Raw genomic sequence first — 72,089 nt, forward strand, 5'->3', positions numbered from 1 at the left:
ATATAATCCCATCAAACTTTGGTTTAAAAAAAATGATACTTCATCCTAAAGACTCAGTACTTGTTTCTCAGGAAAGCGGCAACAGTAGGGTAAAGTATCTTATGGGATCATTTCTTTCCCCTGCAAAGTAGACCACAGTCAAAAGAGTTTGAAGATCATGGTCTTTATTACTATCTTGGCTTTTAACTCCTGCCTTCCTCCTCCAAACACACACACATTATCACTTTAGTCTGTACTACCAAGAAGGGATCTCTTTTGCACACAAAGTATAATTATTTTGGACTTCCCTGGTCCAGTGGTTAAGACTCCATGTTCCCAATGCAGGAGGCATGGGTTTGAATCCTGGTCAGGGAACTAAGATCCCACATGCCACATGGCACTGCCAAAACAAACAAGCAAGCAAATAAAAAAACAAAATATAATTGTTTCATATCTCTTGCTCAGAATATTTCAGTTTCAACATTACCTTCAGCAATGATTATTAACACATTTAGGTGTTTTTCCCTTTAAGAATAGGTAAATAATAATTAAAGCTTTTGACATTCTTCTGAGAAAAACGTACATATACACATACACACAATAAAATCTTATACAACTTCAGAGGTTTTGCAACACCCCTGAAGCCCAACCACAGATCTAGGAATTCCTCACCCAGCCTATACAATTTACAAATTGAATCTCCTTTGAATAGCATAAAAGGTCTTTTGCTTACCTAGCCAAACTCTTTACTTCCACTCCCCACTTCAAAAGGAATTTCCAGAACATACTATGTTCTCTCTTATACCTTTTTTTAAAATAATCTTTTAACTTTAGAATAGTTTGAGATTTACATAAAAATTGCTGATAGTACATATAGTTTCTGTATTGCCCAAACCCAATTTCCCCTATTTTTAACATCTTACCTCAGCATAGTACATTTGTTACCATTAATGAACCAATATCTAAAAGTTATTAGTAAATAAAGTTCATACTTTATTCAGATTTCCTTAGTTTTTACCAAATGTCCTTTTTCTGTTCTAGGATCCTATCTAGAGTACCACATTACATTTAGTTGCTAGGTCCTTTTGGCTCCTTTTAGCTCTAATAGTTTCTCAGACTTTGCTTGTTTTCGATGACCTTGACAGTTTTGAGGGGCACTGATGGGATATTTTGTAGAATGATGCTTAACTGGGATTTGTCTGATGTTTTTCTCATGACTAGGCAAGGATTATGTGTTTTGGGGAGGGAGACCACAGATACCAGTTTCATCACATGGTATCTAGGATACATACTATCAACATAACTTATTACTGTTGATATTAACCTTGATCCACTGGCTGAAGTAGCATTTGTCAGGTTTCTCTGCAGTAAAATTACTCTTTTTGCTCCTTTCCATGCTATATTCTTGGGAAGAAAGTCACTATGCACAGCCCACACTTAAGGAGTGGTTAGTTACGCTCCACTTTCTTTAGGGCAGAGTATCTACATAAATTTCTTGGAATACTTTGGCATGGGAGATTTGTCTATTCTCCCTTTCCTTTGTTTTTTTCTTTTTTTTTCTCTCCATACACCAGTCTGTAATTTTTGATTAGAATTAACTATCAAAGACACTGCACCTTTGAAGTCTTTGAGCATAACAGTGTTTAACAGTGGTTTTATTAGGTGAATGCTTGAAAGTATTCAACATGAAATTCAATTTACTTCACATGTTTGCAAACACATTATTAGCAATTCTTAAATATTTCAAATCAACTAATTTGAAGTGCAGAAGGCTTGTTCTCAAATAACTCTTCTGAGGTGACACGAAGACTGAAAGAAGTCTATGACTTGAGTCCAGGTCTCTAATCAACAATCACTATATCATCACTGGTGAACTCATATGAGGGAACTTCAAGGTTGAGAGGTGCAGACCCCTTCCTGATCCTGCCAGATGCATCATAGTGTGACCCATGGCAAGGGCAATAATAACCACCAAAATCTCCTGCATTTGCAATGGTACACAACCAAGATGAGTGCAAACACCTATCAAGACAAACCATTCAGGTTTCTTCACTCGTTCTAAATCATGCTGTGAGTCCCTCAACTGAAGTCCTTCAACTGCAGCTTTCTGGTCAGTTTCCTTCTTGGTTCTGTGGCGCACAAACGGGTTGGCCTCTCCATTTGAAAGCCATGTTCTTGCCCTCTGGAATATCGGGTAACTTGATTCCGGTTTTGGACATGGCCAACACATCAGCAGAAGCACTCATGCTGGAAACGAACTGAGAAACGACATTCTTGGCAGCATACGCGACACCCACGGTAGTTGTTGCAGTTACCAAATAGGAGAAACCTTTTGTAGCCTCACTGCTCTCTTTTGAAGACTTTGTACTATCTAACACTTGAACACGACGATAGTCAGAGAAGTCAGGCACTTTGACGTTCGTATGGGAATAACGAACAGAAGCAGGGACATTGAGGCCCACGGAGGCGACAAAAAGCTGGCCTGCGTGGCCTGACCACTCGGCGACTCCCAGCACAGGAAGGACTGCTTCACGTCCAGCACTGGCGACTCCGAGGTGGCGGGCACCGTGGCCTGCACTAGTGGCCGACAGGACGGGCGCAAAAGGGCCCCGAGCGGGTGGCGACCAACAACATGGTGACAGCAGCTCCCTCCCTTTCCTTTGTTTTTAAAATTGTTTTACCTCCATCTGAAATGATGAAATAACAAAACACTCCCAGAATTTCCATGGCTAAACACACGATTTACTTCTTGTTCATGCCACAATCATCTATCATAGTTCAGCAAGTGGTTCTGTTCCACACAGTCACTCGGGCACCTGGGCTGACAGAGGTTTTACCAACAGGTAGCTAAACCTTCTGGCACATACAACTTCACCAGCTGCCAAGGCAGATAGAAAAGTACTGGAGTGTTTTTGCACTAGCACTTAAATGTTACAGTTTAGAAGTGACTCATTATTTCTACCCATAGCTCATTGGCCAGAATTAGTTACATAGCTCTTCCTAAATTCAAGGGAGTAGGGGAGTATAATCCTCCCCTCTGCCTGGAAGGAAGAGAACCAGACATGAGAAGTTCCTATCACAAGTCTCCTACCCCAATTGCCCACCAAACAAAATCCTATTCTCCCTCCAACTCTCATCCAGCTGAAATGCTATGAAGCCTTCACTGTCTCTTCCCCACTGACTTCAGGTCCCCTCTGTGCTCCATCAGCCCTCTGTGCAGACCAACAATAAAGCAACTATATATTGGATTGTAATTGTTGGTTTGCATGTCCTGTAGAGGAAAACAGTCATGCCTTTTCACCTTGGTATCCTCAGCATTAACATGGTGCCTCTAACATAGAAAGTATTCAATCAATCAACTTTTATTATTTATTGAATTAGTTAATAGACAAAGTCCTAAACTTACAACCAAATGTACACAGAACCTTCTTCCATAATACAATTATTCATGTATAATTTCTTGACAATTGAAGTAGAAATTTTTTTCCCTTACTATAGTGAAGCGTTGAATAATACCTTCAAAAATTTTTACATATATTGGCATGAGGAATCCTGTGTCTCAAACATATTGTCTTATTTCTAATTTATTCCAGAGGCCTGAGTTAACTCTTTATAAAAAAATGATTCTTTCTTTAAAATTCTAGGTTACCTTTTTGTAATTGTTTTCTCATGTTGGAGAAGCACATCCTTATGTAGTTTGTAGTTGTTTTTTATTTGTAAGTTTGTATTATTTCCTTGCATCATTTGTAATGTCAAAACACTGTGGGTTTTTTTTTGTTTTTTTTTGTGGTTTTTTTTTTTTTAAACACTTTTAACACAGGTAGTCAAGAGAGAAGAATAACACCTTAATTGAAGGTGGAATGCATTTTTTATACAGGGAATTTACCAGTTTTGTTGAATGTCTACACATGAGTGTGCTTCTTTCTGAGATGGCAGAGGAGAAATCTTAAAGGAGCATAAGTCCTCAAAGAGCTCATCATGATGAATATGAGGACAATATGACAGCAAACCACAGAATAGACAATAAAGCCATAGATTACATGTGATTGACATATGTGTGTTATAAACTCTGAGTCCTCTGAGTTCAGGGTTGGCATGCTCTGGATGCAAAGTAGGTTGGAGGGGAGAAAAACTGGACATAAGGGGACTACTTAGAAAGCCATGTCAGTAGTCCTGTCACAAAATTCAGATCTAAACTAGATTTCACATACCAGAGTACATTGAGCATATTTGACTTGCAGTGAATTGAATTTCTTACATGAGGAAGACATTTTAAGTGTAGTTTTTCTGTATTTAGGTTTATTTTATTCCCATTATTTTTCACAAAAATTAGTAGTCATGTGTGTATGTATATCTATAAACTTTTCCATTTTAGAAGATAGTATTCTTATGAGGAAACTGAAAATTATCTTAAGTTCCTAGATGTTAAAACATCCATTCATTTTTTTTTAGCAGGTTAGAGTTTACCATTCTATATTTGTATAGTATTTCTAATTTACTAAGTTACTCTTTAATTGAAAATCATTATGAATCGGCAGTCAAAGAAACTATTTTTCAAAATAAATGTGTAAGGCACTGATAACTAGCCCTCATCATCTTTGGGTCAGGTCATTGTGAGACCTGTGTGTAAATGGTGCTATGTTTGTGAGTTCAGTTCCTTTCTGACTGAGTTGGAAATAGACCACTCCTATGCCAGCAAACCAGCCACTTCACAGAGGTATGATATTGACCTGAGAGATGGGGGATTGAGATGGGGGATCGGGGTAAGAAAATGTGTGGCTGCATCTTAAACAACTTAGAGTGATGTCAAAGGAAGAACAGCACCATCTTCAATTAAATGTGTACATATAAATTGTTGTTAATAAGAAGTTAAGCATATTATCTTATTTACTTGCTAAGGGTAGCAATAAAATGTTTGTTTGTCGAGAGGGGGGAAAATACAACCCAAATACATGACCTTATTCCCCTATTTACAACAATTTCTTCTCTCCTCCCCCAACATTTTGTGATGTTACCAGAGCTAATGTACGGATTGAAATCATTGTTTTCTAGTTCAATGAAAGAAGTTTAATGATTATGCAGTTGCACTGGCACAAATAAAAAGATCAAACAAACCTGAAACCCAAAAGTCATACTTAATAGAGAAATGAAATCAGAATACTCTTCTGGAAAGAGGAAACTAAAGTGGGAGCATTTTCATCTCTTTGTAAACAAGACTGTTTTAACACATGTTTGAAAAGTCAGTTACCTATTTCATTATAATTTCTCAATGATGAATGCCCAATTGTGTAAACTGAGAAAGGATTTTGTAACCTGACCGATTGTGGGAAGGGAAATATTTGTTCATAATGTGAAAAGGGGCAGGGAAAAAAAAAAGGAGGAAGTGAAGTGAGATCCAGCCTAAATTCTGATTGCATAATGATAACAGAAGTAATAGTACAAAGGAAGTATTCACAAAGAAATCAAAAGCTTGCCACAATTATCAGTTGTTCACATATCAAGAATATTGATTTTTAAATAGTCTCTTAACTGTTCCATGGCATTGCCTGGTGTTAGATCAACCTCTTAGAGAAAAATCACACTTTTAAAATAAATACATAAAATGGGTTTGTACAACTATATCGGGAGCTAAAATCAGACAAGAAGTAGACAAAGGAGTTATAGTGTGTCAAAGGGTGAGAATTGGGTCGCGGTAGAATTTCTTCCCATTCACTTCAACTTTTACAAGGTAATGTGGTAAACTGAAAAGGTCATGGAACTGACCTGAATCCAAATCCCAGCTCTTCCACTCACTAGCTATATGTCTTTGGGCAAGAGACTTTTCTTCTCTGGGACATATATTTTTTCATCTGTAAAATAGATATAATACCTATCTTTAAGACCCCTGTAAGAATTATAAGTAATGTTTATTAAGTGGTTAACACTTCATAAGCATTTGATAAACAAAAGCTAGTATTATTTACCTTTCCTTTTCCCCTGTATCTCGAACTCGTCTGGATAATCTCTAATCCTGATTATTCAAACCTCCTAAATATCTCTGAAACACTCCCAGTTCTCTGTTACCCACCCCCACCTTTGTCTGCCATCTGGACTCCTTGCCAGTTTTCTAGCAGCAATCCCTGAATCCAATCTAGAGTGTTTTGTTTCGTTAAGATTTTGATCCAGTTACTCTCCAGTTTAATACTCATGAATAGTTTCCCATTGTCTTTGGGATTAAGCGCTAAATCTCACAGTTTTGGGGATTAAGCTTCCAGGTCTGGTCCTGCTCACCCCTCCAACTTTCTCTTTGCCACCAGATATCCTAACATTTCTTTCGTTGTCTACATAGTACACTGAGGAAACAGCAGGAATGAAGACAGAGAAGAGAGTGAGTACGTGGCAAGTATCAGGAATGGTAAAGTCTCCTCTATGACTAGCAGTAAAGTACATGGCAGATTACTAGGCTAGTAGTATTTTTTAGGCTTAATGATCAATTGATGGGTCAGTAACTTGTGGCTCTGTGCTAGAGCACAGTAACTAGAGACTCTTACAGCACAGTATTGCTACCATAGTAGAAATAATTTCTCTTGTGTATGTTAAATAGTATTATTTTTTCTTGTTATGAACCAATTACCTGACTCAAAACACAAAAACAGCAAGACCATAGAGAAAATCAAGTACAAAAGTTAGATGATTTCTGGAGTTTGGATGGTGTCAGGGAACACAGGAAATTATCTTGTTTGATCTATTTTGCAAAGAGTGGGAACTGAAATTACAGGGATATCGAGAGCTAAAAGAAGAGAAAATGGTCACTAATCCTTGAGGAAAAAAATACAGTGGTCTGGATTAGGCAAACCCAAACCATTTACCATTTTTCAATGACCCATATACCTGAGGGGCCAACAAAATGCCACCTTTGGATTGGGGTCAAGCACTGCTCCTAAGTCAGGGAGTGTCCCCACAGGGAGCCACTCTGACCTGTGGCCAGGCTGCTGGACTTGCTGGGAGCAGCTGTGTGCTGGTCCTGTTTCACAAGGCTGTTACATGCCACATTAGTTGAAGAAGAATTTACTCCACCTTAACCTTTCAACATGTGGGCTCCCCCAGAGAGCCCTGCGGTGTTCCTCGCCACAGCCCTCCCAACTGCCCCACCCCTCCAGATTCTCCTAGCAGCCATGCTGCCACAGCAGAGATGAGACTAGGTCCTCTGCACCCCTGAGCCAAACTACACAAGGACGGCATCAGCTGGAGAATGCAGTGAGTGCAGCTGCCCTGACCGTGGTCTCCCAGGGTCCATAATGGCTTCAAGAAAATGGCACTGCTTCACTAACAAGTGATTATTTATACCTTTTGACAAAACTCATGCCAATGCCTCTTTTCATTAATACAGACAATTTTGATTTACCAGTGTCAGTACAAACACTGCACAAACACTCACAGATGAGTATAATTTGATGGTATAATTTGGTTGTATTTCTATTCTTAAGTTTTTTGGTTTCCTTGGAGTTAATAATTGCCTTACTTTTCTGTTTGCTTAGTTTTCCATGTATTTATTCATGTATTAATTCATTACCCAAAGTCTCAGCCAGAGTTGTCAAACTCCCTTCAATAGGTTCAGACATTCCAGGCCATCTCTTCTGGTTTTCCCTAGGGAGTCCACAGGGACACTTCTCCCTTCATCTCTATAATTTCCCTTCTCCTCTTTCCTGTATTAGAACCCTGTTTCCTAGAACCTACATCTTCTATCTTATTTGCTCCTTTTACTTTTTATTTATTTATTTATTTTTTGGCAGCACTGCACAGCTTGTGGGATCTTAGTTCCCCAACCAGGGATTGAACCCGGGCCCCGACAATGAATGCACCAAGTCCTAAGCACTGGATTGCCAGGGAATTCCCAAGAATACATCATTTTGTAATTTCTAGAGACATATGCCTTTTTATAGTACAATTTTTTTAAAGTGGCAAAAAGAACATGTTATTAACAGACCCAAATACCTTTAGTTTCTCTGTAATAAGAAGTCAAAAGCAGATAACCTTAACCTATGTTTGGCAATTAATGTTTCAGTATTTTCTCTTATTTGGAAATTATCTAGATATTCAATGAATATCCATCATTTACAGTTAGGGTTACGAATAGATTTTGGAAACTATTTTTAAGCAGATATATTTTATAGAACATAATGATTGTTGCAAAATTCATTTACAAACTTTTCTCCCACTTACATCCATTTAATTCATGTGTTCTTAACAATTATTCTTGAGTTGCCGTGAAAATTTCATGAGATACGAAAAGTTAACCATCATTTTAAGTTATTTTTGTTGTTGACAAACTAGGCAAGTAGCAAAAATCACAGAAGCAAAGACCCCAAACATTTAAACATGGCTTTTTTTCCCCTACCACGTTGACATACATGAAGAAAATCGTTTTTGTTGTAACTTTATTTCCTTAGGCTAAATTTATGATTTTATAATCTCAGGCATCTAGTAGAGATAACATAAACTTATTTGACTAGTCTTAATTTATATAAGTGCCTGTATTTTCTTTAAGCCAATTAAATAGAGCTCTTTCACAAGTTTTTAGGAATACTATCCAGAGGGAAAAAAATATCACATATACATAACATACATATATAGATATACATAGACACATAGATGCAAACAGAGATCTTATAGATTTCATTTAAAAATTTTAGCCACATATCAGGTACAGTAGTACAAAACTCACTAGCATATAAAAGAATAGTTGGGGGCTTCCCTGGTGGCACAGTGGTTGAGAGTCCGCCTGCCGATGCAGGGGACACGGGCTCGTGCCCCGGTCCAGGAAGATCCCACATGCCGCGGAGCGGCTTGGGCCCATGAGCCACGGCCGCTGAGCCTGCGCGTCCGGAGCCTGTGCTCCGCAACAGTGAGAGGCCCGCATACCGCAAAAAAAAAGAATAGTTGGATCTAAATGGTGTTTCTGGCAGATTGAACAAGTTAAGTTTACCTGCTCAGATGGCTGAAGCTTTTACCAATATTTGTGGAAAAGACTTTTAAGAATTTTACTTTTCTTTAATACATGATCTTATGGAGGGTGTGGACAAAATTTGGGGCAAGGGAGCTTATGGAAATATAAAATAGCAGTTTGTTTTTAAAACTCTCTCTCTCTTTTTTTTTCCAGTCCCATGGTTGCTTTAGCCAACAATTATCTTTATTTTTTTATTTTTAATAAATGCATTTATTTATTTATTTTTGGCTGCATTGGGTCTTTGTTGCTGTGCACGGGCTTTCTCTAGTTGCAGCTAGCAGGGGCTACTCTTCGTTGAGGTGCGCGGGCTTCTCATTGTGGTGGCTTCTCTTGTTGTGGAGCATGGCCTCTAGGCTTTTGTAGTTGTGGCACGTGGGCTCAGTAGTTGTGGCTCACGGGCTCTAGACCGCAGGCTCAGTAGTTGTGACGCACAGCCTTAGTTGCTCGTGGCATGTGGGATCTTCCCAGACCAGGGCTCAAACCTTTGTCCCTTGCATTGGCAGGTGGATTCTTAACCATTGTCCCACCAGGGAAGTTCCAACAATTATCTCTTTGGATGCTTACATTTCAAAGATGTAGTAAGATCAATATTTCCAACGGACTGAGAAAGGATTGTAGGTTTTATCTAAGAAGGAACTCGGGCATATTTGCCTACTATCAGAAATCTAGGATAATTACTGTAATGTTTCTCTTTTGTTTAACAATAAGATGGGATAGTTCAGTGATTTTTTTTTTTTTTTTTTTTTTGTAGTGCCAGCCCAAGATACGGGGAAGGTCTGGACCTGGTGGGGTCTGCTTACAGAGTAAGGGACAATAAATCAACTCTTCCTGTGTATTTTCTGAACCTTCAAAGCTATTTCCTGGCTATCAATATTTATGTAAGTTGTACACCTGCTTGAGTGCCACCTGCACTTCTTGACATTTGTTCTCTGATCTTCCCCTCCTAATCTTGTTAAGGAAGTGTTTTGTTTTTTCTCACACTAGCCAACGTATTCCTCTGTATCTCTCTTCTTTCTTTCTTCCTTCCTTCCTTCCCTCCTTCCTTCCTTTCTTCAATCTGATCTTCCCATAGGTACCAGTAGGCCATCTGTTTAAGATGAGGGCTCTCTTAAAAATCCTTTCAGATGTAAAAGTCCAAATCTTTAATATACCTATTTCAACTGTGACTCCAAACCGGTAAATCTTTTTTTTTTTTTTGCGGTACGCGGGCCTCTCACTGTTGTGGCCTCTCCCGTTGTGGAGCACAGGCTCCGGACGTGTAGGCTCAGCGGCCATGGCTCACGGGCCCAGCCGCTCCGTGGCATGTGGGATCCTCCCGGACCAGGGCACGAACCCGTGTCCCCTGCATCGGCAGGCGGACTTTCAACCACTGCGCCACCAGGGAAGCCCTCTTTTATGTCTTAAAACCAATTTCAAGGCTTAACCATGGACACAAAATGTGTCCCCTAAGAAATGTAACCCTCTCAAGATGCAGAGCCACTCCAGAGGTAGCCTAAGAAAGCAAAGACCTTCATTGTCACAGGTGTCAGAGAAACATCTATCTCCCACAAAGTGAGACACCTGAAATCACTGACCTACTTATCTGTGTTACCAGAAAGGGGATACTGGGATGAGAATTTTTCCCTCACAAACAAGGCAATGAAGGTAGAGGCGATAAAGGCCCCTTATGGACTGAGACCCTTTATTAAGACAAACTCCCCTGAGAGCCAGCATGGTTTGACAAAGAGAATGTTGCCTGTCACTTCATGTCTTAGGCTCTTAGCTGGCTGACTAGCTGCTGATGCAAGCCTGACAGACAGTCTGCAGAGTGGCAGAAACCCCACTCTGCCCCAGAGTGGCAGAAACCAGAGTGGCAGAAACCAGAGGGAATATTCTCACCGGTTACAAAGCCAAGTTCTCAGTACATAAAATGAGACAAAAGGAGATTCTCATCTTACGGTTTTTCATCCTTATGACAAATGACACAAAAGACAGAGACACAGGAAAACATGACTCTTTCTGGGGGGCTAAGAATCAATACCCATATGTGTTGATTACCAACAACAGAATCACAAAAGTCACGGTTCAAGATCTATCTTCACAAATGTTTTTCTCATGCCACTGTGCATTTGGAAAGGAAGGGACAAGGAGAAATGTTTATCCTCCTCTCTTGACTGTCCACTACAGACAGAGATCTGGGAGACTGACATGGTAAGAATTCTTACCTTCTGCTGGTCTGTTGTCAGTTATCCCATATCTAAACTACAGTCTCTAGGGAGAGTAGAGTGTTCCAGCCTTTTACTGTCCCATCACCAGAAACTGTACAGGAGGAAAAATTTGTTTCCTTTTACCCTTTTAGGTTTTTGGCTGGGGCTGTGGAACAAAAGACAGATTAACAAGAGAACAAGTTTATTAATATATATATCTCATATATACTTATAAGAAATGCAGGGATGAGTAACTCAAAGAGGTGGCTAGAACTTGGACTTACATATCCTCTTAACCAAAGAACAATATATTTTTAGAGGAGCAACAAGCACTAGGCTTCCAAGGGTGGCAAATTGTGGGACGATCAATATATAAGAAACCTGGGAGGGAGGGAGACGCAACAGGGAAGACATATGGGAACATATGTTTATGTATGACTGATTCACTTTGTTATAAAGCAGAAACTAACACACCATTGTAAAGCAATTATACCCCAATAAAGATGTTAAAAAAAATATATAAGAAACCAATGGAAGATAATAGCTAGTCAGTAGATGTTGTTTTGTAGAGTCCTCTGGTGCTGTCTTGGGGCTAAGTGTCTAGGGTTGTAGGTGATTAATTTCTGCACAAATTTATGTTCTGCTTTCAAGAAAATAGGGGGAGGACAGAGAACTTTTCTTGGATCTGCTTCTTTTCAATTGCCTTCAGCTCAAAATCATTCTCATGCCAAAGGGCAAGATTTTTTGGTGATATATTCTGGTATTCTTCTGTAGGTTTTGCTATAAAGTTCCCTTGCTTTGTAATGACCCTTTATGTTCTAACATGGAAATGTGAAGTAAGGCATTGTCAGAAAGGAGTTAGGAATGTTGTTGACATGAGACTTATTTATAATAGTAAACATTGGTTTATAAATTAAGAGTTTACAATAGTAACCAAAGAAGTTAGTATAGGAATCTGGCTGAGCAGCATGGTGTTGTGCTATGTAACTATCAAAACAACAGAGTGTCGTGTTCTTTTGTGGAAATTATATAAAGTAATTTTAAGTGAAAAAGATGAAGACAACATAGTGAAGGCACATAAAACAATTTAATGAAAATGAATATTAATCAAAGATTGGAGCTCATTTGCAGTTACGTAAAATGTTCAGTTTTTTTCCTTTATAGTTGCTGAAATTCATGATAAAATAGGAGGAAGTTCCTCTTTTGGCAATAGTGCTAATCCCAATTCTTCTTGAGCAATGTCATTTCATTATTTTCTTGCAGGTCATCCTTAGGACCTCAGAATATCCCTCTTCAAACATAAGGAAGAAAACTTTTAAAGACAGTGGACCAATAAACGGTTCCTGTTTTCCACCTGTCTCAAAGGGTGGAGCTGCCAGACCACTCGGAGAAGAAGGAAGTGAAAAGACGCTAAATACCAGGGCCAGCTCACCCTGGCCAGCCTGGAGGTCTGGCTTCTCAGTCAGCATGAAGGCCGTCCTTATTCTGGGGCTTCTCCTCCTTTCTGTCGCTGTCCAGGGCAAGACCTTTGAGAGGTGTGAGCTTGCCAGAACTCTGAAAAGACTTGGATTGGATGGCTATAGGGGAGTCAGCCTGGCAAACTGTAAGTTAACTCTTCTTCATCCGTCCAAATAGTTAGCCAGGTGTGGAACAGATACTCATAGAGGATGAAGAATAAGAAAGGGACTTTGAGTGAATGGACTTTTTTATTCCTTTGATGGTTTGTACACTTAAAATGGTTAAGAACATCAACTTGTTCCTTTAGAATCAGATGTACCAGGTGAAGGATTGAGGCATGGGAGGACCAAATTCTGTACCATTTTAAGCATGCCAGGACCCGTTGTACGCTTCTAGTGCCACTAAATTTGCCCGCTGGCACATGTAAGCTGACTCAAAGATTCATTTGTGCACCGAGGATATGTCTATCAAGCCCTTGGTGTTGGACTCCAGCCATTTCCAATTTGGAACTTGGGTTCTACAAGCCTGAGTAATGTAGTATTTTTTTCATTTTTAATCCCCCTACCATGATGTTGGGTTTTTAACAGCAAAGTTTTTAAAAAATTACATTGAATTCTTAAAACAGGGACAGTAGGAACCTATTTCCCCTCAGTCAATATCTATATAAGGATTCCTGAAATGCAGCATGAAATGACATTTTATTCTTACTCTAGTTGATTATTTTTCATTTTCTTCCACAGAATTCAAGATGTGCCCTAAGTAAAAGTTACTTTATATTTTAGTCCATATCTGCCAATGTAATCACTGAATTTTTCAGATTGAATTCAGACATTTCCCCTCCATAACTATTTTTGAATGAATGAGCAAATGGCTAGATGGGTGGATGGATGACACAGTCTTTCCTATTCTATGACTCCTGTTGTCTGGATTCTAATTTGATATCCAAATTCATCTTTAGGTATCATAAGAAATTTTCTTTCTCCCAGAAAATCCTTATTTTTCCTAATAAAAAGCATTAGCATATGCATCTGCTGCTAATTACCAAACCCACTCAACATCTCTGTTGATTTTCCTATTCTAGGCTGAATCTTACCTGAGGGATGGGAGCAGGGGAAGGGTAATAGCAATGGAAGAAACAGCTATTTTAGTATTTTAAAAAATATGTTACCTTGTTTCATTAGTATTACCAAATGATTTGCTAACAAAAGAATTCTAAGGGCCCTTTAACACCAAAGTGTTAAAATATTTTACAAGTAAACTACATCTTTATAAAGTCGTTAGTAAAATAGAATTAGTTAAATAGAACTATATAATTATGCTATGAACTATAAATCATATGGTGTTGCTGTTTATTACTTAAAATACGTTTTTTTCAGGGATGTGTTTGGCCAAATGGGAAAGCAATTATAACACACAAGCTACAAACTACAATCCTGGAAGCCGAAGCACTGACTATGGGATATTTCAAATCAATAGCCGCTACTGGTGTAATGATGGCAAAACCCCAAGAGCACATAACGCCTGTGGCATGCCCTGCAGTGGTAAGACAAGATAATGTTGAGTGATGGCACAGGATCCATCTGGTTATACTTACAAGAATAGAGATTCAATACAAATGAAAAGGTCTTGAAGGGTTCATCAGGGACCTAGAAAAACTCCACCTTAACTTCTAGAAACTCTTTATTATTCTCATAATTCCTTAAGGAAGAAATTAAAGAGCTGGTATCATAAAAGTTTGCTGTTTTCTAATATACAAAAGCTTCTGGAATGACATCACTTTATTATAACTGGACTTGTTGATGCTTTGTAAAGAACAATGCCAATTGGACATATGTACACTACCAAATGTAAAATAGATAGCTAGTGGGAAGCAGCCACATAGTACAGGGAGATCAACTTAGTGCTTTGTGACCACCTAGAGGGGTGGGATAGGGAGGGTGGCAGGGAGATGCAAGAGGGAGGGGATATGGGGATATATGTATACGTATAGCTGATTCACTTTGTTATACAGCAGAAACTAACACACCATTGTAAAGCAATTATACTCCAGTAAAGATGTTAAAAAAATAAATAAATAAAATAAAATTTTAAAAAAAGGAAAAAAAAAGAACAATGCCATTCCTCCTACTTACCTTGTTTGGGGAAGTTTAGGGATAATTTGGTGTGTGGTCATTTTTTTTTTTAATCTACCCTCCTTTATTGGAAAATGAAAGGATTAGTAGTTAACCAAAGAGGAGGAATATGTGTGGTCCTTTTAAAAAAATTGTTTTTACTTTTTATTTATTATGAAATGTTTTAAATATATGGAAAATTAGAAACATTAGTATATTAGTATAATAAACATCAATATGCTCATCATGTACTTTAACAGTAAAACATTTTGTCATATTTACTTCTTTTATGTATATATTTTATATATATATATATTTTTTTTTTTGCTGAGTGATTTTAAAGTGAATTAGAAACATTATGACATTTCATTTCTAAATTCTTTAGTTTGCATCTCCAAAAAATATAGTTCCTATATAAACATTGTTATTCTAACAAGTTAATTTACGGACTTGTTTAATTGGGGTGAAACAAATATTCTATTCAGTTCCTTTTTTTTTTTTTAAATTTTATTTATTTATTTATTATTTTTGGCTGTGTTGGGTCTTCGTGTCTGTGCGTGGGCTTTCTCTAGTTGCGGGGAGCGGGGGCCACTCTTCATCGCGGTACGCGGGCCTCTCACTGTCGCAGCCTCTCTTGTTGTGGAGCACAAGCTCCAGACGCGCAGGCTCAGTAGCTGTGGCTCACGGGCCCAGTTGCTCCGCGGCATGCGGGATCTTCCCAGACCAGGGCTCGAACCCGGGTTCCCTGCATGGGCAGGCAGATTCTCAACCACTGCGCCACCAGGGAAGCCCTATTCAGTTCCTTTTAAAAGAGAGATAACATGTGGAATCTTTAGTACATAAAATACTGGAGAAGTATCACAAAATTGATATTGTTAATTTTTAAATATTAAAAGAGAACATTCGTCTTAGAATATTCTTTTGTATCCAGTTAATTTATTTAAAAAAATATTCTGTATTATATAATAATCTGTGGTCATTGAAAAAACATTCTTACTACCCAGAGATGTATGACCACTGGAAACTTTTGGTATACATATATTCTTTGAGGATATGTATCACTTACATATATGAATGTAAAGCTATGTTATACACATATGTACACACATACAAACATGTAAGCAATGTGTGTTTCAACAAAAATGAAATTGTACTATATTTACTGCTTTACAATTTGCTCTTTATTACACAAAATTATTTTTGTCAACAAATACCAATCTTTATTATTTTTTAAAGATGAATAGAATTCCACTTTATAAATATTCTATAATTTATCAATCCAACTCTTAATGTTAAGCACTTAGGCTGTTTCCATTTTCCCCTATTATTAATTGCTATGAAACACCTTGTACATACATCTTTGGGTACATCTCGTATTATTTCTTTAGGGTGAATTTCCAGTAGTAGAATTGCTGAGCAAAAAAGTGCTAGACCGGTTTCTACTTGTTGGTTTGTTTCTGTTTTGTTTTGTTTTTTACAGTGCCTAGTAAAAAGAGAACCTTCTATCACATTAGTGAATAATTCCAGAGCTTCCAATGACTTTGGTAAATGAGAAACAGAATGGTTTATTTCATGCCAAATGGGATGGAATGAAGAAAGAGTTTTCCCCCCACATTCACAGATACATGGACTCTTAAAAAATAATTTTAGTTGTTCTTTTCTCAGCCTAAGAGAATGAAGCTGGCTGAACCTAAACTTAAAATGAAATTTCTATGAGCATTGTTTCCATTTCTCACCACTTCTTTTTCAGCGTTGCTGAAAGATGACATCACTGAGGCTGTAATGTGTGCAAAGAGGGTTGTCAGTGATCCACAAGGCATTAGAGCATGGTATGCTTTTTTTGTCCCTTCCAGTTTTATTGAGATGTAATTGACATACAGCACTGTATAAGTTTAAGGTGTACAGCATAATGATTTGACTTACATACATCATGAAATGATTATCACAATAAGTTTAGTGAACATCCATTATCTCATATGGATACAAAATTAAAGAAATAGAAGAAAAAATTTGTGTGTGTGATGCAAAGTCTCAGGATTTATTCTCTCAACAACTTTCGTATATAACATACAGCAGTGTTAATTATATATATCATGTTGTACATTATATCTTTAGTACTTATCACTGGAAGTTTGTAGTACCTTTGACTGCCTTCATCCAATCCCCTCCCCTCACACCACCCACAACCTCCACCTCTGGTAACCACAAATCCAACCTCTTTTTCTATGAGTTTGTTTGTATGTTCGTTTCTCTGTGTTTGCAGTATAATGGACCTACAACACTATGTTAGTTCCTGTTACAGAGCATGCTATGTGTTAATCATTAAAGGGGAGAGCTGTTTTACCCTACTGTTATGAGAGAAGTGAGGGAATATTTCCAAAGACCAACGTATGCTACTGAGAACTGAAAATTGCAGCTTTAGGTATATATGCTAAACAACGTATCACATAGAAACCATCTATGTTAACTGATTCAGAATCTTATTCTTTTACGCCTCAATTTTTTTTTAGGGGATTTCTAGAGTTTTTTTCTTTTTAAAAAATATTTATTTATTTATTATTTTTGGCCGCATCGGGTCCTCGTGGCAGCTCACGGGCTCTTCGTTGCCGTGCGCGGACTTCTCTCTAGTTTTGGCGCACGGGCTTCAGAGCACATGGGCTCTCTAGCTGTGGTGCTCGGGCTCAGTAGTTGTGCCATGCGGGCTTAGTTGCCCCGCGGCATGCGGGATCTTACTTCCCTGACCAGAGTTCGAACCCGCATCCCCGGCATTAGAAGGCGGATTCTCAACCACTGTACCACCAGGGAAGTCCCAATTTCTAGAGTTTTTAAGATTTTCCCCACCTTTGAACTCCTTGTCATATCTTGAAATTATTTTTGTAATTAAGTAAATGTGGAATGTACTTTGCCGTTGTGGACTACACGGGACTCAACATTCTTCTTCAGCATTCTGTGCTCTAGTGAAGGCTTGGGGGGAGACAGGAAGTACTTGGTATACATATCTCCATTTAATACTTGGATTGATCTGTAGCCTGTATTTCAGTATTGATAAACTATTTTGTTCTCCCAAAGGATTTGAAGTATGTGTGTTACAATGAAGGTATGTTTTAACCTTATTACCATGTGTTTCATCTTTCTCTGCAGGGTGGCATGGAGAAGTCACTGTCAAAACCAAGATCTCAGGACATATGTTCAGGGTTGCGGAGTGTAACTGTGGAGTTTTCTTTCTTCAGCTCATTGTCTCTTTTTCACATTAAGGAAGTAATAGTTGAGCGAAAGGTCATACTACCATTCTTTCAAACAAATAATGTTTTTACAGAAGCAGGAGCATATGGTCTTTCTTCTAAGAGGCTTAATGTTTACCTCTTGTGTTTATTGTTTTATATTAGGCCTACAATATTTTTTGGTTTGCTAATAGAACTAATGCTGGTGAATATTTGTCTAAAATCTTAATTATTAAATATATGTCCAGTACATTCAGTTCTTAATCAAAGAAATAACCCAGACTTAATTTTGAATGATATAAGTACTCCCCAATATGCAATAAAAATATAACCAAAGAATATGTTTAAACAAATTGATCTTAGGCAAAATCCCACTTGTGTAGGCATGTGACACCTTCATCTGTTCTGTCATCTCCCAAAACAGTAAAAGATAACCACTCTTTGTTGGGCAATATAAAATTTTAAAAAGAGCAGAGTGCCAAGTGGCTAAAAATAAAAACAGCCTGAATTAAGAATTTTGTTTCCATAAAGTGTGACCTTTGATTTGAATGTTTTCTTAGAAATGTTGCATTTACACAGCTTTAAATATAAACTCACAATTTATATATCAATCTATCTTATCCCTTTTAAAGAACTCATTTATGCGTCTTGCTGGTCATGAAGGAATATAAAGAGGGATTAGATGACCTGTTGCTTTTCCTTAATTTTATTAAGTTAGATTCATGCATTATGACAAATTCAGAGGCAGGTGAGTTTTCAAGTATTGAAATAATTGCTAATTAACCACAGGTGTGAAATTCTGCATGCTGTAAAAAATACAAACATTTTCATTAAAAGATTTGCAATTCATACCTTGTCTCTTTGTTTAGAGCCCTTTAGTATCTCTGAAGAAATACATATGTATATATTTGGAAAAAAATGATCTGACACTTAGTGTTTCCTACATCCTCACCTGTACCGAAACAGCTGGATATTGCTGGAAAAATCCAAAAACATGCTGACAGATGTCACTTTTTTTTTTTTTTTTTTTGGCCGTACTGCGCGGCTTGTGGGATCTTAGTTCCCTGACCAGGGATTGAACCCGCACGCTCAGCAGTGAAAGTGTGGAGTCTTAACCACTGGACTGTCAGGGAATTCCCCTCACTTTTTCACTGTTGTGGCCTCTCCCGTTGCGGAGCACAGGCTCCGGACGCGCAGGCTCAGCGGCCATGGCTCACGGGCCCAGCCACTCCGCGGCATGTGGGATCTTCCCAGACTGGGGCACGAACCCGTGTCCCCTGCCTCGGCAGGCAGACCCTCAACCACTGCGCCACTAGGGAAGCCCTCCCCTCGCTTTAAATTCATAACCACAAATCTCAAATGGGCCTTCAAGTCTGCCTGGTCATCTTAGTCACTTCTCTGCAATCCTTCTGTGTTGGTGTCCCCACTCTCCAAAATGACTATCACTATTTACTTCTCTCATTTCAAAGTCCCAGCACACACGCCCAGCCACTGGCCTTCCACACTCTCTGCTGTCAGTAGAGGACCTGGCCTCATATTACACTGAGAGAATAGACACAACCTTAGACAAAATTCTCCCCCTCCTCACCACCATTAACAGAGGTCACATCTTTCCCTGGGCCCATCGTCTCTTCAAACCCCTTTATTACTAGGATGAAGGGCCTGTGTTCCTGCCAATGGCAGTGTCTCCACATGCAATCGTCATCGAAGCCCTCTCACTGCTCCAATTTAGGCGGTTTCCTGCATCCTGAGTTTCTCCCTCTTTGCTGGATCACCCCCGTCACTGTACAAACTGCCCTGGTAACCTTCCATCTTACAAAGAACTCTCTGTATTCTCTACATGACCCTCCAACTACAGCATCATTCTCTGCTTCCTTTTACAGCAGCACTTGTGGGATGAGATATATCTATATTTACCAGCTCCACGTCCTCACCTCCCTTTCTCTTTTCAACTCGTCTTCATCTGACTGCTATCCTCACTCAGCTGAAAACTGCTCCAACATGACTCCTTTTATGATGCCTTGGGGCCAGTTCTAGTGATCACTTGTTTTCTGTTCATCTTACTTGATCTCTCAGCAGCATTTGTCATACTTCTAGTTTCTTCCTCAGCTTCTTCTCATTTACATCCTGCCTCATTGATGGCTCCTTCTCAGTCCTTCTTGGCTGGCTGTTTCTCTGCTGTTTGATTTTTAACTGTGGGAGTGCCCCGGGCTCAAGCCTATAACCATTTGATAGACATGTTTTACTTCCTCATTTATTTGTCTCTTCTTGCTGAATTATAACTTTCAAAAGAATAAGAGTTTTTCCCACTTTTTAAAGACATTGACATCATCTCAATCTTTCCCAAAATTTGCAAGTACAGCCTTTTATGTTTTCTGACAGTTTGAGAATACACTGTCAACATGGTGCCCAGTGGCTCTGAATCCTTCTGTGTGTAATTCCTACATAACCTCAAAACATCATCCAAATCAGGAGGTTAACACTGACAAATTAGGACCACCTAATCATCAGATCCTATTCAATTTCATCAACTGTCCCCATAGGTCCTTCTTAATTAAAAGGTATAATTCAGAATCATGTGTTATGTTTGGTTGTTATGTTTTTCAGTTTCCTTCAATCTAGATCACTTCTTCACTTTTTTTCTTGACTTTGCTGACTTTAACCCTTTTGAAGACCACAAACCAGCTATGTTGTAAAATGACCTAAGATTTTTCTGATATTCTCTTGATTAGATTAGGTTATGCATCTTTGGCAGGGATAACACAGAAGTGATTGTGCTTTTCTCGTTGGATCCTTTCAGGTGACATGCAGTTTTTAAATATTCTGTTACTGATGGTGTTCACATTCATCATTTGAATAAGGTGATGTCTGCAAGTCACCTCCACTGTGAAGTATTTGGGAGAGGGTAAGGTACTTTGAGAAATTCTGTTCCTCATCAAAATGTCAATGTACGCATTTACTTATTATATCAGTATGGACCCCTGGCTTCCTACTTTATTCAAATTATAATGAGTCATAATCCATTACTATCATTTATTTTAATGTTCACATTGTCCCTGATTTGGCCACTAGAGCCTCTGCAAGCTAGTTTCTGTGTCATTTTGACATGTCCCCATCATTCTTTGTGCACTTTTTTGTTTTCTGGCATAAGATATTCTAAGGCTCACCTTGTTCTTTTCCTGCTTCAGCCTGGAATCAGCCATTTCTCCAAAGAGCCCTTCTTCCTCATAGTGGATAACGGTATTTAAAAAATAAGCTCTGGGCACTAGAGTGTCATTGTTCCCAGGCCCCATCAATGGCCAGGGCTAGAGGATATGTGTATTGACATAATATTTATCTATTTAAATTGAATTTGTATAATACCTCCAATTCCAATCCCACACCACAAGGTTAATTCTAGTTTTTTCCTTTTTCATGTTGGTAACTCCCTTCTATGACAGTGAGAAACCTGGCACCCATTGTCCTTCATATCCTGAAAACGTATCCTTAGCACATGCATATATTTGATCAATTTGCCTGTATGTAACCAATCTCCCAACACTGCCACACCATGGAATACATGCTCTCCACTCAGGCTTTGATACCCCTCATTGGGCCACCCCTACTTCCACATCTGGACACCTTCTTTACTGTGTTACATGTGTTACTCTGACACACCATGCTGGGCCACTGTCCTTACAGGAAGAAGAGCAGAAATGTTTTACTCTTGTTTACACCCATATTCCAAACACCTAGAACAGTGCCTATAACATGATACGTGCTCAATAAATATCCACTGATTGAATCTCTCCGATTATTTAGTATATTCCCCCATGCTGGGCATTCTGAGATTTTTCTTTTCTTTTTTTAAAAATTAATTTATTTTATTTTATTTATTTTTGGCTATGTTGGGTCTTTGTTGCTGCGTGCGGGCTTTCTCTAGTTGTGGCGAGCTGGGGCTACTCTTCATTGAGGAGCACGGGCTTCTCATTGCAGTGGCTTCTCTTGTTGCGGAGCACAGGCTCTAGGCGTGTGGGCTTCAGTAGTTGTGGTGCATGGGCTCAGTAGTTGTGGCTCGTGGGCTCTAGAGTGCAGGCTCAGTAGTTGTGGCACACGGGCTTGGTTGCTTCGTGGCCTGTGGGATCTTCCCAGACCAGGGCTCGAACCCGTGTCCCCTGCATTGGCAGGCGGATGCTTAACCACTGCGCCACCAGGGAAGTCCCTCTGAGATTTTTCTTACTCTCTGATCCCACATGATTCCAGTACAGCAGCTTCTGGGGTTCCAAGGGTCAGGTCTCAAATCTATGTGACCAGCCATGAGAGGACAGCAGAGGGCCCCAATACAGGTGCAGCCTCAGGCTTCAAGATTCTGGGGCCATTTTGATATGAATAAACAAAAAAGAATATGGGTTTATTCATATCAGGATTTCCAGAGGTGTATGAAGAATGAATCAAGGTAGGGGAGAGAGGCTTGAAGAGTGACAGCTCAGATGCAGAGATAGGATATATCCAAGAAGCACCAGGACAGACCCATAACAATGGCTGACTGAAGAAATAATCAGAGATTAGCAAAAGTTGGCTTAAGAGGGAAAGCAATAGTTTTTGGCGATTCTGCTTATTGATAAATCTGTCTTACTTATACCTGTTATATTAATACAATCAAGTTCCCAAACCAAATTTCAACCCTTATTCTGAGAATGAAGTAAAAAATCAATATCAAAGTTTGACCATTTTTAAAAGAAATTCAATTCCTATGTTGCTTAGTTTCACCTCAGGATATTATTTGAAATGCAGAGTGATACTCCAGATGATAACGGGGCTCTTCATGTAGCACTAATTGTAACTAAGCCCTGAGCACATTTCTTGCACTTGTATATAGCGGACTTATTTAAAAAATATTTTCTTAGAAGTTGCTAAAGGGAATTACTAAAAGTTACAATCATGAGTGACTAATGTCATAGACATAGTGTTTTTCAATTAAATGCACGTCTTTTATGCAGATTATATTTTGAATCATTTTCAATTTTAACAAGGTTATAAATTCTCAATGTTTACAGAGTCAGATAGTTCTACAAGGTTTGTTTTGAAAGATGTAACTCCCCCTTCACATGCACAATTTTCTACTCTTTTAGCTTAATGTTAAGAATTTTAGGGAGTTCCAAATGGTTAGGATTTGGCACTTTCACTGCTGTGGCCCGGGTTCAATCCCTGATTGGGGAACTGAGATCCCACAAGCTGTGTGGCATGACCAAAAAAAAAAGAACTTTATATTTACTCCCATGCTTTTAAGTATTAGGCTTGTATTGCTCCTTCTGGATTTTTCCATTTTAAGATATTGATTCCCACTATGCAAGTTAAGGATTAAGTTCTATTTTCTCCTCCATCTCTATCATACATGGCACCTTTCCCTAAAACCCATCCTTCCAGTGTAATTACATATATATTTTTAGATCAATACTCAGTATTTACATAGCCATAAATACAATTACTTTCTTCTCTTATGCAAGAGTTTATTTTCCCTAGAGCTAATACCTGCATGATTTTTAAATTGGCTTAGCTTTCTTTGTTTCTATCATTAGTTCAATTCCCAAACTCTAGGTCTTTTTTTTCTTTATTGAGGTATAGTTGATGTACAATATTATATGTTTCAGGTGTACACCATAGTGAGTCACAATTTTTAAAGGTTATATTTTATTTATAGTTATTATAAAATATTAACTATGTTCCCTGTATTGTACAATATATCCTTGTAGCTTATTTATTTAGGCCACACTGCACGGCTTGCAGGACCTTAGTTCCCCTGCCAGGGATGGAACCTGTGCCCCCTGCAGTGGAAACACAGAGTCGGAACCACTGGACTGCCAGGGAATTCCCAGCTTATTTATTTTATACATAGTAGTTTGTACCTCTAAATCCCCACTGCTATCTAGGTCTTCTATTTAAATCTCCTCTCAGGTCTTCAGACACAGCTAGAATTTCATCAGTCTCATCTTTCTCCAAGTTTTTTCATTTCTGCTATCACAGTTTTAATTTCCAACAGCTGTTTTTCGTTCTCTGAATATATATTCTTTTGTTTCCTTGTTTTGTGTCACGTTTGCTATTTCTTATTTTATCTGGATATAGTAATAATAATACTTTGGGTTTGTTTTGGTTTTAGTTGACTTCTCCATGTTTCCTCTAATCTGCCATTTTGCTTGTTTACTTTGGATTATATCTTTCATACTAGAGGCATTTCTCTGTTATTTGGTAATTCTTGGTTATCTACTTATATTTAGGATTGGGGAACTAAAAAACTAATTTGAAGTTCCAAGGGCCTATGTGGATTTGACCATGTGTACTTCACTGAAGGATGACCAAGTTGGTTGAATCAGTTTCATTGGGGCTCCTTAGATCTCTCCTCTTAGACTGGTCACATTCCTCAGAGAAGCCTATCCCTATTCTCTACTAGGAAAAAAAAAAAAAGTCTGGCTGCCAGTATTTTAAGAGTTAAGTGCGATGAAGGTCTTAGTACCCGGCATGTGTTTGGCTAATCTACCTATTTTCTGTAGGGTATTCCTCCCTCAATTCTGTCTGGTGATCCTCAATGCAGAGACCCTGCTTTACCATTGTTCTATCCCTTGGGGATAAGTAAGGGGTAATTGCTGGGCTGTAAGGACCTGAATATTTCTTAAACAGAATCTCAACCAGTCTTTTTTTGCTAGCTCTTCTCCTCCTCCTCCCTTCCCTTATTTCCAGAGATCCCTACAACCACACATTCTTGAGATTCGGGGGGTTTCTGCAGTGTGAACTGAATAGCTTATTGTCTCTGACTACTCAGCTCTTAGGACTGCTGTATACCACTTGCCTTTTGTATTCCAAGTTTCAAGATTTTGTTTCTGCCTTCTCTCCCATTCTCCCCACCCTTTCTAAAAGGTTTATGCCTTTTTGAAAATCTCTTTACTTATTTCAAAGGAGTTTTGAAAGGAAGCAAAAGATGTGTGTTCAATCTGCTATCTTTCCCTCAAAGTTCCCAATGTGTTTTAACGTATTAATTTCATTTTATTAAATGTTAAAATGTTATTTTGCTTTAAAAATACTTAGGGTTAGGTTTCCCTGGTGGTGCAGTGGTTAATAATCCGCCTGCCCATCCGCCACGGGTTCGAGCCCTGGTCCAGGAAGATCCCACATGCTGTGGAGCAACTAAGCCCGTGTGCCACAACTAGTGAAACTGCGTGCCACAACTACTGAAGCCTTTACGCCTAGAGCCTATGCTCCGCAACAAGAGAAGCCACGGCAATGAGAAGCCCACGTAAGGGAGACTAGCCCCCGCTTGCCACAGCTAGAGAAAGCCTGTGCACAGCAACAAAGACCCAACACAGCTAAAAATAAACAAATAAAATGAATAAATTCATTAAAAAAAAACTTAGGGTAACACTTTGGGCAAAGAATTTAAAAATTCGTTGAGAAACAGGGGGAAAGCAGAAATACGAAAGCTGGAGAAATAATTACAAAGGGCAAATTTGTGCTCCAGAGATCATGTTCTGAAAGCGGAAATGGAGGAGAGGGTACAGGTGAAACTGCACCTCACATTGGGACTTGAACCCAGCCTAAACCCAGATTAGGACTTGAACCCACGCGACTGGGACTCAAACCCGGCCAAAACCCACGGTCTTCCAACTGAGATCACACACCTGGTTCTTGAGGTCTCATGGCAGAAAGAATTTAGTGAAAGACAAAGCGATAGGTAAATAGGGGATTTATTTAGAGAGAAACACACTCCACAGACAGAGTGTGGGCCATATCAGAAGGCAAGAGCAGCACCAGGGTTTGGGCTTGTCAGTTTTTATAGGGGTGGGTAATTTCATAGGCTAATAAGTGGCAGGAGTATTCCAGCTATTTCAGGAAGGGGCGGGGATTTCCAGAATTGGGCCACTGCCCACTTTTTGATCCTTATGGTTGGCCTTGGAACAGTCATGGTGCCTGTGGGTGTGTCATTTAGCTTGCTGATGAGTTACAGTGAGTGTATACTGAGGCTCAAGGTCTAGTGGAAGTCGACTTGTCTGCCATCTTGGATCCATTTGGTTCTAATCAGTTTATGTCATGTCATTCTTTCAAAGGTTGTGCCCTGCCCCCTGCACTCCTGTTTCACAGGGGACAAACAATCCTATACTGTGGTATGAAGGATGTTGTATGACAGCGGACTTTAACAGATCTCACTGATTTCAACCACCTTTGGAAAAAGAGCCTCAAGTCTTCTTAACTTCTCCATTTTTCATTTATTTACTAGTCAACAAACATTGATGACTAGAAATGTTTACTAGGGCCTAAGAACATTAAGGGGTATAAGATACGATTACTACCCTTGTGGAGTTCACAAATAACTCATATATAAACTTGTTAAGTGTTTCAATCCCTTAGGCACCATGGAAACAGAAAGGACAGTGTGACTATAAACCACCCGGAAATCAGCTGCCAGAGAGATAGGAGAAAAACCAAGAGAATGGATTTTATGAAAGGAGGCAGTAGATAGCAGAGTCAAATCCTGCCAAGAAGCCAAGGGCGTTAAAAGTGGATGTTGGATTTACTGATAAAGTCAGTAACTGGTCAGAGAGGTTTCTGTGAAGGTGAATGAAATTCAGGTTCAAATTTGACTTTGAAAGCTAAAACAGAGTGTTTTGCAGGATTACATATGTGTTTGGTTGGTTTTTAACAGGAATGATTAAAGTTTGTTTAACTCTTCTTAAGGGAAAAAGCCTAAGAAGAAAAGTTGGAGGTACAGGGCAGAATGGAGACGGTTGATGGGGCAAAATCCTCAATAAAGTGAAAATGAATGAGATCAAGAACACTGACTGAAGGACTGATTTTAAACTGGAAGACAGACACAGTTTTGAGGGCACGAGCCCGCTGTGTCCCTTTGCCTAGCAAAGCAATAAAGCTATTCTTTCCTACTTCACCCAAATAAATAAATAAATAAACTGGGAGCCGATTCTCTCTTGAACAGAAGAGAAGAAAGGAAGGGAGGGTGGATATTGGGCAAACCAAAGCTTGTGTTCAGGTCTGGTGGCATGGAGGTCCGTTTTCTCTGTTGAAATAAGATGCAAAGTCACCTGATCAGAATGAGAGGGTTGGTGTCAAGAGATTAGGGAAATAGAATAGCTTCCAGTTTAAAACAGAAGAAAAGGGAGAGCGAACCTCTGACTAGCACCTCATATTTCAATTAAATTGGAGGTCATTCATTTAGCACTGCACTAACCTGCAAAGTAGTTAGTACCACAGAAGGGCAAGGGAGGGGAGGTTTGCGTCACGTTATGGACCTGAGAATCCAAAATGAGTAGAAAGGAAGGAAGGAGAGGAAGAAGGGAGTAAATAAAAAAAGAAATTAGCGGTTCAAGCCTGAAAGTCTGAGGACGTCTGGATGAACACAACGAAAAGCTGTCGGTGGGCGAGATTTCATGAACTTAATTTCAGAACTGTCATGCTTTGGCGATGGCAAGGTATTACCTCCAAAAGACAGTTTCTCGGTCATTACGAAGCCAGACGGTCTGGCTTGTCGACAGGCACTGGCAACCAAGACCGGTCTTCTTTCGCCTAAAAGCAGCGGCTCGGCGCGTGCGCAGTGTGCGCGAGCTCGTCGCGCCTGCGCACAAAACGTCGCCGCTGCCACCTTTCCCGGCCCGCTCTCCAACCGCGCGGGGGTGAGTGGGCTTCCGCGACGCCCTCCCCTGTGAGGCGTTGGCGATCCCTCAGCACCCCGAGCTCAGCTGACTCGTCCTCCTTCGGCCGGAAACCCTCCTCCTGGGCCCGCGCGGGAGGAGCGGGGCCTCTGAGCGGAGCGGCGAGTCCGCCGGCCCCGGTCTCTTTCCCTGGCGGCGGCGGCTTCTTCCGTAGGACAATATGTTCAAGAGAATGGCCGAATTTGGGCCTGACTCCGGCGGGAGAGTGAAGGTCAGTGCCCGCCCCGCGCCTCCCCTCCGGGAGTGGCTCTCTCGCCCCGGCCCCTCGTGGCGCGGCCTGGGGAGGGCCTGCCTGTTTCTTCTCGCGCCTTTTCTCCTCGGGCGGGAGCCGCGGTTTCCAGGCGGACGGCGAGTCAAAGCCCCAGAGGGAAAATCATGATTTCATTTGGCCCCAACTTCATGTGTCACCGCCTCCCTTCCATCCCAGACAAAAAACAAACCATCGGTGGTGCCTGGGGGAGAGCCGGACATTGTTGCTGAGGAAAAAGCCACTTGCGGGGCTGGGAGATCCTGGCTTGCTGCTCATCCTCTGCCAACACAGGTCACCTGTAAAAAGGCGGTGGGGAGGGCAGTACCCACCTATTGTGAGGATAATAACAGTAGCAGATACCGTGCGAAGTAAGCACAGTGGGTGGACGCTTTACCCGATTCTCTGATTCAGTCCCTACAAAGGCAGTATTACTCCCAGTATTTACAACTAGAAAAGTTCAGAAGACTTCCCCAAGTTCATGGTGTTCCTAAAGTCCCAAGGCTACAGCCAAGATACTAATCAAGGCATGCAAAGAACATAACACTGGCTGGCACATAGGGAACATTCAGTACACGGTAGCTTCTTAGTTTTTAATTAAAGTGATCATAGCGCCTAACGTAATGTATGACACTGTGACACATTTCCCACTCACTTTACTACATCCCCTGGCACATTAATTTTTTATGAGACGACCAACTGGTTCCTGATATAACACCTATTTTTACCCCTTCGGATTTTTATTTACCGCAGAAAGGAAAATTTTTTATAAAAGAAATCACCCACTTTTGCACCAATCTAGTTGATCTAGGTTTTTTTTTTTTTTTGAGTCCTTCTGTATGTCATATTGTTTTCACATAATTTTATACTGAATATACAATTGTCATACACAGTGCTTTGAAAGTTTCAAAAGCTACTGAAATTTAATGGAAGGGGGAAACAGATGCCAGGTAAAATTCATAGTACCATAAGGTTCACTTTTGGGCGAGGTTTTGGAGTGATAAGAAAGTACTACTGAACAAAGGTTTAGAACACTAGCTTTTGGAGAAGAACTTACAGAACTCTCTCTACTTGTAATCATGTTAGGTTCTAAAAGTCTTTTAAGTCCAGAATCACTTGAGATTAGGCCTGTAGTCCTCAAATGCTTTTCCACCGAAAATGGGTCCGAGTTAGTCATGTAAAACTTTAAAATTAGGGACTTATTTCTTCTCCGTGCTGATTGTTATGTGGTCTTGTAAGCATCTTTTCCCAATTTAGATAAATTTGATCCAGGTAGAAAGTCTTTTGGCAGATGAACCCGCTTTTCATCATTGAGGAACTCCCCAAGTTCCTAGCAACATTGTAGCAGTTCAGGATCTATTATCCCTCACCATGTCAATGCTCCTTGTACTTATTCATTCGGGCCTTGAATGTGAGGCCCCATCTTTGGGTACCACAAAAGGACACTTGCTGTGATTTTTTTTTTTTTTTAAGTTTGTGTAGAAACCACTTGCCTTCTCCTGAACTAACTTTAGGCTAATAGGTATTGGTTTTATTTGTGAATTATCTAGTCACAATGAAAAGTTTTTCCATTTGTTCACTGCTTTTCCTCATTTCTTATTGTTGATTACATTGGCACAGCACTTTTCACATGTGATATATCTTGCTCTTTGACCTTCAGATACAGTCTTACTATTGAACAATTGGTCTCAAATTCATGTGCAACATTCAGTAATTTTCTTCACTTGGAATTTTTTCTATCTCCTTTTCATCGTAATCTGCCTTTACACTTAACCGGATGTGATGAGAAACATGTATGTACATCTCAGAACTGAACACAAATATAGCACACATGCCATCAGTCCAGGGATTACCGAGCTTGAGTCGTCCAAGTGCCTCTTTGCCATTATCTGAATCGAAATGTAGTGTTTAACAGTTTTGTTTAAATCAATTTTTTAAAGTCCCTTCCTAAGCATTACTATTTTTGAAATTGTGGGTTTGAATTGCTAGTTATAGTTATGGTTTTTCTAATACAGATTAAACACAAGTAATAAAATGAAAATGTTTGCCCTTATTCTACCTAAAATCCCCTTCCAAACTGTCTTTAATTTTTGTACTGTGCTTTTGAGAACCCTGGTGTAAGCTGATAAGGACATTACCATCAGGTGATGGTAAAGTTGGTGAGCGTTATTCCAGACTGCTCTTTAAAGTTTGTAAATAGAGCTTTTTCTGTTTCTTTTTAAAAAAAAGAGAGAGAGAAAGAAAAAAGGAACTCTCAAAGTACTCCACATGATTTAAATACACGTTTTCAAAGTGAGAACATTGTAATTAATGTGGTGTTTAGTTATTTGTGGTATTATGAAATGAGGCTAATTGTCTGGAAATTATTTGTTGAGGGAAATCCATGTTATAAGCAAACTCTAGGTTGTTAGACTGCCTGCCATTTCTTAAAACAAGCTTTCAGAGTTCTAATTCTGTTTATTTGGGTAATAATACAATGTGGTTTTTTTAAAAAATAAATTTATTTATTTATTTATTTTCGGCTGCGTTCGGTCTTCGTTGCTGCACACGGGCTTTCTCTAGTTGCGGCGAGCAGGGGCTACTCTTCGTCGTGGTGTGCAGGCTTCTCATTGCGGTGGCTTCTCTTGTTGAAGAGCACAGGCTCTAGGTGCGCGGACTTCAGTAGTTGTGGCTCGCGGGCTCTAGAGCGCAGGCTCAGTAGTTGTGGCGCACGGGCTTAGTTGCTCCACGGCCTGTGGGATCTTCCCGGACCAGGGCTCGAACCCGTGTCCCCTGTATTGGCAGGCGGATTCTTAACCACTGACCCACCAGGGAAGCCCAATACAGTGTTAACTGGTGTTGAAATTGTTTTCTTGTAGGGGGTTACAATCGTTAAACCAATAGTTTATGGTAATGTTGCTCGATATTTTGGAAAGAAAAGAGAAGAGGATGGGCACACCCATCAGTGGACAGTCTATGTAAAACCATATAGAAATGAGGTAGGTAATTGTTTTTCCTAAAACTTTTTTGAAGCTATAGTTTTTTTTGCTCAGAGTTAAATTGTAATATTGTATAGTAACTGATAATAAAATTGGCCCACTGTAGAAATGTTACCAAAAAAGTTGAAAAAATAAAGTAAGAGCTGTCATCTTTCTATAATTGTTAGTAGAATCAACTTTCCAAAAATGTTTTCTAATTAAAATTAAGTTACGGTAAAAAGAACTATGCTATATGCACAGTACGTCTTCCAATCACCACACCTTAAGGTAGCCTAGTATATAATCAGGTATTTCAGGAATAGTAAATTTAAGTGATAATTTGGTAATCAGACCATCAGAAAAGATGAAAGACAAACTGCTACATAATCTAGCTGCTGGTAATTTGGTTTTGCTACTGAATCTCTAATGCCTGGAATGCAGTAAGTACATAGTGGGTATTCAACAGATACTTACTGAATGAATAAACTATTCCTCTATTTAAAACCCTTCATTCTGTATTTCAAATATCATTGTTCCAATATAGTGGAAGCAAGAAGGCAGGTGAGAATTTATGTTATCATTGTAATCATTCGTCACCTTTCAGAAACATCTGAAAAAGCAGTTAGAGATGTCACCAAGAGTTGTTACTTCTGAAAAGATGAAAATGGTGCCAAATAGCCCAAGGGTAGATTCACAGCTTGATGATGATAAAGGTAGTCTGCTTCAAACACTTTGAATTATATTTTACCACCTGTAAGAGACTAGAATTTTGGACATACTTTTACTTTATCAAGGGTCACATTTTTTAAATAAATTGAATAATTATTCAAAATAACTTTATAGTGTCAATTTTAAGGGTAGAAATGCTGACTTATCATTCAAAATTACTTCCAATGCTGAATACTCTTTTCTTCCCATGTACCCCACAGTATGTTCAGTCACATTTAATAAATTAAGAGATGATAAATTTAGAGGTAAATCGAAAGAAGGGGAATATGCCACACATTAAACTGCCATGTAGGACAGTTTACAGTAACTGAACTCAGTGCAGCTGTAGCCACAATTTAAAGGTGACCACTTGAATGTAGAGGTCTTGAGCTGAAGTCTACAGGACATCAAGTAGTGATGCAACCCAAAGTTATCTTAATTTCAAGGACAAAGAATAAGGCAGTTGACTTTTGAGTTCTTTTTTTCTTCATATATTCCACCAAAAGACTGAGTTAATACATGTTGAAACCAATTAAGCTTGATAATGTTTTTTCTTCAGCATTTATACTATTCTCTATTAAATAAAATTAAAAGACAAAGGAAAAAAAACCTTCAAAGTCCACACAAAAACTTGTATATGAATGTTTGTGGTGACATTATTCATAATAGTCCAAATGTCTCTAAACTGATGAATGGATAAATAAAATGTAGTGTATCCATATAGTGGAATATTATTAAGGAATAAAATAAAGTATTGATACATGCTACTAACACATGGAATAAATTAGAAAACATGGCAAGTGAAAGAAGCCAGACACAAAAGCCACATACTGTATAATTCCATTTTTATAAAATGTCCATAATAGGCAAATCCATAGACATAGAACCTAGATTAGTGGTTGACAGCGGGTGGGAGGAAGAATGGGTATGAGGTTTCCTTTTGTGTGATAGAATGTTCTCAAATTGATTGTGGTGATAGTTGTACAACTCTGAATATATTAAAAACCATTGAATGGTGAACTTTAAATGGGTGATTTGTGTAGTATGTTAATATCTCAATAGAGCTGTTAAAAACAAAAAAACAAAACCACCTTCAGTGACTACCTATTGCCCTCATCATAAAGCTATCATGTTTAGAAGGCCTGCCATGACCTTTCCCTATCCTATCTCTGCAGCCTTGTCCCTTGTCTGTGTTTGCCTCATTTCTTTATATCCTACATTTTACCAATACTAAATTACTCTCAGTTTCCCAAAGGAACACTCTTAAACCTCTTCCTTTCTTCCCATCCACTCCATTCTTATTGTTCCCTTAGGTCTTAGTTCAAGTGTATTTTCTTTAGATCTACTTTCTTGATCTCCAAAGACTAAAATAGCTGCCTTTCCTATGGATTTGTACCTAATGTCCTCATAACACATGACCTAATATGCACACAACAGATTACAGATTACAGCATTGAAATGCTGATTTTCTTGTCTGCCCCCCACTTTACAGTGAGACCCTGAGGACAAGATTCTGTTATTTATCATTATAGCATCTAACAGTATTGGTAGTCACTCCTATTTGTAGAAAAAATGAATGAAAGTATTCCCAAAATAGTCTTCAAAGAGGCTTATGAAAATCTGCCTCAGAAAAAATGTTCACAAAATAATGTTAAGTGATGAAGGCAGATAGTAATATATTATTACAGTAGGATCCCAGTTAAAAAAATATGTAGCTAATAAGCACATAAAAATTCCTGAAAGCAAATAAAAAGATTAATGAACATTACTGTTGAATGCAACTTACTCTGTTTTGCATTTTCCTGTTTTTCTATAATGAATTATTTTTGAAAAGGCCTCCTTCGCTAGCAGGATCCCTTTTGTGTGCCGGAACTAATGAATATGCTTTTGTGCTTCAAAATATAATTAAGGAAAGGAAGAGTTTTATATCCGACAGTTTTAGGTTGCTTAGCTTAGTTGACCTTTGTATAATATAATTTTGTTTTTTGAAGTTGCTTAGTTCTTAGATTTGCTTTGGTGTATATGTTTATTTCTGTAGAAAATATTGGAAATGTACTGTTGTTTTATGGAAAAATCAAAATTGATTTTGAGTATTGTCTACAGAGATATATAAAAATAGGAATGCAAAACAATGAATTAGGGACATATATATTTCTATATATTATGAATTTTGAAAGAATTCTGCACAGCCTTCCTTTGTTTAAAATTAAAAACAAACCTCCAGGGTATAATTCATGTTTCTTAGAAAATTCGTTTCCATAAAATTTAAGGGGAAGTGTATTTTATAAAATTGGCACAGGTGCTCTGTGTATTTCCTTCCTAATTGTTATGTGTAGATGGCAGAACTAATTAATGCCTCTGTATTTTAGGATATGTCAGCATATGTGAAGAAAATCCAATTTAAATTACATGAAAGCTATGGCAATCCTTTAAGAGGTACAATAGTTTTTTAAAATTCATAATGTTATAAATTTTAAAAGAGCTAGGAAACTGTATCAGTAATTTACAATTTATAATTGTTTTATTTTTTTCTTTCTTTTAGTTGTTACTAAGCCTCCATATGAAATTACTGAAACAGGTTGGGGTGAATTCGAAATAATCATCAAAATATTTTTCATTGATCCTAATGAAAGACCTGTGAGTAATGTTAATCTCTGCAAATATAAAATGGATTTTTTAGTAATTGTGAAAATTTTATAATATTCAATAGCTTGTTATATGTTGACATTTTCATTCAGGTATACTTTATGTAAGCTTATGGCTTGGTGTATCTCGCTATGAGTTAAGGTTTTTCATTTTTAAGTGAAGTGCCTTTCAAAACTCTTTTGTTTTTCTAGTATAAAAAGAAGGGATAGAATGTGAACAGTTATTTGAAAGGAATCATGGAAATTACATGATTACTACAGCAAAAAAATTTAAAATTCATTAGTATCGTTTGGTTATTAGTAACAAACAAGTGGAGTCCATATGCTCTCTGAAATGGGAGTGTCCGGTTTTTTATAGTTAAAAGCCCTAGAAAGTCTTTGTACATTTTCAAACTGTCATCAGTACTAGCAGCTTTATCTTATACCTGGATCCTTATTTATAACCACTGACTTTTTCATTATTTGATCTCTTCAGATTGTTGCTTGATAATGTAAAAAGTCTCTCAAAGCTTTCACTTTGACCCCTCAGCAACTTTGTGAGCTTGGTGAGATCCTCGTTTTAGAGATGAGCATATTAAGGCTCAGAGATGAAGTCATGTGCTCAAAAACACAGTTAATTGTGGTGGAGCTAGTTTTTGAATCCAGGTATTTGCATTCAGACCTCACACTCCTTCCTTTACTCTTGCTTTTGACTAAAACCACTAAGCCTGTTTTATTTTTAAACCTAAAGGGTCACAACTCAGGCTCTCTCATTGCACATTTGTGTGGCTGGTGTTTAACTCCAGTTTCAGGGCTTTAGTGTTCATCACCATTAATTTTCATCTTGATAGATTCAGCTCGCTCCTTTAGCACCAAACATTGACACTTTAATTATCAAATTACATTTGTAAAACGATGTGCTTTTAAAGGATTTGGATGTCACCTGGGCCAGTGATACAGAGAATTAGTTCCTAACTAGTTGCATTAGAAATGCCTGAGATGTTTTTTTTATAAGTTCAGACTTCTAGGCCCAATTCCACAGAGCGTGATTCACAGGTTTGGAGAGGGGCCAGCACCCCAGGTAATTCTGATGTGCAATAATATTTAGGACCCATTGAGGTAGACCATACTTTTCCTCATAGAAGTTCCTTTAGGCAGTCCAGTATAGCAAGAAGAGAATATTGACTTCTGTTATTAAGTGAAACATCCTATTCAGGTTTGGGGTAGTTCTAGTTTTAAGAAAGCTCTACTTTATGTTAAGCTTCCTTGAACTTTTTACTGATAACTATTCATACTTTAGTTTTCTTTTCTCCTGAAGAACCATCTATAGCTCATTTAAATATCTTCCATGTGATAAGGTTTCCAGGTCTCCTACCATTCTTGTCCTTCTGGGATACTCTCACAGACATTATATTCTGTTTGACAAGAAATTATTAAATATCCATATTTGCAAGATATTGCCCAAGGGGTGGGATACAAAGATGAGACACTACACCTATCCTTAACCAAAGTAGTCTATTAGGGAGAATAGAGCACAGAGTAGGCAGATGTTGAGAGAGAGGAAGAAGAAGTTGGTCATGTTACTAGAGCAGAGGTTCTTGTTAACTTTGTAAGATTGCTTTGAATTCATTTTATTTTGAGAATGTGCTGCCTTACCTGTCTGCCTCCTCATCTGTCTCCCCCTTCTCTCCTCCCTACCCTGCCCTCAATTGGAAAATACATCTCTGAAAGAAATCATTATATAATGTAACGTCATTATGAGACAGCTCTCAAAGTCAACTCTTGGGAAAGTAGGGTAATATGATCTTTTGCCTTTCTGGAGTGATTCCTTTATTGAATAGGTTTCCATATAGATCTACATAGGCCTGAGTTTTATCCCCTCCAAATTACTGTAGTGTTCTTTTAGTATAATGAACCCATTATAGTTTTTGAATAGTTGGCTCTTACAGAAAATAAGTCATATGAGGTTTATTTAAAATATAAAAGAAAGATATGGGTAACTTGTGATTTACTTCTGTTATCCAGTAACCTATTACTCATCAAACCACTGTAAAAGGAATGGTTGTTTCTAAAAGCAAAATGCTAATATTGGGTTTTTATTCCTAGAAATATCTCTGGCAAGTATAGGCATTTTCATTGCTCTAAGAATCTTCAAACACCACTGAAAATTAGAGACATCTGTCCTGAAATTATTCATTGCCTATATCTGCATGAATGCCTCTCCAGGTCTGAATAATAAATTTGGGAATGGAAGGCTTTATGATGTAGTTTTTAATACTTCTTAAATTATAAAAGACACGCATATAGTTTTTTTAAAAGATTTAAAAACTAAAAAGTACAAGTCTCCTGTATTAGTTTCCTAGGGCTGCCATAAGAAAGTACCTCAAACTGAGTGGCTAAAAACAACAGAAATTTATCCTCCCGGTTCTGGAGACTAGAAGTCCCAAATCAAGGTGTTGGCCATGCTCTCTCCATAGCCTCTAGGCGAGAATCTTTTCATGCCTCCTCTAGTTCCTGGTGGCCCCAGGCGTTCCTTGGCTTGTGGCAGCGTAACTCCAGTCTCTGCCTCCATTTTCACATGGCCTTCTCTCCCTCCCTGTTTCTGTGTCACTTCTCTTTTTATGAGGACACCAGTCATACAGTCATATTGGATTAGGGTCCCCCCCAATGACTTCATCTTAACTTGATTACATCTGCAAAAGGCTCTTATTTCCAAATAACGTTACATTTACATGTTCTGAGATTTAGTACTTCAACATATCTTTTGGGGAATACAGTTCAACCCGTAACATCTTCTTTCCCCCATCTCTGACCCCTTCCTCAGGAAAACCACAGTTACTGTTTTCAGTTCCTCTAGAAATTATTCCCATTCATCTCATGTATTTAAATCCCTAAGGTTGGATTTTTCAATTTTAGATAGTGCCTGTCAGCTCCTAGTGATGACGGCTGATCCTTTTTCTTTGTCTTTCTTGGTTTCTTTTTTCATTTTGCTGCAGGACTTTATTCAGAAAGGATGCGAGGGAAGTAAAATTTCAGAGCCAATGCTCTCTGAAAATATCTTTGTTTTTGTTTACCTCTCACTTGATTGGGTGAAGAATTCTAGGTCCCACAGGAGGTGCACTCTCTCGTCTGTGAGTGGGGGGAGAGGAGGGAAGGTTGGCCAGCCTAGCCGCCCCACAGCCTTCTTGATTTCTGTACCTGCCAGCTTTGTGCTCGCAGTCTCTCCCCAGAGCTCCACTGGGGGCAGCGGCTCCCACCTCTGATGCAGTTTTCTTCTTTAAGATTTTAGGTTATGGATTTCCCTGTTATGGTTTATCCATCTGTGTAGTCTCATCTGCTTTCTGTCTGTTCCAGAAATTTGTCAAATTATCTGCTTTAAATATGGCATATGATCTATACTCCTTATGATGATTTTAGCTAACTTTTTGGAAAATTCTTTGAGGCCTCTGAATTGGTTTCTATACCTTCAACATGAACTCTGATGTTTTACCAGCTAGGTTTTGTTTTGCTCAAATAATCACTCATTGCGCTGCAAAGCTTTTCCTTTGATGTCTTGCTGTATCTGTTTTTAAATATTTTGAAGACATATTGCTCTTGCCGAAGTGAATTTTCACTGACTAGCTTTGTGTTTGTTTATTATGCTATTTATGTATTAATCTTATTATTACACTAAAGAAATTAACTTGTCCTCACTGAGCATTTTAGTATTGATCATTCCTTTTGAAAGTATCAAATCTTTTTTCGCCATAGTAAGTTTGTAAACTTTAACTGTCACAGTTAATCAAATGTCGCCTGTGTAAGTAAAAGAATTCATCTTAGTGACTTACCAGTTTAATTTCCATAGCTGTATCTTGTGTTATTTTTATATATAGTCACTGTCTAGAGATGCTTTGTAACTAATGTTTGCTTACCCTCTTCAAAACATACATATTGAATAGATGTAGATAAATGGTAATACCTAATAGGAAAATAAAAGTACACACAGAATTTGGGTGACCTGCCACAGTAAGTTGTAGTTGAAACAAGATCCTGAATTTGATGTGTTTACTAACTCAGTCTCTAAATCAGTTACAGAAATGATGATGTCTCATAATGATGATAAAAACCATTGCACAGATGTCATGTCTGTTTTTGTTTCACAGGTAACCCTGTATCACTTATTAAAGCTATTTCAATCAGACACCAATGCAATGCTGGGAAAAAAGACAGTGGTTTCAGAGTTCTATGATGAAATGGTAAGAAGATTTTATAATGAGAGTTTTTAAAACATTTTAAATTGTAGATTTTGCAATTATTGGGGTTTTTTTTCATTCTCTTCCATTAGATATTTCAAGACCCAACAGCAATGATGCAACAATTATTAACAACATCTCGTCAGCTTACCTTAGGAGCCTATAAGCATGAAACAGAATGTAAGTGCCGTGAGTTCATAATTAATCCTGAGAAATAATGTATTCTGTAATGGTGAAAGGATTGTATGATTAGCAACTATTAAATTTTTTTCCTTAGTAGATACAGGTAAAATTTTTAGGAGTTATACAATATATGTATTACTAAAGAACAGGTAAGAAGGATGTTTTAAATAGTTCTCAAAGTAGGCCTACTTTCAAAAAGGTAAAAGACAGCCTCCGACACACTCTGAAATACTGTTTGTCTTTATTCACTAATTACATTTAAGCATAGCTTTTCATTAATCTTGCTTAACCTGTCACTCAATCATTTTCTGTTTACTAGTCTTTGCTAACAAAATCGGTGTGAAGAACCTTGCAGAACATAATTATACTTAAGTGTACGGTGAACTAGTTTCTCCCTCTCTCTCTTTTTAACCTCTCACCTGACATAGTTTTATATTAATGCTGGGGTGGTGAAGACCAGAATGCCTTATTGATAGTCAGTCATGCTGTCTTTTCCCTTTAGCTTACGAGGCCTCAGAATCCCCTACACATCGTTTCATGCAGCTATTGCCAACCATTTGCAGTTGTCATTCAAGATGAAATCTACTTACCAACCCTGTGTTGACATTTATGTCACCATTTATTCGGTTTTTCCTTTGATTTTTCATTTATTTGCTTACAGTATATATTGAGCAACAGTAAGATGCCAGGCATTGTTCAGAGGATAGAGCAGACAAAAGCCCTGCCCTCATGGAGCTTACATACTAGTGGAAAGAAGACAAATATTAAATAAACAGAACAATGAAATGTGAAGTAGTGATTGGATGGCATGAAGAAAACTAAAGTAGGGGAGGGAGCGCTTTTGGTGGGAGGAGATGGTTAAGAGTTTTAAATATCAGGTCAGAGAATGCTTCCTGAAATGGTGGCATGAGCAAATACCAAAAGGAGTGGGGAAGATGAGCCATGCAGCTACATGAGAGACGAATGTTACGTGTAGAGTGGCAGCAAGGGCAGGAACCCTGAGGTAAGAGCATGCCTGGCATATCCGAGGAACAGCAAGAAGGCCAGTGTGCCTGGAGTAGAGTGAACAAGGGGACAAGGAGTGGGACATGAGGCCAAAGAAGTTATTATGGGACCAGCTCATATAGGGAGTTTAAGTTATTAAACTGAAGGAGATGGGAAGTCTTTTGTGGGTTTTGAACAGGAAGAGTGACAGTATAAGACTAATATTTTAAAAAGATCAATCACCCTGGTTGCTGTGTTGAGAGTAGACTGTAAAGCAGAAAGGGTAGAAGCAGAATAGTTAGGCTATTCCAGTAATCCAGATATAGAATTCTGGGTAGTACCAAAATGATAGCAATGGAGGTGGTGAGAAGGGGTCAGGTTCTAGTTTGAAGATAGGTACAGTAGGATTTGCTGATGGTTTGATAACAATATATGAAAGAAGGAGATGAACAAAGAATGACTGTTAAGGTTTGGGGCCAGAGGAAACAAACAAACAAAAATTGTTGTTACTTTTCATAGAGATGGGAAGTCTGGGAGGGGCAGCTTTGAGGAGAAAGATTAGGAGTACAGTTTTGGACATGATGGCTGTGGGATGCCTGTAAGACATCTAAGTGGAGATGTTGAGAAGGGAATTGTGCTCAAAGTCTGGTATTCAAGGAGAGGTCTAGGCTGAAGATATAAATGTGGAAGTTAATATACACATGGATTTATAAATTGTGAGACCAAATGGTATCATCACAAGAGTAAGTGAAGATAGAAAAGAGGTTCAAAGGTTGAGCCCTGGGCACTCCAACATTTAGAGACTAAGGAGATGACCAGCAAAGGAATTAGGAAAGAACAGTGAGTGTGGAGGGAGAAAAACTAGGTGCACATAATATCCTAGAGCCAGGTGAAGAAAGTGTATCAGGAAATAGTCATTAGCTGTGTTCAGTACCTCTGATAGGTCAAGTAAGATCAGAGCCAAGAAATAGGCTATAGCAAGGTGGAGGTCCTTGGTGACCTTAACAGGAGCAGTTGAAGGAGAATAGTAAGGACAGAAGATCAGTTGAAGTGGATCAAGAGAGAATGAGATGAGGGAGTTCCCTGGCGGTCCAGTGGTTAGGACTTGGCACTTTCACTGCCGTGGTCTAGGTTCAAATCCCTGGTCAGGGAACTAAGATCCTGCAAGCCGTGCAGTGCTGGCAAAAAAAGAGAGAGAGAGAGTGAGATGAGAAATTGGAGACAGGTGCTGTGGACAACTTTGTCTTGGAGCTTGACTATAAAGGGAAAGTAGCCCTTGAAGCAGTAGCAGAGCAGGATTTGGAGTCAAGAGAGCAGAGTTTTCAGGGGAAACAGACCAGTATCGTTGTAGGCTGGAAGAAGCGATCCAATAAAAGAAGGGGGGTGGGGGATGAGAAAGCAGGAGAGAAAGAGGTTGCTGTTTAACCATTGTTGGTTATAGTAGTGTTTTGTTTGTATTTTCATGAAACCCTGACCAAGAGTTAAAAGATCTGAATACTGATTATAATTGCTACTTGGTAGTCATTTAAAATTGAAAATCATACTCATTAAAAAATTTTATGTTTCACTTTCTACATCTGAAAAAATACTTGGGCTACTTTGTTATGAACATAAAACAGATACGTATATGACCACTTTTGAAAAGGTAAAAAACACTAGTCACATGCTATTTTAATTTGTTACTGGTCATATTCTCTCCATTATAGATCTCCTTTCTCTCATACTATGAAATGTGCCCAATTCATAGAGGAAACTTCTCTTTTTAAATTCAAGTACCCATATTTCTGTGTTTTCAACAAAAATAATATCATTAATTCATATATGTATAATAGTAGAGACAAATGTTTCATAAAAAGACTTTTCTACAAATTAATTTTTGACGTGTTAAAGTTTATGTGTGGAGATTTATAACCTTCAGAAGTTTTTATCAGTAAATTGCATGTTTTATATTATCTTCAGGTTATTTTCTCAACAGTGTCAAATCCATAAGGAAGAAAAAGATAATTCTGTAAATGGTATTGACACAATTGATAACTTTTGAGAAGAAAACTTAATTTAGATCATTGCTTTATAGCACTTATCAAAACAAATTCCAGTTTAATTAATGATAGTTAACTTTTTTTTTAATTAATTAATTTATTTATTTTTGCTGTGTTGGGTCTTCATTTCTGTGCGAGGGCTTTCTCTAGTTGCAGAGAGCGGGGGACACTCTTCATCGTGGTGCGCGGGCCTCTCTCGTTGCCAAGCACAGGCTCCAGACGCGCAGGCTCAGTAGCTGTGGCTCATGGGCCTAGTTGCTCCGCGGCATGTGGGATCTTCGCAGACCAGGGCTCGAACCCGTGTCCCCTGCATCGGCAGGCAGATTCTCAACCACTGCGCCACCAGAGAAGCCCAGTTAACTGTTTTTTTAAAGTCAGTTAAGCTGTTTAAAAAATTAGAGAAATGACTGTCCTGGCTAGTGAAGACTTTCTAAATTTGAAGTGTTAGAAGAAATCACATTGAAAGAAAGGCAAACTTGATTCTGCAAAAAAATATTTAACTTATTCATTTCAAAAGGGCAAAAAAGAAAGATAAATTTGTAGAAAATATGACAAAGGATTAATATCTTTAAAACCCTAAAATAAATAAAATAGAATAAAATTTTAAACTTCAGTTGACAAATGGACAAAAGACATGGACAGATGAAAGAGGAGATGACTAGTAATAAAAAGGGAAAATATTTGACCCTGCTAGTAATTTTTAAAATGCAAACCAAATAATAATGGGTGGTTATATTTGTATCAAATAAGCAAAAGGAATTTTTAATAGTTGTACCTATTAAGGATGTGGTGAACCCTGTGTTCTATGAATTGTTTGTGTGAGTAGGCCTTTTAGGAAAGCAACTTGGGAATATTAATCAAAGGTCTTAAAAAGGTAGGTATACTTTTACCAGTTTGAGAGCATTATACTCAATATTTGGTAATATCAGTTAGCTTTATTGAGTGCTTACTGTTTGTACTCTTGTAAATCTGTACATGTATAAACTCATTTACATCTACAATAACTTTATTAGGTAATCCATTTAGAAAAGGAAACTGAGGCACAGGGAGAGTAAGAAACTTGCCCAAGTTAACATGAGTTAGTGGTAGAGCCAGGACTTTATCCTAAGCAGTCCTCAGAACTTAGGCTCTAAAAACATAGTAATATTTTTAGATAGAGTAATGGCCGGGATAGAGGTTGCTCATTATAAAATTTAAAACACATTAAAAGTTTATAAAGATGTTTATACTGGTAAACCCATGGAAATTTACTTAAGTACTAGGGATCTAGCTTTTAATAGAAATTGCTTCTACAAGGAATAATTAAAATGATAGTGAATGGGCTTCCCTGATGGCGCAGTGGTTGAGAGTCCGCCTGCCGATGCAGGGGACATGGGTTTGTGCCACGGTCTGGGAAGATCCCACATGCCGCGGAGTGGCTGGGCCCTTGAGCCATGGCTGCTGAGCCTGCGCATCCAGAGCCTGTGCTCCGCAACGGGAGAGGCCACAACAGTGAGAGGCCCGCGTACCGCAAAAAAAAAAAATGTTTAAAAATGATAGTGAATGCTTGAAGAGAGTTTACATGTACTAGATAAGTGCTTTGCATTTCTTAATTTATTGAATACCCTTAACAACCCTAGGAGGAAGTTACTACTGTTAGCCCCATTTTCTAGGTAAGACCCTAGAGCATAGAGAGATTTGATATCTTGCCCCAAATCACTCAGCAAAGCAGGATTTAAACCGAAACAGAGTGTGTGCTCTTAACCGATGAACTGTTCTATCTCTTTGTAAAAAAGCCTTACAGGGACTTCCTTGGTGGTACAGTGGTTAGGACTCTGCACTCCCAATGCAGGGGGCCCAGGTTCGATCCCTGGTCAGGGAACTGGATCCCACATGCATGTCTCAACTAAGAGTTCGCATGCCACAGCAGAGGAGCCAGCCTGCCACAACTAAGACCCAGCACAACCAAATAAATAAATAAATAAATATTTTTAAAAAAAAGCCTTACAGTCTATTTTTCTAACCAGTAAGTTACATTGGCTTTGCAAAAATATTAACTCTTCTTTGGATTGACTTACTCTAAATTGAAGCTTTATTTGGAAATTTAAAACAGAAATTTTATCTATATCTATCTATCTATCTGTATATATATATATATATATATATATATATATATATATATATATATATACACACACACTCACAGGCACACACACATACATATATATATATCTTAAATGTATGTATAAGCATTTAATATATTGGAAGCAGAAAACCAGAACAGGCTAAAAGAAGTTTTTAAATGTTTTCCCCTATCATCTCATTGGTAATTAACCCAGTTCTTTCAATATATGGTACCCTTTGCAGTCTCATGATTTGTCAAAAATAAAGTATAGTGACTAAATCAGACCACAAAAATCTGTATCTACAGTACATGCTGTCCTCTGACAAATGAGTTAAATCAGGTCTTCCTAACTAGATTTAAAACTACCTGTTACAGTCATATAGGACTCCTTGTTGTTTCCCAAATCTTTCTGTACTCTTTCCAAGGCCCACTATGTCCACTTCATCTACCTAATTCCTTTCTCATTCTTTAAAACTCAATTCAGATTTTACTACTGCCAAGAAGCCTTCTTTGATATACACACACACCCTTTCCCCTTGGTATGTCATAGCACCCTATGATTATCTCATGACACTGTAATGCATTTTTCTTTCTTGTCTATCTCCTACTTCTGTATCCCACCATCTCACAATGTGCCTTTCACTCCATATATGTTTTATAATTAATATGGAGAGAGAGGGGGAGAGCAAGGGGATAAAAATTTCTGCATAGTAAAAAAGCATTGTCAACAAAGTCTAAAGACAGACAAGCCATTAAAAAATATTGTACTCAAATCACAAATGACTAGTTTCTTTAATGTATAAAGAGCTCCTGCACATCATTTAAAAAGGCTGATAACCACTAACTAAACAGCTTCTGCAGAGCAAAGGAAACCATCAACAAAATGAAAAGGCAACCTACTGAATGGGAGAAAATATTTGCAAATCATGTATCTGATAAGGGGTTAATATCCAAAATATATAAAGAACTCATACAACTCAATGGCCAAAAAACGCATACAATTTAATTAAAATTGGGCAGAAGAACTGAGTAGATATTTTTCCAAAGAAGATGCAGATGGCCAACAGGTATACGAAAAGATGTTCAACATCACTAATCATCAGGGAAATGCAAATCAAAACCACAATGAGATATCACTTCATGTCTGTTAGAATGGCTACTATCAAAAAGACAAGAAATAACAACTGTTGGCAAGGATGTGGAGAAAAGGAAGCCCTTGTGCAATGTTGATTGGTGCAGCCACTATGGAAAACAGTATGTAGGGTCCTCAGAAAAATAAAAGTAGAGCTGCAGTATGATCCAGCAATTCCACTTGGATACGTATCTGAACAAGACAAAAACACTAACTTGAAAAGATATATGCAACTCCATGTTCATTACACCATTATTTACAATAGCCAAGACAGGTAAACAACATAAGTGTCCATCAACAGATGACTGGATAAAGAAGAGGTGTTTTATATATATATGCGTGTGTGTGTGTGTGTATATATATATATATATATATATATACACACACACACACACGCATATATACATAATGGAATATTAGCCATAAAAAAGAAGAAATCTTGGGCTTCCCTCGTGGCACAGTGGTTGAGAGTCCGCCTGCCGATGCAGGTGACGTGGGTTCGTGCCCCGGTCCGGGAAGATCCCACATGCCGTGGAGCGGCTGGGCCCGTGAGCCATGGCCGCTGAGCCTGCGCGTCCGGAGCCTGTGCTCCGCAACGGGAGAGGCCACAACAGTGAGAGGCCCGCGTACCGCAAAAAAAAAAAAAAAAAAAAAACAAAAAAAAAGGAAGAAATCTTGCTGTTTGTGAGAACATGGATGGACCTTGAGGGCATTATGCTAAGTGAAATAAATCAGAGAAAGACAAATACAGTATGGTCTCACTTATATGTAGAATCTTAAAAAAAAAAAAGCTCACATACAGAGAATAGATTGGTGGTTGCCAGAGGTGGGAGGTGAGGGGTGGGCAAAAAGGTACAAACTTCTACTTATAAAGTAAGTCCTGGGGATGTAATTTATAGCATGGTGACTGTAGTTAATAATACTGTCTTGGATATTTGAAAGTTACTAAGAGAGTAGATCTTAAAATTTATCATCACAAGAAAAATATCTGTAACTATATGTGGTGACAGATGTTAACTTCAGACTTACTGTGATGATCATTTTGCAATATATACAAGTATTGAATCATTATGTTGTACACCTGAAACTAGTATATGTCAGTTATACCTCAATTTTTTAAAAGGGTGGTGGGGAGAGCCGATAACCTAAAAGAAAAATGAGCAAAGGAAAAGCAGCCAATCCATAAAAAGAAAGCGAGGAATGTCCCCTAAACATATTAAAAGATTGTCTGCCTCAGAAGTAATAGAAATGTAAAGTAAAACTATTCTGAAATACCATTTTTAATCTTTCAGAGTAACTAAGACCAAAAAGTTGATGCAGTAGGGAAATAGACGTACAATGCTAGTGAGATTATAAATTAAGAGGACTTCTAAGAGTCACTTGTCATTCTTCCAGATTTACAAGATCAAATGTCCTTCAATTACTGTTTACTGGAATTTAGGCCACAAGTATACTGGAATGATTATGCGCAGCATACACGTTATAGCATTGTTTGTAATAGAGGAAACTGGAAATACTCCAAATGTACATCAGAGGGGACAGATGAATGAATTATGTATGTCCATTCAATGAGGTCCTCTGCAGCCTTTGAAAGAATGAGACAGCCCTGTGATATGGAATGAGCTTTCAGATGTAGTAATGTTAAGTGAAAGAGCAGGGTGCTGAGCAGTGTGGATAGTGTGACATCACTTGTGTTGGGGGTGAGGAGAAATCACACTTAGGTGTATGCTCCTCTCTGAACCAATTATTTCTGGAAAGATACCAAGGAAACCTAACTGATTATCTCTGGGAAGAGTGCTGGTTGGTGGGGGGCAGGGGTAAAAGGAGGCTTTTTTTGTTTTTGTTTTTATTGGAGTATAGTTGACTTACAATGTTGTGTTAGTTTCAGGTGTACAGCAAAGTAAATCAGTCATACACATATAAAAAGGAGACATTTTTTCCATAGTCTACACTTTTCAGCCTTTTAATTTTGTATCACGTGTATGTACTGTCTTCAAAAATAATTTAAAAAATAAAAGCAATGAAAAATTACAAAGAAAAATATGGATTGTTTTGGCAATATAAAAGTTTACCTGTGTTACAAAATATATCACAAAAAGAAAGCACCAGCAGTGAGGAAAATAAGGACATATTGCGTGTTTTGTTTTTGTTTTTTTATAAATTTATTTATTTTATTTATTTATCTTTGGCTGCACTGAGTCTTCGTTGCTAGGCGCGGGCTTTCTCTAATTGTGGCGAGCGGGGGCTACTCTTCGTTGCGGTGCTCGGGCGTCTCATTGCGGTGGCTTCTCTTGTTGTGGAGCACGGGCTCTAGGTGCGTGGGCTTCAGTAGTTGCGGCGCACGGGCTTAGTTGCTCCGCAGCATGTGGGATCTTCCTGGACCAGGGCTCAAACCCATGTTCCCTGCCTTGGCAGGAGGATTCTTAACCACTGCGCCACCAGGGAAGTCCCACATTGTGTGTTTTTAATGCGCTAGATGCTTTAGGTATATTACTTAATCCTCATAAATCCTCTGAGAAATACGAAGTTTTAACTGTATCATATAGAAAGACGAGATGAAGGGAGACTTAGAGATATCAGCATTCAGCTGTTAAGGGGCCAAGGGTGTATTTGAACTCAAGTCTTTCTGATTTCAATGGTTTTGGTTTTTTTTCTTCACCAAACCACACTGCTTCCAATTAGTGATCCTTTTAGGTTAACAAACAACTGTGCCTCAACATTCGTCAGCAGCAATTACCTGAAATGTCCACAAGGTGGAAATGTTGGATGATAGTAGTCATTTTTCTCTGTAAAACTTGATGCTACACTATCCAGGTGGAATAGTTAAATCGATATAATCTATTTTGCAGTAATGATATTTTTATTTTGTAATTTGTTATGTAGCCAGCTAGAATGTTTTAAATATTCAGTAATAATAGTAGTTAATATGGCTTTTTATGTGCCAGACAGTATTCTTTTTAAATCTTTTAAACTAATAATATTATGAGGTGTTTGCTATTATAATCTTCATTTTAGCAATGAGGAATAGAGCATAGAGATAATAAATAGCTTATTCAGAGTGGCACATCTAGTAAATGATAGAGCTGGAATTCAAACCTAGACACTTATTGATATATCTTTTTGAAAAAAGATAGAGGTTTGTTTTACCAGTGTGATTATGTAAATTTTACCTGTACATAAATTTAAGAGTACTGTTTTTAGTAAACTCTTATTAGCTGGATGTTTCTTGGACTGTATACTCCCTCATTTCCAAATCAAATTAGAAAATTAGACATAATTTTAAGACATAATTTAAGACATTATGTCTTAAAATGTTAACTGTGAATTAAAATACTAGTGGTCAAAAAATTTTTTTTTAATAAAATTTAAAAAATTAGTGGTCAGAATTTCATTCTTAGTGGTAGAAAACATATTAGATCCTCTCTGGAGAGTTCAGACTTTCTTACCTACCCCCCTCTGTCTAAAGTTACATATCTTAAGTTGTCCGCATTTCATCATGAAAACATTGGCCTAAGGAAATGCCACATTTATTGCTCTATGAAATATCTTGTACATGTGAGAAAAATGAAATAAATCAGTAAAAGTGTATGTTTTCTTTAGTTGCAGAACTTGAAGTGAAAACCAGAGAAAAATTAGAAGCTGCAAAAAAAAAAACAAGCTTTGAAATTGCAGAGCTTAAAGAGAGATTAAAAGCAAGTCGTGAAACTATAAATTGTTTAAAAAATGAAATCAGGAAACTCGAAGAAGATGATCAGACAAAAGAAATATAAACAGTTCTGAAGAGAACTCGATAGTAAGTGAAACTAAAAATAAGGTGGAGTTTAAAGGAGAGATGTACTACAAATGCTGCAATGTTTCTTAGAGGAACTGCACATATCGTTGTCAGCCATAGATTTCTCAGCAATGGGGTCAAAGTATTTGTACTTTACAAGCAATCTTTAATATAAAATATATGTGTATAATGCTGTATAGGCATTTTATCAACCCATTTCGGGGTAGTTCTGTGATACTAAGCACAATTTTAAAACATTTTTATTGCATTGTATGTATAGCTTATCCTTTTGACAGACATCAAAATTTCATTATAAAGTATAACTTGTACGAATTTTGTACTTCCCAGTAGTTAGAATTCGTGGTAAAATTAATGTGTGTATTTAATTTCTTAAGTTCTTACCTGCCCCCATCCCAACTCTTTTGTATCTGATGTACCCAGTGCCCAATAAGCACTCAATAAATGCAGTTTACAGTTGCTGTTTCTGCCTCTTGATGTATTTCTTCGCCTTGAAGCAATTCACACTCTCTCGTTACAGTTAATGTATCTCCATAGTATTGTGACCATGCATCTCTTATTTGCAGTCACTGTAGCATACAGAAGCTCTCTGACAGCCAAGATCATATCTTAAGTATTGTTCTGCCTAACTCCCACAGTGTCATTAGTTTTACATAGAACAATATTCAGTCCTTCATGCCTGTTCCAAAGATATATAGTAGGGGACCCCAACCGGGGCCACAGACTGGTATCGGTTTGTGGCTATTAAGAACAGGGCCACACAGCAGGAGGTGAGTGGCAGGCTGGTGAGTGAGCAAAGCTTCATCTGTATTTACAGCTGCTCCCCATCACTCACATTACCACCTGAGCTCCACCTCCTGTAGATCAGAGGTGGCATTAGATTCTCATAGGAGTGGGGACCCTACTGTGAACTGGGCATGCGAGGGATCTAGGTTGTGCGCTCCTTATGAGAATCTAATGCCTGATGATCTGAGGTGGAGCTGAGGCAGCCCCATCACCCCCAGATGGGACCATCTAGTTGCAGGAAAACAAGCTCAGAGCTCCCACTGATTCTGCATAATGGTGAGTTGTATAATTATTTCATTATATGTTACAATGTAATAATAATAGAAATAAAGTGCACAATAAATGTAATGCGCTTGAATCATCCCAAAACCATCCCCACCCCATCTCCAGTCCGTGGAAAAACTGTTTTCCGTGAAACCGGTCCCTGGTGCCAAAAATGTTGGGGACTGCTGACATATAGAATGCAGCTGTGCATCAATTTTACATACTTCCCCTAATTTCTCTACCTTATCCTCAGGCTGTCCTGTTCAGATCCACATGGTGAGTCCTCTATTTTTGACTCATCTAATTTGAACATTAGTGGTACTTAATTTTTAAGGCCATGTTGGCTGACCCATCTTGGCAACCTAGGAGCAACAATAAGTAGGAAAGTATTTTGGAAAACATATAATATTAACATGTTACAAAGCTCCTAAAAATGGAAACCACACATATGCCTAATGCAGATTCTATACCTTCTACAGAGTGATAACTAGCCACTCTAGTACTTTAAGATACTTTTAATCTATCTGCCCTGGTGGATTGGTTAATTTTTACTTTGTTGCTTTATTTTCTAGGTTGTGACATTTATAAGCATTATGGAGGTTGGACAAAGCTGTGGTCTGAGATTTCTGCCAGGGGTTCTCTGGGGGGTTAGAGATGGCACTTCTAATTGTGCTAGGCATCATTCAGCTCTCCCCTACCTTTTACCCCAATGCCCACAGTATAGGGTAGGGCTTGGGGATAAATCAAAAAAGAATGGGGAGAAGTCCCATTCTATTGGGTTTGCCAAGAGGTTAGTTTGGTTTTTTCCATAAGATGGCTCTAGTAGCACTTACTTGTCTTTAACTTCATTTGAAACAATTTTGTTAGATTGTATGTGACAGCTGTCATATCAGCATGCATTTAAAAGACATCAAAATTGGTGAAGTTTTGTGTAGCCATTTTAATGTTGAAGATGGAAGAAAAAAAAAGCAGCATTTTCAGCATATTATGCTCTATTATTTCAAGAAAGGTAGAAACGCGGGAACTTCCCTGGCGGTGCAGTGGTTAAGAATCTGCCTGATAATGCGGGAGACACGGGTTCGAGCCCTGGTCCAGGAAGATCCTACATGCTGCGGAGCAACTAAGCCTGTGCGCCACAACTACTGAGCCTGCGCTCCAGAGTCCATGCGCCACAACTACTGAGCCCACGTGCCACAACTACTGAAGCCCGCGTACCTAGAGCCCGTGCTCCGCAACAAGAGAAGCCACCGCAATGAGAAGCCCGCGCACTGCAACGAAGAGTAGCCCCTGCTCGCTGCAACTAGAGAAAGCCTGCGTACAGCAACTAAGACCCAATGCAGCCATAAATAAATAAATTTATTTAAAAAAACCCAAATATGCAAGATATATACAAGGATGTTCACTGCACTATTGTTTACATATCAAAAAATTGGAAACAAGGTAAATGCCCATCAATAGGAGCTGCATAAATTATGCTATGATATAGTGATATGATGGACTCCTCTGTAGTTGTCAAAGTGGATAAAGCACATCTGTATGCTCTGACATGAAAAAAATACCTGGATTATACTGGTTGGTGAGCAAGAAAAAGGCACTTTGCAAAATAGTGTTCATGATTCCGTTTTTTGTAAATAATATTACCTTAGCGTATAGAGAGAAAGCATGACTTGGAGGAATTTTCACCCATCTTAACAATAGGAAAAGGAATTATAGGGACTGTCAGTATCTACATAATGTGTATGAATGTTAGACTTTTTTACAGTAATAGTGTATTTCATTTGCATTAAAGAGAATTTTAAAATAGTTTAAAACTTAAAAGGAAAAACTGATGTCTTTTGATTATCAGAACATTGCCTCCGATGAACCAGATCAATATGAAGTGTCATGTGACAGTTCAGAGAAATGAAATGTGACCTGTGAATGACGTGAGAAGCTGATGGGCCAGGACTTCTGGAATTTTATTGGAGGGACTTATGGGTAAGATCCTTGCTCTTCAATGCATCATCCAGTGAACTGGGATCATAATCGTGACGTAAAAATAGGTGGTGAAAGGTGTGGGGTATATCTGACTTCTGTCCCAGTCTGGACTCTCTGATCTGGATTTTTAATTACTTTTAGTTATTTTTAATTAAAACAATGTGTAATTAATTAACCAACTAGATTGCAGTAGCCTCTGTAATATGCCCCATGACATCCCCAACTCTGGGTGGCCACCCCCACCCCAATCTGCTTACTTTCTCACTTTCACTGGCTACCCACCCTAGCTTACCTGCTCTCTGTCCCCTACCGGGCTTCATTGCTCTTCAGTAATTCCTTATCTACCCTCAGTGAATTCCTCATCAATGCTGTTTGAAAATTCCCAGTCCACTGAATCACCACTCCCCTTATTCACTAAATTAATAGAGTCGTAAAACTGAAAGGCAGCTTAGAGAATATCTAATTCAATTCCCTCATTTGATGAGGGAGTAAAGTCTTGCAGATATTAAATGACTTGCAAAGTCACACAGTCCTTTGGGGCCAGAGGTAGAATTTGAACTCAGCTTTCTCTGACTGAGCAGTCATGGTATATCATTGTACGGCTCCACCAAGGCTTAGAGAAGAGTGTGTGAATTGGCAGGTTACTTGGAAAAGCTTTCCAAGGAAAAAGGAATCTGTAAATTGCAGTGTGCTGTTATTGATACAGTCAAATCTCTATCATCAAAATTTTGGTTTATTCTCCTTCCAGTTTATCTGGTCAAATCATGATCTCAAAATTAATGAGAATTGTCACCCCTACTTGGTTTCATTACATGCATGAATTGAAACCACAAGTCTATTTACTCTTATTATGCACATCAGCAGATGACCTCAGTTCTCATGTCATTGAAATCACAGATGCCATTCAAATTGACCCTGTAAACTTCTAGCTGTACAAAGTTTCTCTTTGTTCTCACCAAATCCTGCTTTCTTTCATCTCCCTAATGTTCTTCTCATCTGTGGTTTTGGTTTCAATTTATATGATGTATTACTGCAAATTTATAATTAGGGTAAAATCACATTACTTTCCTGAGCCTCAGTTTGCTTCAGTGAATATGAGTATACTACCTACCTCATGCAATTCTGTTTAAGGTAAGTGAAATAGTACATGTAAAAGCACTTTGAATGGTGGGAATAAAGAAGATAATAATGCTAGTAGCTGCTCATAAAAATCCTCAACAAAATACTAACAAACTGAATCCAGCCACATATAGAAAGGATTAAGTCATCTCATCACCAAATGGGATTTATTCCATAAATACAAGGTAAGCTCAACATATAAAAATCTGTGTAATACAGTTATGGGCTGAATGGTGTTCACTCAAAGTTCATATGTTGAAGTCCTAACTAACCCCCAATACTTCAGAATGTGACTGTATTTGGAGATAAGGCCTTTGAAGGGGGTAATTAAATTAAAATGAGGGCATTAGGACGGGTCCTAATCCAATATGACTGGGTTCTTATAAAAGAAATTAGGAAGACCATGTGAAGACACAGGGAGAAGATGGCCATCTGCAAACCAAAGAGAGAGGCCTCAGAAGAAACCAATCCTGCCAACACCTTGATCTCAGACTTCTAGCCTCCAGAATTATGAGAAAAATTTCTGTTGTTTAAGCCACCCAGTCCATGGTACTTTGTTACGGTAGCCCTAGCAGACTAATACGTATACCATATTAATAGAATAAAAGACAAAAGCCACATGTGATCATCTCAATAGATGCAGAAAAAGCATTTGACAAAATACAGTACCTTCTTAGGATAAAAACTTTCAACAAACTGGGGATATAAGGAAACTTCCTCAACCTGATAAAGGGCATTTATGAAAAACCCACAGTTAACATCATACATGATTGTGAAAGACTGGATGCTTTCCCCCTAAGATCAGAAATAAAACAAGGATGTTTGCTTTCACCACATCTGTTCATTGAGTTACTAGAGATTCTAGCCAAGGCAATTAGGCAAGAAGAAGAAAAAGCATCCAGATCAGAAAGGAAGAGGTAAAAGTACCTTTATTTGCAGTTGACATGATCTTGTACCTAGAAAATCCTAAGAAATACACACACACACACACACACACAAACTATTAGAGCTAATAAATGGGTTTAGCAAGGTTGCAGGATACAAGATCAATATACAAAAATCAGTTATATTTCTTTTTTTTAAATTTTATTTTATTTTATACAGCAGGTTCTTATTAGTTATCTATTTTATACATATTAGTGTATATATGTCAAACCCAGTCTCCCAGTTCATCCCAGCACACCCCTGCTTTCCCCCAAAAAAATCATTTATATATATATTTTTTAATTAATTAATTTATTTTTGGCTGTGTTGGGTCTTTGTTGCTGTGCGCGGGCTTTCTCTAGTTGCGGCGAGCAAGGGCTACTCTTTGTCACAGTGCACGGGCTTCTCATTGCGGTGGCTTCTCTTGTTGTGGAGCACAAGCTCAAGGCACACAGGATTTAGTAGTTTCAGCACGCGGGCTCAGTAGTTGTGGCTCGTGGGCTGTAGAGCAGAGGCTCAGTAGTTGTGGTGCATGGGCTTAGTTGCTCTGTGGCATGTGAGATCTTCCCGGACCAGGGCTCCAACCTGTGTCCCCTGCATTGGCAGGTGGATTCTTAATCACTGCACCACCAGGGAAGCCCTATATTTCTATATACTAGCAATGAACTGGAAGTAAAATTAAGAAAACAATTCCATTTATAATAGCATCAAAAAGGATAAAATACTTAGGAATATGACACCTAAAGCTCAAGTAACTAAAGAAAAATATAGATAAATTGGACTGTATCATTAAAAACTTTTATATTTCAAAGGACACTATCAAGATTGTAAAAAGACAACCCACAGAATGGGAGAAAAATACTTGCAAACTATATATCTTAAAAAAGCAACCAATTAAAAATTGGGCAAAATATTTGAATAGACAGTTCTCCAAAGAAGAAATACAAATGGCCAATAAGCACATGAAAAGGTGCTCAAAATCATTTGTCACTACGGAAATCAGAACCCACTAGGATCACTGTAATAAAAGACTCAGACAATAACAAGTGTTTACAAGGATGTGAGGATGTGAGGAAATTGAAACTCTCATATGTTGCTGGTGAGAATGTAAAATAGTAAAGCTGCTAAAGAAAACATTTGGGAGTTCCAGAAAAGTTAAACATAGAGTTACTATATGACCTAGCAGTTCTACTCCTAGCTATATACCTAAGAGAATTGTAAACAAAGGTCGACACAAAAACTTGAACCTGAATATTTATAGCAGCATGATTCATAATAACCAAGAGTGGAAACAACACAAATGTTCATCAGCTGATGAATGGATAAATCAAATGTGATATATCAATACAATGGGTTATTATTCAGACTAAAAATGAATGAAATGCAGAAATCTTCTACAATATGGGTGAATCTTGTAAACATTATGCTAGATGGAAGATGCCAGGTACAAAAGCCACATATTGTATTGTCCACTTATGTGAAGTGTCCGTAATAGGCAAATCCACAGAGGTAGAAAGTGATAAGGGGTTACCAGGGGATGAGGGTATGGGAGGTGGGGAGTGATGAGGAAACGATTTCTTCTGGGGGGTGATGAAAGTGTTCTGGCGTTAGATAGTGGTGATTGTTGCACAACCTTGTGAATATACTAAAACTTGTATGCCTTATGGTATGTGAATTATATCTCAATTTAAAAAATAATAATGCTAAGTGTTACCATTTACTGAAGACTTAATGGCCCCACACTTAGCTAAAGGTAACCCAGTGAATGCATGTTATTATCCCTACTTAACAAATAAGAAAACCTAGGTTCAAGGAGATTAAATGCTTTGCCCATAGTCACATATACAAGGAAGCATTTGAGCTGAGACTCAGGTCTAACTCCAAAGCCCCAACATTTAATCACTCCCAGCACCAAGCTTCCCCGATCAAAAATTGTTAATAGTTCCCATTACATATCTGTTAATACTCAAATAAAATATTTATGTGTGTATATATAAACACTACTTCAATATATATGCTATAGTAATATGTAGAAAATATGTAGTAATATAGATGGAGTATTGTATATATATGCAGTAATATGTATACTATTATATATACTATATAATATGAAATATATAAGTAGTATATAATATAGGTTATATAATAATATATGTATTACCCACAAATCAATAAAAAAGGTTAAGTCAACGCAATAGAAAAATGGGCAAAATATATGATTAAGTAATTCAGAAAAGGAAAAATCAAATGGTGGCCAAACATTTGAAAAGATGTGTGAAGTCAGCAGTATTCAGAGAAATGCAAATTAATACAAGACCATTTCTCATTCATTATAATGACAAAATTTAAAGATTTCTAATACACAATGTCACAGTGAAGGGGAATTGGTACTCATACATTGCTGGTGTGCGGTAAGATTAACAGCAATTTATAAGAATTTTACGTTTATCATTTAATCAAATAATTTCACTGCTAGGAAATATTCTCATGTGTACATAAAGATATTCATTGTTTTTGATAGTGAAAACTTGGATGTAAACGAAATGCCTACGGATACGTACACAATTTTATGTAAATTTTTAGAAAGGTTATTAACAGGAGTTACTTTTGAGGAAAGCACTGAAATTGGATTGGGCATTGGGGAAGATGGGTAAAAGGTTAACAAAACCTTTCCCCTTCCTGCTTGACAATTAGACCCTTGGTTAACTTTCTAGTTCTGTTTCTCAGGCAACTTGATAAGGATAATGTGTCAACCATGCTGCTAGGCAACACTGCACATAGGATAAATGACCCCTGTTTGGTAAAATACATCCGGAGTGAGAGAACTTCTCAATCCCTAGCAGGAAGTCCTATCTTTGGATTTCCCTGAATGCTGTGACTCTAGTAATTAGAAACCTGGAAGCTATGCCTATGAAGTTGTTACAAGAGATATCAGCTCCTGTAGGGAGTGATGCCTGTAAACCAAGGCAGCTTCCATGCTTGCAGGATGGTTGCCTTGCTTCCCTGAGTCTAAGCTGCACTGCTCAGGGGTCTACCGCCAGGAATCCTGGGGGTGCTCGCCCACACCCTGGCAGACATCTGTGGTTCCTGCTCTGTACCTTTTGGAGTATCCAAGTGTGGTCTACACTCGAGTTGTGAGTCAATGTGTAGTTGAACCTAAGAAGACCGCCCCCACCCCAACCTGTGATGGGCATGGTTGGAAGGGCCTTTATGACAAAATGAAAATAAATCTGTAAGTTAAAAAATTAGTCTATACACACCCTCCTTTTCAATGAGTAGAATGTCCATGCTGTTACTTAAATGTACCCTGCACTCCCCTGTTTCACACCCTCCATCTTCCTTTGTTAAAATATTTCCTTTCTTCCAGGCTTAAATTTCCCTTTCCCACTCCCAAGTAAGTTCATCTTCCTCTGAAGTACCATGGCATCTTGCTTCCTTCTCTTTTGTGTTGTAGTTCACATACCTCAAAAGGGTAAACTGGAATTGATGAACTCCTGGTTCCCGCTTGGAAACTATACATATATATATAAATATGTGGAAACTGATGTTAACCCTATACTTGTATTACCAGCCTTCAGACTTTTCACTCTTGGTAAAGAGCAGGGAGTTAGTTTTGTTTGTCTTGATAACAGAATGTAAAGCACTTGGCATGCCTACCATACAGGAGGTGCTCAATCAATGGTCGCTGTCATTTTATTGTTCTCTGCCACTTAACTTCCAGCACCTGCACCGGGATCTATTCCACACCAAGGCACAAGTCTAGTTGCAGATCTTGGCTTTCCCTTCATCTACTCTAGCCTGTCCCAGTGCTAGGCACAGAGTCTTGCTCAGCTCTGTCTCCAGATATCACAAAGAAGCACAAATAAGTCAGGTAGAAACGCTTGGATTTGGCCTAAAATGGAGGCATTTATGTGGGTCTAATTATGCTGGGGTTGTTCCTATACTTAAGATTTTCAGAGATTAGACAGATTTATAGTTTGTTTTTTACTGAGGTTTCGTGACCAGAACTAAGCTATTTTTGTATCTCTAAAAGGCAACCTAAAGTCCCAGGACCACCCTCTCCACTCTTCTAGAGTAGGGGTCCACAAATGTTTTCAGAAAAGGACTAGATGGTACATATTTTAGGCTTTGTAGGCTATACATCCTCTGTCACTGCTACTCAGCTCTGCTATTGTAGCATGAAAGTAGCCATACTGAAACAAATGAGCACTGTCTTCTAATGAAAATGTCTTTAATGACACTGAAATTTGAATGTTCCTTCATTGTTTTTCATCATTGAAAAATGATGAAAAACATCCTTAGTTCACAGGCCATACAAAAACAGGCAGAGGGCCAGATGCAGCCCCAGGGCCACAGTTTGCTGATCCTTTTAGTATTTCTAAGACTAGGAATATACAAGAGTTGCCAACCCCAAGAGGGAGCTCTAGGATTGTTTCTGCAAATTCAGAATAAAAACCTGAGATTGGGCCTTAAATGTCCCCATGGCCTGTAATGTCCCCAGTTGACTAGGTTAGTCCAAGTTACTCTATACAAAGCAGATTTGCTGAAGAACTGTGACGCAAAAGCACACGGACTTATTCCTTCCATTTAATTTCACCAAGGCTTGTCACCTTGCTGTCTCATGGGTGACTACAAAAGCATTAAATCATGAGGAATTCACTTCCTAACCTCCTAAACTCATTGCAGTTTTGTGTTTTCCTTCACTTTGATGCCCCTCATCAGAGACCTTGGGGCCATATCCAACTGGGCGGTTTTCAGGGTTTATCTTATTTAGTAGAAGTCACCACTTTCTTTTCCTTGAAACTTCTCTCTTTCCTCTTTCCATGTTATTTTTTCTGTGTTGTTTCTTTTTTTATATACCAATCCTTTGGTCAACTTTCCTTAGTCTCTTTTAGTGTTTCCTCTTCCTCTGTTTATTCTATATTTTTTAGTCTCTAGAATTGTATCTTGAACCAGCAATTTTTTTCTCATGTACCCATGGCTTCAAATACAGTTTTTATGCTGACTGTCTGAAGCCTGGATTTCTAGTCCAAATTCCCATGCAGAACTCCAGACTTTACATTCATTTACTTCCTAAACAATATATTTGGATGTTCTGTGGGCATCTCAGTTGAACATGTCCAAAACTTAAGTTATCATCTTCCATCCCTATCCTCTCCCCATCATGAATTCCCTCCTTTGATAGCATCAGAACCAATCCAGTTTTCCATGTTGTCAAGGGTAGACAGTCTTTTCCCAACCTAGGCTCCTCTGGTGAGAACTGCAGTCGCTACTCACAGAGGTGAGTCCTGTGGCCCTTCCCCCTGGCTAGAGATGATTGGATTTGGGTGGATGCTTAGCCCGGTCTGAATCAGATTATCTCCTGGGATTATCTTCAACCATCACTGATGCTTGAACTAAAACTGGTGCAGCTATGTGCATGGAGAGGAATTTGAAAGTTGTGTACAGAGAGAAATTGAAGTTGATACACAAGGAAAAGCAGAAAGAGTAGAAGAAATGGCCTTAGATAGAGTAATCTTGATTCTGCCCTCTCAACTCTCCACCTGCCTGTGCCTTGCCTGCAGGGCTGCCTGTGTCTCTGGATCACCACCTTTTAGATATAAAATAATTAGCCTCTAAACTTTTGCAATTAATTCCTATGTTAAATTCCCTCTGTTGCATTGTCTGACATGACTTTTATGCTCCTGGCTGGACCTTAACTAATGTAAATGTCTTTGTAAATAAGCACATAGAGATCTACATCATTTACTTTGAGAGCTGCCTATGTTTCACTTTTTTGAATGTTCCACCATATATTTAATCATTTGGCTATTGATGAACATTTAACTTGTTTCCAAGTTTTTTGCTGCTACAGTTAGTGCTATAATGAACATCTCTGCATATATATGTATTTCTATAGGACAAAGTAAAATTGCTAGAAGTAATATTGCTAGGTCCAAAAAGGGTGTATGTATTTTTTTTTTAATCACTTTAAAGCAATTTATTTTTTGGCCACACCACGCAGCATGGGGGATCTAAGTTCCCCAACCAGGGATCGAACCCATGCCCCCTGCAGTGGAAATGTGGAATCCTAACCACTGGACCCCCAGGGAATACCCTGGGTATATGTATTTTTAAATTTTAGTGATAGTGCCAAATTTCTCCCAAAAGTTTGTACCAATTTATACTTTCTACAGCTGTGCATTAGAGTGTTTCCCTACTCTCTGGCCAACTCTTCATCAGTCTTAGGTGAAAAATATTTCATTGTTTTGAATTACATTTCTTTCAATTCTGAGTGAGAATGAATATCTTTTCATATACTTATTGGCCATTTGAGTTTCTTTTTTTGTGAACTGCCATGCAACTGGTCTGATTTATTTCTTTTTTCACTTAATATTATATAGCATGAACTTTATCTAGAACAATAATAAAAAGCAACACCATAAGTAAGGACTGCACATTATTCCATTCTATGACTGTACCATATTCTTTTACTATTGGATACTTAGATTAGATTGTTTCCAGTTTTTTTCTTAACAGTTATATATTCTTAGATGAGGAATTATCAGGACATAAAGGGGTGTGGGTGTGTGTGCGTGTGCATGTGTGTGTGTGTGTGTGTTTAAGGCTTTTGATACATGTTGTCAGGTTGCTCAAGAAAACTTCTTCCCAGTTTGCACTTGCACCAGCAGACTATGAGGGTGCGCATTTCCCCATACAAAGGAATTCAGCTGAGAGGTGACTTCTGGAGTTTGTATCAAGAATTTCACATGCAAGACAATCGACTTGCAGCCCAAGTCATCTCCAGAATTTCAGGCTGGAGGCAGCTCAGGTCTCCAGCATAGCATATTTCTTTGTCCATCACTGACATTAAAACCACAGACCAGCCCCTTTCAATATATTCTCATTCATTCCACAACTATTTATTGAGCATCTATTGTGTGCTAAGAAGCTTTTTCTTGCCCTAGAGCTCTCCCATCCCAAATGGTGAGAGCCACAGTTACACATAATTAGAAATACCATAATATTTAGAAATGACTTGGGTTTTGGAGAAAGCCCAATATGGACTGTGTGAACTGGGACAGGTGCTTAATTTCTCTGAGCCTCAGTATTCTCTTGCATAACTGAAATTATAAAACCGATTTCAGGGGAATGATTTAAAGGGCCTGACTGCCCAGCACATTTGGGTGTTACCATAAGGATTAAAAGCGCTGGCTCTGAAGTCGGACTACGAGGTTTGAATCTTTGAATCATGGCTCCATTGCTTACTGGTTTTGTGATCACAGGCAAATTATTTACTTCTCTGTGTCTTACTTTACTCATATTTAAAGTGGGCATAATTATACTTACCTCATAGTGTTATTGAGAAGATCAAATGAGATGATATATATAAAGTACTTAGCATAGTACCTAGAACCTAATAAGTGCACAATTGATATGATATTTTAAAAACAGCTTTATTGAAGTATAATTTACATATTGTTATGGGCTGAATTGTGTCCCCCACTTCACCCCTCAAATTCATAGGTTAAAGTCCTAACCCCCAGTACCTCAGAATGGAACTGTATCCACAGATAAGGTCTTTGTTTGTTTGTTTGTTTATTTTTGCGGTACGTAGGCCTCTCACTGCTGTGGCCTCTCCCGTTGCAGAGCACAGGCTCCGGACACACAGGCTCAGCGGCCATGGCTCACGGGCCCAGCCGCTCCGTGGCATGTGGGATCTTCCTGGACCGAGGCACGAACTCACGTCCCCTGCATTGGCAGGCGGACTCTCAACCACTGTGCCACCAGGGAAGCCCCACAGATAAGGTCTTTAAAGATGTAATTAGATTAAAATGAGGTCATTACCATAGACCCTAACCAATATGACTGGTGTCCTTATAACAAGGGGACATTTGGCTACAGATGTACAGAGGGAAGATGATGTAAAGAGACTTCCCTGGTGGTGCAGTGGTTAAGAATCTGCCTGCCAACACAGGGGACATGGGTTCAAGCCCTGGTCCAGGAAGATCCCATATGCCACGGAGCAGCTAAGCCGGTGAGCCACAACTACTGAGGCCACGTGCCAAGAGCCCGTGCTCTGCAGCAAGAGAAGCCACAGCAATGAGAAGCCCATGCACTGCAACAGAGAGTAGCCCCCGCTCACTGCACTAGAGAGAGCCCGCGTGTGGCAACAAAGACCCAACGCAGCCAAAAATAATAATTAATGTTTTTAAAAAGGGGAAAAAAAAGATGACATAAAGATAAAGGGAGAAGATGGCCATCTGCAAGTCAAGCAGAGAGGCCTGGAACAGCTCCTTCCCTTATAGCCCTCACAAGGGATCCATTCTGCTGACACCTTGATCTCAGACTTCAGCTTCCAGAATTGTCAGAAAATAAATGTCTATTGTTTAAGCCACCCAGTCTGTGGTATTTTGTCCTAGCAAACTAAGACACATGCCATAAAATTCACCCATTTTAGTGTATAATTCATTGATTTTTAGTAAATTAACAGAGTAGTACGATATAATATTATTTTCATCACTCCTCAAAGAAACATTGTCCGCACTTTCAGTCACTCCCCATTCCCACCTTTGGCCCCAGGCAACTGCTAGTTTCCTCTCTATCTCTATAGATTTGCCTTTCTGGACATTTCATATAAATAATCTCCAATGATTAGGAAACTTTTTATATTGAGTCAGCCCATTCTATATCTTGATAATCTGTTTATTAAATCTTTGTATATTGAACCCAGATCTGTCCTGTAAACTGAATATGACATACTGAATATAATATATTCATGACATACTGACATTCATGACATACTGAATATAACATAACATATAACATGTTATACAGTAACATGTTCCTGATATAGTTTATTTCCAATATAAGTAAGACAAAAATTATTATATGTACCACAGAATAGTTGGAATAGGGCTGAAATATTCAGTCAAAATTAGCACTGTAGTCATAAATTAAGAAATTATAAGTTTGTTTTTAGCAATCAATAGGGGAAAAGTTTGACAAAAGAGACTATGAGGGAGAGTGCTTTTTTGAGCTGCAGAAGGATTGAGACAGTCCAAGGAGGATTTCAGTCGAACTGCTAGTGAGAAACTATTTTTTCTTTGGTGAGACCTGAACTGACAAGCTCGTCCCCAGAGCCGCTCAGGCACATCTGATAACTAATTGGGACATTCTATCAGGCCCACGTGTGCGGGGCCATGCCTAGGCAGCAGAGCATCCAAACTGCCAGAGACAATGTTGGGGCTGCACAGAGATGGGGCTTTGTATCACGCCCCTTCTGTTGAAAAGATCCACTTAGATGAAATCTAGCTAGGGCATTATGTCAAAACTGCAAGTGAAGAGGTCTTTGCTTTTCTCACCTGGAAGACTTGGCTTCCTGTTAACTTTACCATCCCCTAGTAACTGCAAACTAAAACTATGCACAGCTGTACATATGCATGCATATGCAACCATTTATTCAAGAATACTTATTAATTGTATGTGCCACATGGTACTGTTCTAAGCACTTGGGAATATATCAGTGAATAAACAAGGGTCTAAACAAGGTTTCTAAAAGAGAAAGTCAGAAAATAAACAACAACATAATAATAAATAAGTTAACTAAAGCTTCAAGTCAGAAGGTGTTAAGTTAAAGAAAATCAGAGCAAGGTAAGGGGGTTAGGATTGCTGGGGGTGACCATAGACGAGGTTGCAATTTTATTTTTTTGCTTTTGAAAAAAAAACTATTGAGGTATAATTGACATACAAAAAGCTGTACATATTTAAATATAAAGCTTGATGAGGGACTTCCCTGGTGGTCCAGTGGTTAAGAATCCCCCTTCCAATGCAGGGGACTGGGGTTGGATCCCTGGCTGGGAACTAAGATCCCACATGCCACGAAGCAACTAAGCCTGCGTGATGCAGCTACTGAGCATGTGGGGCACAACTACAGAGCCCACATGCTCTGGAGCCCACACACCACAGCTAGAGAGAAACCCAAGCACCACAACAAAGATCCGTGTGCCACAACTAAGACCTGATGCAGCCAAAAATAAAATAAATAAATAAATAAATATTAAAAAAGAAAACAACTCGATGAGTTTGGAGATATGTATAGATCAGTGAAACCATCACCAATCTCGATACCATAAATGTATCTATCATCTCCAAAAGTTTCTTCCTGCCCTCTGTGCTTTCCTTTGCTTTCCTTTTTATTTATTTATTTATTATTTTTTTGACTGTGTCAGGTCTTAGTTGTGGTATGCGGGATCTTCGTTGTGGCATACAGGATATTTTGTTGCAGCACGTGGGCTTCTCTGTAGTTGTGGCGTGCAGGTTTTCTCTCTCTAGTTGTGCTGCGTGGGCTCTGTAGTTTGTAGCACGCACTCTCTAATTGAGGCGCCAGGTCTTAGTTGCCCAGGGGCATGTGGGATCTTAGTTCCCTGACCAGGGATCGAACCTGCATCCCCTGCATTGGAAGGCAGATTCTTTACTACTGGACCACCAGGGAAGTCCCTGCTTTTCTTTTCTTTTCTCTTATCTTCTCTTTCTTCTTTTCTTTTCTTCTCTTCTCTTTTCTTTCTTCTTTCTTTCTTGTGATGAGGTTACAATTTTAAATAGGTGATCTATGTAGGCCTTACTGAGAAGGTGGCCTTAGAACAAGACATGAAGGAGGGGATAGACTTAGCAATTAACTCTGGAAACAGTGGTAGAAGGAACAGCTATAGTAAACTCCCTAAAGAAAAAGCATTCCTGCTATGTTCGAGGAGTATCACAGAGGACAGTGTGGCTAGAGCCGAGTGGGCAAGGGTAGAGGAGTGGAAGATGAGCTTAGGTGGTTAATAGGAAGCCAAGCCACGTAGGGTCTTCATGTACCTTGCAAGGACTTTAGTTGTTATTCCAAGGGAGATGGGGACCATACGAGCAACATAACCTGACGTAAGTTTGGAAAAGACCCCTCTGGCTGGACTGGAGAGGAGGAAGGATAGAAGCAGGAACGTTGGTTGGGACCCTATTTCAGAATCCAGACAAGAGATGATGATGGTCGGGGTTGGGAGCTGGGGATGAGCTATGTTTGTGCAACTGGAGATTCATTTTACCCAGTGAATATTCATAGGCACTGTGCTATATGCCAGGATGCTGTGGTGGCCAGCCTAGTGACACTGCCTCCCCTATCACTATAAACAGCTAATGGTAATGATTAACATGGACAGAGGGCTTGCTGCAAAGCCAGGTCAGCTCGAAGCACTTGACAGGTATCTTCTCAGTTAATATGGACCTATCTCGAGAGCTCAGGTACCACTATAGTCCCCATTTAAAGGTGAGGAAAGTCAAACATCGAGAGGGTTAGTGAATAGCCCAAACTTGCACAATCAGGCAAAGTCAGAATTCATGTGCAGGGGGTTGGGCTGCAGAGTGCCTTCCTTAGAGTTGGCAGGTGTGATGAGGGTTATAATAGGATGATATGGGACGGAGGAGATGACACTGAAGCTGATTCAGTTTGTTAAGGGTGGGATGCATTGTAAAGTTAGGTAGATCAAGTTTTCCTATCAGTCTTCTTTTCCAGCTATTCCTGCACATTAGTAAACAAGTTATCTGTGCAGTTTCTTTAATACCTTATCCATAGAGAAATGACAGTGCATCCAGATGTGATCCCTGCTATGCTATCTCATTTAAACTGTAGTGCTCATCCCCCATCCAGTTCACATCTGAGCATGTAGTCCTTTCCATGATTATCACCCAAATGGAGTCACTTCACAAGTCAAAAAAAAAAAAAAATGTAAACAACAATGGCATATCTGATAAAGAGTGCATTTTTGATTATCCTACAAATTGGACAAGTGTTTTAGTCTTAAGTGATACTGGAATAGAAAAAAGATTCAAATTTTTTTTGTTTTTTTTTGCGGTACGCGGGCCTCTCACTGCTGTGGCCTCTCCCGTCGCGGAGCACAGGCTCCGGACGCGCAGGCTCAGCGGCCATAGCTCACGGGCCCAGCCGCTCCGCGGCATGTGGGATCTTCCCGGACCGGGGCACGAACCCGTGTCCCCTGCATCGGCAGGCGGACTCTCAACCACTGCGCCACCAGGGAAGCCCAGATTCAAATATTTGACATCCACAAACTCGATCCACTTCTGTCCAGAACTTTCTATTTAGTTTACTTCAAAATAAGATGGGAATTTCTTGGCATATGATGTCTAGAAGTAGGAGAATGCACTGACTTCTTAAGCAGAGAATCCCCTGGACTTCCAGGGTCAGAGCCAGCTTGGCCCACTGAGAGGTGACCAGACCTTGAAGCCAACTGACTCGGGATTAACCAGGGTGATGTAGTTGATTGCTCATCAGTGGCATTGGGAATGAATTTGCACTGCCTTGCGTTTACGTGACTTTCTTTCTCAGGGACAATGTTGCCATCAATTGTTTAGTGAGATATCAACAACTTGGCAAGGAAAAAAGTCTTTGACAAAGTACTGTAGCTATTGGAAGGGCAAAACTTTGGGAAATCCCACCCAAATTCCTGCAGGATGCAGACAGGTGTCCACAAAGAGCATAAGCAGAGCAATTCACAACCCCTAGAATCATGCATGGTTCAAGCCCGTATCACGTGCACAAGGAGCAGTACTTTGCCCTCAGAGCCAGGGGCCCTGAAGGCAGTAAGAGAGGAACACGAGAACTTGTTTCCCCAGTTGGCCTTTGTACCCTTCTATTCCAGTATTTCTAACTTAAGTCATTAAGTGGACAAAAGTCCAGTGTACTCAGTGGTTCCAAGCCAACATTTAGTGTCACAAAAGTATTTAGAGCTAGTAATGGACCCAGTGACAGTGACGGTTTCAAAGCAAAATTGGGAGTGACGTGGCCTGAATGCTTGGTGAAAGGTGGTACATCTATAAAAGCCAAGGCCATAGGTATGGGGGGACAGGTGGGGGAAAAGCATGTGTGCAGGGACATGACCACATGTGAAACGGACTGGGAGGGGAAAGATGTCTGAAAGTCAATGCAGGAAGGGAGGGGTGGGAGGAGAAGAGGGTGGGTGACTGGCTGGAACTGCAGGAACTGCAGCCTTTCTTTAAATGTCATGTGGGTCACTGTCCGAAGGTGGCATCTCTCACTCTGAAGGATTCCTATGAAGATTAAGAAACCTTGAAATACATTTTTTGTGGAAGGTCAGTTCACATCTGTTTTCTATTTGTCATGTTCTGTCAGCACTTCTCTGAAAACAGAGCCATTACACCAGCCCTAGAAGCCAAAGGCAGCTGGATCCTCTAGGCCTGGCACCTTCCAGGCCCTCAGTCCCACCTCAGTGGAAGAACAGTGAACCCAGCTCCATGCCCTCTTACGGACACCACCACTAACCCTCACCTGTATGCTGTGCTTCAAAGAGCAAACAGGGACAAATACTTCAACCTGGCTTATGAGCTGTTCTCCTGCCTGTAAAACAACATAACAAGAAACAGTTTCAAGGCTTTTCAATCCTCTGATGTGTTTAATTTGTTATCTAGCAAGCAATAAAAAAGAAAAAGAAATTCTCCTGATTTTTATATTTACAGTCCGCTAGCTAGTGAACTGGAGTTTGCCCAAGAGGCTTATTGCAAAGTGATTGGTCGCAGGGAAAGACCCAGAACTCAGTAATACTCACCGTGGCCTTGTGATGTTTATCAGAATGGTGAAGATTTCCAAATGGTGCTTATCAGTATGTGAAGGCACTTATCACAAGTAAGGAAAGATCTCCATTGATTTGGTTCAAAGGGCAGTCCAATACGCACAGTGGGTCATGTTCCCTGCCCACCTCCCTGCAACCCTCCCACCACCATCAGATGACCTAGGTTGGCTTCACCAAGGTCTGGGTTTGATATTACAAGGCACCTAGGACAGTCCACTTTCCTCTCAGGTCCATGTGTAGCGACTGACTTTCCAATGCTTAATTTTGATGTTAAGAATACACTCGGTGGGAGATGGATGGTTAGTTCCCAGTTTGGTCAGGGCTGAATTATAAGATCTTGGCTGAATACCTTTGAGGCTTTGGAGCAGATGAGAAAGGATGACCAACTGCTAATGCATAAGGGCTACGTGGGTGGGAGGCTAAAACTCCTGTGACTAAATCCTTTGTTTTTCAAGTCTAATTATCTGTGTTCTCTACTAGGAATTCTGTGATGTTTTAGGACTAGCTTTAAAGTGGAGAAATATTTAATTTTATCAATCACTACCCATGTGCTGTGTTTCCAGGACTGTTTATTTATTGGTGTCTCTGTAAAAATAACAGCAACCACTTGTCATTGTGGAAAGAGTCCCAGTGGAAATCAGTAGCGCTTAGTTTGATGTTGGCACTTTTGTTGCATGCCTCCCCAGAAATGCTTTACTTAATATTTTTACAGTAGAAAAAAAAGTAATCAAAGCTTTTGAAGCCAGATGTCCCTTTAAAAAACTGCTGATAGGGTATCTTTTCTCAAATAGAAAGAGATTTCAGTTAAGATGATCAAATAAAATCAGTTATATTTAAGTTTCTGGCTTGTTTATCTTTGTCAAATAAAGCTGTGTATTCTAGCACAGAAATCAAAGGTCATTGTTCTGACAAGGATTCTGGTGATTGTCTTGTTTTAGGGAAGCCATTTTAGCAGTGACTTCAGCCTTGGCAGGTGATAATGCTGTTCTAGTCCTGTCCGGAGGTTGGAAGAGTTCCAAAATCTAAGTCAATTTTGGACTGCAGATACTCTGCTTGCAATTTGTATAAGGCACTTTTTACCTGTTTTCTGATCTGCACCAAATCTTTTTTTTTTTTTTTTTTTTTTTTGCGGTATGTGGGCCTCTCACTGTTGGGGCCTCTCCTGTCGCGGAGCACTGGCTCCAGATACGAAGGCTCAGCAGCCATGGCTCATGGGCCCAGCCGCTCCGTGGCATCTTCCCAGACCGGGGCACAAACCCTTGTCCCCTGCATCGGCAGGCGGACTCTCAACCATTGTGCCACCACGGAATCCCCTGCACCAAATCTTGATTGACAACTCTCTATCCCTCTTTTTCAAAGGTCGATAATAGGGAATTCCCTGGCGGTCCAGCCGTTAGGACTCCGAGCTCTCACTACCAAGAGCCCAGGTTCGATCCCTGGTCAGGGAACAAAGATCCTGCGTGCCTCGCAGTGCAGCCAAAAAAATAAAGTAAGACGTCAATAATAAATAAATGCTGCTCTAAAACATTTACCTGTCAACAAAGTGATGTATGTGTCGGAGGGAGTAAACAACCAAGAATCAGAGTGACTTCAGTTGGTTTTTCCTCTATGTATTTCCCTTGGTAGAATCCATCCTTGTGTGATACTTAACTCTTGTTTATCTGTTTCATATCAAAGTACAACCTACATAATCTAAATATATTTGGGCTAATCCTTCAGCCTTGCTACCTCCTCGTCATCAATATTGCCATTAAGTTGTAAATATGGTTGGCCTAAGTTTCACTGCAAACATTTCTCCTGCCCACCTCTCTAACCATTCTTTCCTTGGGACCCAATTCAAGTGTCACATCCTCTGAGGCCTCACTTTCCCATTCTCAATCATCCCTCCATGAATAGATCCTCCCTTACTTAGCATACACCTCTACTGTGCTCATCCTAGTTTATAGTCATGTGTTTATGTGTCATTCTCACTGGTTCGAATGAGAACCCCATCAGAGCCAGGGCTGTGCCTCGTCCACCTTTGTATGCCAGCATCTGGCTCAGTGTCTGCCATTATAGAAGGCTTGTCTAAATGCTTGTTGATCGAAAGGGTGCCACGTGCTGGGCACTCCCAACGGGATGAAAGATGGAGAAGGAGTCTGTCTCTACTCCCAAGGAGCGTAGAATGTAGTGGATCACAGAAGACCTAGCCATAAATACAATATAAGAATGTGTGTGACAGGTGGCATTATCAGTGAAACATTTGAGATGGGCCTGGAAGGATGTGGGAAGAAGCTTACAAGCAATGGACCTGCATGAGCAAAGGGAGAAAACATGAGGTAACTTCACGTTGTCTGGTGAATTTCAAGTTGTCCAGGTTACATTAGGTCAGTGTCCAAAAGCAGTGGGAGATAAGGCTGGAAACCTAATTGAGCCTGGATGGCTGAAAGTCATAAGTTTTGGATTATCTTTTTCAAATAATGGAGAACTACTAAAAGTCTCTGATCTACCAAGAACAGTGTGGGGAGGATGGATTGTCATTGCTTTGAGGTTTAAATATAACTGGATTGCTGAGAAGAACATGGATAGGAACCTTGACTAACTGCATGTTTCATTCTTTCAGCTACCAAACGTCGAGCAGTAGAAGGGCATAATCACAGCAGTGTTTTAGAAGAATAATTTTCTGAGGTATAAGGAATGACATATGAATGATGCGTAGGAGGCAGGGAGGCTAGTTGGGAGGCCAGGAGTTTTGAGGATCTGAAGAAATGCTTTGGATGTCAAAGGAAAGGGGTGAAGTGATTTGCAAACTGCGTTGCTGTGAAATCTCCATCAACAGTTAACTAGTCAGGCACCTGGATGGTAGGGGGGAGGGGGCAGAAGGCAAGATGATGAGTTGTGTTTCAGATGTATTAAATCTGAGGTGCTGGAAATACATCCAGGAGGATATTTCCAGCAGATCATTGGAGATATGTGAAAGGAACACGAGGAAGAGACATTAGAGACTGAGAGATATTTGGCAGCTCTTCACATAAAGGGATGGATGGCAAAAGCCACATGACTTGGTGAGCCCATGGAGGTGAATGGGGACTAGAAAGAAAATTCCAGGAATTTTAGGAAAAGCTTTCATTTAGGGAGCAGAAGTAAAACAGCCAGCAACATTGGCATTAAGGATCTAATAGTACCAGGAGCATAAGGTGCTAAGGAAGCCAGGCTGGATGTCGTCTCTACAGAGGTGATAGAGAGAGGCAGAAAGTTCAAGGACAATGAGGATGGAGCACACACCTGTGTATCTCATAACTGGAAAATCACCAGGGACTTTCAAGAGGAAACTTGCAGGTGAAAGATAGGGACAAAACCAAATACTAGCAAGGGATTGCAAACTCAGATGTTCATAAGGACCTGACAGGTGATAGAAGTGAGCAAAGAGGGTCAGAGGAGACTGTGATGACCTACTGATCACAAGCCCCACCCACAGCTGCTGTACCCAGACCACTGTTGCCACGTGGAAAGGGTGGCCCAGGGCAGCCAGCTGTCTGATCTTTACAGAGAAAACTCAAATCCTTAATTTTTAAGTGAAATTTCCCAAATGAAAAAACTCTGTGGGAGTCAAGTGAAACTCTTATCAATTGTATCTGGTTTTTGAGCCACCAGTTCTAGCAACCTCTGCTAGTTTTGAAGGCATTGATGACAGGACAGGAATCTTTTGTATATAAGGCAGTGCAAGAGTAACCAGTCTGATGGGTGTTTTAGAGACTGGAGTGCTAGCTGGTGTCAAAGGGAAGATGAAAGATTCTGGGGCAAGAGGTCCAAGGAGCAGGTGAGAGGCATGAGATCCTGAGGGAGAAGAGACACCTTTTCCTTTCAGATGAGAAGTATGAAGAGAGTGAAAAACAGAGAAATGTTAAATGTTGGGAATGGGGGTTGAGGTAAATGAGGGAAGTTTAAAGACTGTGAACTTAATGTCATCAATGGACTCTAAGAAGTAGAGATTACCTGCTGAGGATGAGGGACGTGAAGACTGCACTTGGGCCTTGGGAGGGTGAGGAGTGTTTGCAACAGTCCCCAGGGTCAGGATTCACCAAGTGACAAATTAAACAAATAAAGACCTGGTTGAGATTGATAGCATACATCTACAGGGATTTTCCATTTAATCAGCACTTTTTAAGTGGCTTCTGCATTCTGGGCAGTGAGCTAAGCCCTGGGATTTCTGATCAGGTTAAGCGGGTAGATGAAGAAATAAGTAATTACCACAAGGCTGTAAATGTCATAAAAGGGGTATAATCAGGGTGCTATTGAGAAAACAGGAGAAACATCCTGGAAGGCTTTCTGAGGAGGGGGCATTTAAGCCTATGTTTGAAAGTTAAGTTGTAGTTGCTATGAAGACAATGGGGAAAGTCAGAAGAGGCATTATATAGAAAACGCTAGAGGTAACAACAAGCATGGTGTGCTCTGGGAATTTCAGCTAATGCCACGTGTGTGAAACACAGTGCCCTTTGCAGAGTGGGAGGGGATGAAAGTGATGAGTTAACATGAAGAAATATGAATGGTCATGGAACCTGGACTTGTCCTATAGATGAGGAAAAGCCCTGGAAGGATGTCAGGCATGACAGTGACATCATCAGCTTGTTTGTTAGAAAGAGCATGCTGGCTAGAAGCAAGAAGGTCAAGAAGGAGACCAATTTCAATGTGCAATTATGTGCGAAAGAAATTCAGCCACGAAGGATATATCTTGATTGATTGAAGTTAATAATGGCAATCTCAATCTCTTCATCCACTGATTGA

At 39.1% G+C, this 72,089-nt stretch overlaps 2 protein-coding genes and 1 pseudogene across 3 annotated transcripts; 2 read left to right on the forward strand and 1 right to left on the reverse strand.

Annotated features, from left to right (window-relative positions):
* Positions 1-1,820: 1,820 nt before the first annotated feature.
* On the reverse strand, positions 1,821-12,620 carry LOC309968944 (cytochrome b-c1 complex subunit Rieske, mitochondrial-like; annotated as a pseudogene). The gene is made up of 2 exons: positions 12,506-12,620; positions 1,821-2,637 (listed from the first exon to the last, which is right to left on the reverse strand). The product of its transcript is annotated as a cytochrome b-c1 complex subunit Rieske, mitochondrial-like (transcript).
* On the forward strand, positions 12,582-18,790 carry LYZ (lysozyme). The gene is made up of 4 exons (XM_082849593.1): positions 12,582-12,754; positions 13,986-14,150; positions 16,471-16,549; positions 17,862-18,790. The coding sequence occupies exons 1-4, from the start codon at positions 12,619-12,621 to the stop codon at positions 17,926-17,928; spliced, it is 447 nt and encodes a 148-aa protein (XP_082705719.1). The 5' UTR covers positions 12,582-12,618; the 3' UTR covers positions 17,929-18,790.
* An 8,786-nt stretch (positions 18,791-27,576) lies between these two features.
* On the forward strand, positions 27,577-49,075 carry YEATS4 (YEATS domain containing 4). Its single transcript, XM_082850692.1, has 7 exons — positions 27,577-27,844; positions 30,739-30,858; positions 33,915-33,981; positions 34,088-34,182; positions 38,312-38,404; positions 38,494-38,581; positions 48,444-49,075. Exons 1-7 carry the CDS (start codon positions 27,794-27,796, stop codon positions 48,611-48,613), a joined length of 684 nt encoding a protein of 227 aa, XP_082706818.1. The 5' UTR covers positions 27,577-27,793; the 3' UTR covers positions 48,614-49,075.
* Positions 49,076-72,089: the final 23,014 nt, after the last annotated feature.

Source organism: Leucopleurus acutus (assembly GCF_964270905.1).
Source record: "Leucopleurus acutus genome assembly, chromosome: 11".
NCBI lineage: Eukaryota > Metazoa > Chordata > Mammalia > Artiodactyla > Delphinidae > Leucopleurus > Leucopleurus acutus.

Excerpts from the sequence above, each read along its gene's own strand:
- YEATS4 (XM_082850692.1), top strand. The coding sequence starts at position 27,794 with ATGTTCAAGAGAATGGCCGAATTTGGGCCTGACTCCGGCGGGAGAGTG. Across the intron at positions 33,982-34,087 it reads CTATGGCAATCCTTTAAGAG|TTGTTACTAAGCCTCCATAT; the intron begins GTACAATAGTTT and ends TCTTTCTTTTAG. Across the intron at positions 38,405-38,493 it reads CAGAGTTCTATGATGAAATG|ATATTTCAAGACCCAACAGC; the intron begins GTAAGAAGATTT and ends CTCTTCCATTAG.
- LYZ (XM_082849593.1), top strand. The coding sequence starts at position 12,619 with ATGAAGGCCGTCCTTATTCTGGGGCTTCTCCTCCTTTCTGTCGCTGTC. Across the intron at positions 14,151-16,470 it reads CTGTGGCATGCCCTGCAGTG|CGTTGCTGAAAGATGACATC; the intron begins GTAAGACAAGAT and ends CTTCTTTTTCAG. Across the intron at positions 16,550-17,861 it reads CCACAAGGCATTAGAGCATG|GGTGGCATGGAGAAGTCACT; the intron begins GTATGCTTTTTT and ends CTTTCTCTGCAG.